Source organism: Carcharhinus amblyrhynchos, chromosome 20, assembly GCF_965287045.1.
Source record: "Carcharhinus amblyrhynchos chromosome 20, sCarAmb.v2.hapA, whole genome shotgun sequence".
NCBI lineage: Eukaryota > Metazoa > Chordata > Chondrichthyes > Carcharhiniformes > Carcharhinidae > Carcharhinus > Carcharhinus amblyrhynchos.
Window position 1 is genome coordinate 33,640,454 of NC_137343.1, and position 72,089 is coordinate 33,712,542.

General features: G+C 42.9%; 1 long non-coding RNA gene across 3 annotated transcripts; it reads left to right on the plus strand.

Moving 5' to 3' along the window:
• The first annotated feature begins 14,211 nt into the window (after positions 1-14,211).
• Positions 14,212-55,938, plus strand: LOC145356096 (uncharacterized). 3 transcript variants are annotated; one of them, XR_013889065.1, is made up of 7 exons: positions 14,212-14,732; positions 15,445-15,563; positions 38,001-38,121; positions 39,919-39,971; positions 42,922-43,011; positions 52,556-52,659; positions 55,882-55,938. It is a non-coding gene; the product is annotated as an uncharacterized LOC145356096 (long non-coding RNA). The 3 variants fall into 3 exon arrangements; XR_013889064.1 differs by lacking the exons at positions 52,556-52,659; positions 55,882-55,938 and having other exon boundaries at positions 42,922-45,660; XR_013889066.1 differs by lacking the exons at positions 38,001-38,121; positions 52,556-52,659; positions 55,882-55,938 and having other exon boundaries at positions 42,922-45,660.
• Positions 55,939-72,089: the final 16,151 nt, after the last annotated feature.

Consider the following 72,089-nt stretch of genomic DNA (forward strand, 5'->3'; position numbering starts at 1 on the left):
TGTAACCTTTGACATCCAGCTGTGACTGAAATACTATGACATGAGTATATGTAAGTATATCTGTAAGTATGTGGGAAAAAGTTAAAAAATGATTCTATTCATATAAAGTGATAACTGTTATTTTTAAAAGAATAATCAGCCTTGCTCCACATCATATTTCAAATTCAGGAGGACGTAATGAAAAATTGATCAGATGTAAATTTTTGCCCACAGCTCAGACAGATAATGCTTTACCTGTCAAAATGAATTTGCATCTCAGAAAATTAGAGATGTATTGAGTTTGACTTGTATTTATACATTTAAATAGCATTTCACCTTCGAAAATATGCTCCATCAACTGAAAGAAATTGCTGCTTTCCATGGGGAGGTAAAATGATCTCTCCTCATGCGTGCGAGGGATTTAGTTGGTTAAAAAATTAAAATGTAGTTCCCCACTCAACTCCACCACTCATCTGTTATCAGTATGGAAGAGTAAAGAGCAGATAAGTGGATGAAGATAGCGAAGTAGACGTCAAAGTGATGGTTGAGGTTGTTGCACACCAATCACCTCAACCCCTGGAATTCCTCAGAGGAGTGTCTTCACCCCAACCATCTTCAGCTGTTTCATTGATGATCTTCCCTCCATCATAAGGCCAGAAGTGAAGATGTTTGTTGATGATTGCACAATATTCATCTTTATTCTAGACTAGTGTCACAGTCTGTACCCATGCAAGGCAAGACCCGGACAACATTCAGACTTGGGCCTTCCTATCCAATTTTGTATGGTTTCTATATTATGCTATTGATTGAATAGTCAGCCATGATCGTAATGAATGGCAGAGCACACTTGAAGGACCAAATAGCCTCCTCCTGCTCCTATCTTCTATATTTCTATGACATTTGTGTCACACACCTGCAAAGCCACAACCATCTCCAACATAATGGAATCTAAGCATCTCCCATGATATTCAATGGCATCACCATTGCTGAAACCCCACTATAATAATCCTGGGGACCAACGCTGAGCAGAAACTGAACTGGACCACCCAGATCAATTCTGTGGCTACCAGGTTAGAGGGAATTCTGTGCAGAATAACTCACCTCTTTATTCCTCAAAGCCTGTCCACCATTCATAAGGCACAAGTCAGGAGTGTGATGAAGTGCTCTCTGCTTTCCGGGTTGAGTGCAACATCAACAACACATTAGAAGCTCAACACCATTCAGGACAAAGCAGTCTGATTTATTGGCATCCCAGCCATAAGTACATAAGATCACAAGAAATAAGAGCTGGGTTGGCTATACAGCCCTTCAAACCAATTCTACCATTTAGTGACACCAAGGCTGATCTGCCACTTCAACACCATTCACTGCACTATTTTCATATATCTTGCTGGTTTTAATATCTAGAAATCCACTGATCTCTGCCTTAAGCATAATCGATGACTGAACCTCCACAGTGTAAAGAATTCCAAAGATTCCCCACCCTCTAAATGAAGAAATTCCTCCTCATCTCAGTCCTAAATGGCCTGTTCCTTATGTGTTCCTTGGTTCTAGACTCACCCCACACCACTCACTCACTCAGCCAGAGGAAACATTCTTCCCTTACCATCATGGGAATATCAGGGGAGATGGGAAAGGGGAAACATCCTTCCTGCATATATACTGTTGAGACCTGTCAGCATTTTGTATGTTTGAATGAAATCACCTTTCATAAAGGCCCAGTTTATTTAACCTTTTCTCATAGGACAATCTCTCCATCCCGTGAATTAATTTAGTGAACCTTCATTGCACTCCCCCTATGACAAGTGTATCTGTCCTTATCAAGGAGACTAAAACTGCACAGAATACTCCAGGTGTGGCTCACCAAGGCTTTATATAATTGCCACAAGACATTCGTAGTCCTACATACACTAAAATCTCCTTTTAATAAAGGCCAACATACCATTTTCCTTCTTAATTGTTTGCTGTACCTACACATTAGGTTTCAGTGACCCATCTAAAGAAAAGGGTTATTATTTTCAATATTTTGGGTCCACTGTGGTATTTTGTGAAGCAGGCTTATGGAGGCTCTGTGTGTGTGTGTGTGTGTGTGTCTGTGGCTAATTTAATTAAGCTAGGACTGAATATCTACAAAGTTAAGGAAATCATAGCTGCTAGGTGTTAAAAGCAGGCACTTGATGTAACTTTGGGTCAAATTGAAATTTTCTACAACCAACTACGACATGGATAGAAATTTGCACTAGGAGATAAAGAAGGTCTGCTGTGCTCCATTGTTAAATAATGAAGTGTAAAGTTCTATAGCAGAGATTAAAAGAGGAGTGAGACATTGGCCAGAATATCTCACCTCGGGGATCTGAATGGGCAAGGGGTGGACCATGGAAAAGTTTGTTGACCTCAGGCAAAATTTTATGTTTTCAGGACGAGCAATGTCATAAAATTCTGTCCAAGCTGTGTATCTCTCACTGAAATGAAAGTAGTTTTGCTTTGGAGATATGTTACTGGATTTTATAGATTAAATATACGTAAGGAATTATTTCTGAAACGAAAGCATTTTTCTGAGTCCAACCAAGTAGGAAATCATTTTGGGAGAATGTTTAATAAGACTGATTTTAACCATGTAAATGCAATCTTACCAGAATTTTTCTGCTGCCCACCATCAAATCATAGTAAATAAGGTTAAATTAAAATATTCTACAACCAACTAAGACATGGATAGAAATTTGCATTAGGGGATAAAAAAAAGTCTGCATTGTCTTCAGGTAAGATTTTCTGATTTGGACTGTGCGCGCCTTGAAAATCCTGCCCTTGTGTCCTTAAGTTTTTTTTTCATTTGTCAACAGATGTTTTCATTTAGTGTTTAAGGTCTCCAAGAACGAATTTTTTGGCTTCTGACTTGAGTATATATACATTCTTGTGGTAAAATACAAATAGAAAAGAGTTGAGGTAGCTTATCAAGTTTACTTTTGGGATTTGGTTTGCGTGGCACAGGGGGCACAGTGGTTAGCACTGCTGCCACAGAGCGTCATGGACGTGAGTTCGCTTCCTGTCTGTGCAGAGCCTGCATGTTTTCCCCGTGTCTGCATGGGTTTTCTCCGGGTACTCTGACTTCATCCCATTGTGCAGGTACACTGGCCATGCTAAATTTTCCCTTGGTGTACTCAAACAGGCACCAGAGTGTGACGATTAGGGGATTTTCACAGTGACTTCATTGCAGTTTTAATGTCAGCCCTACTTGTGACACACATAAATAACCTTTAAAACAGAAGATTTTCTGTACAAGGTAAGCTGGGAGAAATCAGCATGAGATGGCACATTGAAGACTTTATTGGATGCAACAGCTACTTATGGGAAAATGAAAAGGTTTTGTTAATGGCGTCACTGGTGATGCGAAGAATGTTAGAACCAATGAAGCCCTAATAAGAGAAATGAGCAGGATAATAAATAGGGAAATGTTCCAGTAAGATGCTGGAGTGTACAAAGACATATCAAGATGGAATTGAGAGATGGCTATAGTGTTGTAGTGGAACTTGGAGTGGAAGCATTTCTTTTGTTAAATGGTTGGAATACCCAAAGCATTAGCAAACAGGGACAAATTAGTCTTTGGGTACTTTCCTGAAATTGTTCCAATCTTCACACAATGGGCCCTATTTTACCTTTTTGATTCTAAGTGCTGTGTTGTCTTGAAACTAGAAGTGTTTCAGATCTGACTATTAGGTCTGAGGTGCCTCCATATGCACTCTGCCTGAACAAATATCAGCGATTCCAAATCGTGTTGCAGAAGCCTGTAGGCGGAGCATAATGCACCCAAAATCCTGTAGCTCCGATTGGAGCCTCCAACTGTGCATGCACAGAAAATAAATGTTAGAATTCTGCTCCCCTGCCACACCCCTCCTGAGCTGGATAAAGCCTCCCCCTTGTCCCACAGTCATTGCCCCATCCCTGAACATTACTGACCCCCTGATCCTCCCACCCTCTGCCACACAGACCACCGCCCCCCACCCCCCTGCTGATCTCAGACAGAGTGGCAACTGCCTCCCCTTCCCCTCCACTGATCTCAGGAAGAGTGGAAGCGGGCTCCCCTCCCCCTCCACGGATCTCAGGAAGAATGACAGTGGAGCCCCCTCCCTCCCCCCTCCCCCAACACTGATCTCAAGCAGAGTGGCAATGGACCCCCTTTCCCTCCACTGATCTCAGGCAGAGTGGCAGCAGTCGTGCCCCATCCCCCGCCCCCACACTAATCTCAAGCAGAGTGACAGTGGACCCACCTTCTCCCACCCTCCTCCTGTCCCCTTCCCCCCTCACATCACTGATCTCAAGCAGAGAGCTGTCGGACACTCAGCACTTACCTCCTCGCTAACTGGAACACCCAAATCGGACATCTATGAAGCATGTCTGTTTTGTGCCGATTCTGGATGGGTGAACGCAGTGGTAAAGAGGAAAGTGCCGGTAAAATTGAGCAGGCAGCCCATTAAATCAATTTAAATGCATGCAAATGCGATGGTAAAATTGGGTGCAATGCCTTCCTTTTTACCAAGATCACTCAACAAGAACATGTTAGGCCCTTCATAGCTTCATGTGGAATACTTGCTCAGTTTTCCCCACTGAATGTTCAGCATTACATATATGCAAATTGCAAACACATCTGTGTGTACAGCACCAAGAGTTAGTTCTTCCTCTGATTTTTTCAGTCGTGAATGGTTTATCTGAAGAATTGTGTTGCGACTAATTTAGGACAATGATCATCAGAAGTTGGAATCCCGTTTCAATTCTGTAAATTATCAATTCTTGAATATGTAATGTGGAGGACAGTTAAAAGCGATGTCCTCATGGATTCTGATATGGTCAGGATGGTCTCAATACCTTGTTATTCGGTGTGAGCTAGTTTTACATGCTCTAACTGGGGTAATTTGAAATATTTGCAGCGATGATTCAAGTACGTTATTGCTTCTATGAAAGCTATTTAGTTTGTGCTGTGATTGTGATTCCACATATTTTCATTGATTTGAAAGTGTAAAAATTTTGCCAATCTTCCAACACCAAAAACCCTTTAATAATAATGCAAAAAGAGTTGTACCTCCGGCTCACAGCATGCCAGTCAACACATGGGGAGCTACAGTAGACTGGTCTGGGTTGAAGCAATGGTTCTAACCTCTTGCCGCTCACTCCCCATTGGGCCGGCCTTTGCTTGCTCAATAAGAGAGTTTGTACTCCACAAAGCCTGTGGGGAGATTTGTTGGTGACCTCCCTTTTCCTTCATGGCCACCATAACAGAAAGTAAAAATTCAGGGTTCTCAGGCTGAGTGCCTGAGTCTGAGCACAAAGTCAATGATATTTGCCAGGCTTGTTTGATTCCTACAGGAAACATTTCTTGATGTTCTGTTCTGAGCAAAGGCAAACACTATTTTCACTTCATTTGTAGAAACCTTCATTGTGGTAATTTCTATGGATTGACCTTGTGTTGCAAGATATCAGAAACTATATAATTCGGGTTTTACCCGAATTTTATCCGAAATAGGGTTTTACCCTAGCACGTGCAATAGAGATTCAGATCTACATCCTAATTGGAATATGTAAACAAAAGGGTTAACATCAGAAGCACATGATGCTGATGTAATGATGATTTAACACAACATGAGGGAGTAACAGAGGTCTGTGGGAAGGAGGAGTTCTGACCTGGTGCTAAGATCTTAATAGGTCTATTAGCTCTAGCTGTAAGTAAAGATGATTAGTTTTAACTACCTATAGTCTTAAGCAGCTTACTCAGGGAGAGTAGGCAAACTCCAAATGACCCCGTATAGACACATGGCAAAACACATGGCAGTTCTTAAGGACATTTAAATAATGTTCATTGTTTTATCCCAATGCAGCAGATAATATAGAACAGAACCTGCTGGAATTTTACCACCTCTCCCATCCAAGACTTGTAAAATTTCACCCAAGGCTAATGGAGAATGACATTCTGTGAGCCTCACCCACCCTTATTCTGACATTATCAAGATAATCTCAGTACCTTGTTATTCAGCGTGAGGTAGTTTCATATGGGGTAAAGAGCTCTCAGAGAAGTGGGCGAGCTAGTAAAAGTCCAGCCCATGTATCTGAAAATGATGACTTATGTTCATACCCACCATAGAAATTTTAAACAAAATAATCACAGACATTTCCAAAGTTTGGCATTAAAACATTTTTGATTTTCTCTTAATTTTGCTGAAGGTAATACCACGTCAAAAAAGAAATCAACTTGATGCTTCCCTCAGGTTCCCAAAACCGAGCTGAACTCTTCTTGAGAGTCACCCTTTATCTACACCATTAAGTTTGCCTAAGTAACTGATTCTCATCCCAAGTGCACTGGCCAGTTCTTAAAGTGTGGTGTTGATGACACTTTCCTTCATCTCCTTTCACTGATTCTATTTATCTGGAGCATTAATTGAGACGAATCACCAGCCGTGTGTGTAATCAGTATCACATCATCAATATTACAGCAGGGTCTGTGCACTGACAACTTTCTCCTGAAAAAGAAGGGAAAGGAAAGGGGAAAATAACAAGTTGTGCAACAGAAACCTTTCTTTCCAAATTGTACAAAATCAAATGATTTATAAACCTTCTGAGTCTTGAATTGTGAAGATACATCACATGAAGAGTGCAGAATTTTCTGTTCAGCTAACTAATGTAAGGATTGTGCTTGATGTACTGTATTCTTCAAATCTCAATTAACTCCACGGCATGGCTCTGCATCCATTTATCAGAGTGTGTTTATTTACACAGCCAGGTTACAAATGTTTCATGAAATGTCACTAGTATACGCCCTTGTACCATTATAATACAACAAGCTTGTGTTAACTCCAGTGAACAAAAGCCGCCTTCTCATTAGCTCCAATCAGCACAAGTAAACTGAATTGGAACAATTTGGTGACATGGGGTATGCACGTCTCTTGTAGAACACGTTTGAAGTGTTTTTGCTGGAAAGGTTAAGAGCTTTTGCATTTGGGAGATGTGTAGATTTGTTCATGATTGCTGCTTTAAGATTTTTTTACAGTGAGTGGTGTAACAGCAGCGTACAGTGACAGACGACTGCTGATTCATGGGAGCACAAAATGACTTGGGGACATTGTACTCAGTCTCATCACTTCATCTGTACATCAAACTGTGGCTCAGTAATGTGGATCATTGTTCTTTTAAGTTTTATTTTATTTTGTCCATGTTAGCAAGCTGACACCAATTGTCATAGTCATGTTCCAAGGGTGGGAAAATAAAACTTTCAGGGTGACCGGGAATAGTTCAGAGAGTGAGATGAGCTAAATTGCTCTTGCAGAATGCTGGCACATGTTCGATGGGCTGAATGGCCTCATTCTGCATAAAGGATATATTGGCCTTGGAGGGAGTACAGAAAAGGTTCACCAGGTTGATACCGGAGATGAGGGGGTTAGCTTATGAGGAGAGATTGAGTAGATTGGGCCTGTACTTGTTGGAGTTTAGAAGGCTGAAGGGTGATCTTATAGAGACATATAAGATAATGAAGAGGCTAGATAGGATGGAGGTAGAGAGATTCTTTCCATTTAGAAAGGAAACCAGAACTAGAGGGCACAGCCTCAAAATAAGGGGGGTCAGTTTAGAACAGAGTTGAGGAGGAACTTCTTCTGTCAGATGGTAGTGAATCTCTGGAATTCTCTGCCCATTGAAGTGGTGGATGCTACCTCGTTGAATATGTTTAAGCCATGGGTAGATAGATTTCTGATCAATAAGGGAATTAAGGGTTATGGGGAGCAAGTGGGTAAGTGGAATTGATCCACTTCAGATCGGCCATGATCTTATTGAATGGCGGAACAGGCTCGAGGGGCTAGATGGCCTACTCCTGCTCCTATTTCTTATGTTCTTATGTACTGTAACCATTCTAGGATTCTTCTACATTTGTCTATTTTCTGCCACACCTGAAAATCTTTTTCTGTGTGATTCTGCTGTTGACTGTTTGAAATGAGGACCGCAATTCTCCCATCGCAACCTACGACTTTTCTGGTGGGTCAGTGTGGGAGATGCACATGCCGGCCATCTTCTGAGATTTGCGCATGCGCTGGGAATGCTGGAAACCAGTGGGAAGGCAGGTAAGTAATTTGAATCTGTTTTTAATATGTTTTAAATGTCTTTTAAATGTAATTATCTGGAACTTATCGGTCCCGATAGCACCTGTCACCCCATCAGGAGTACTTCATTCTGGTGGGATTCAGACTAGTTCCCCACGTTTGGGAGCTAATGGGAGACCTCGCTGGAATGAAGGGGGGCAATTGGGGGCCCCCCATGGGGTTGGGCGGCAACGAGGTGATGCCTCCTGGGCATGAGTACCCTGGCAATGCTAGCCTGTGCCCCCGGCACTGTCCAAGGGGCAAAGTGCCCATGCCCAGGGAGCACCTTGGCACTGGCACTCGTCTAAGGGGTGGGAGCTACTGTGGGTTGGGCCTGGGGGCAATCAGTGGGGTCAGGGAGTCCCACTGCACGGGGATTGGTCTGGGATGGAAGGAGGGCGGTGACGGGAGCTGGCTTGGGGGATGGACTCCTTGGGGGTCTGCCTCCCGGGGGGGTGTGGGGGCAGGGTCTGACTCTGGGGGGGGAAGTACAGTTGGGGGGGGGTGGAATCTGCTGGGGTGAGGGGGTTGGGGGGAAATTACAACTCCTGGGGAAGTGGTCTGGACATCAGGGCTCTCCAGGGTGGGGTGGAGGGGTCAGGGCTGGCCTGGGAATTGTTGTGGGGGATGCAATCAGCCTGTGGGGGGAATGGGGGCTGGAAGTGCAGCGGGAGTTCTGGGCTGTCAAGTAAATGGGGGGGTCTGACAGATTGGGGTCACTGCGCACGCACAGAGTTCCAGAGCTGTCAGACTCTAGCGTGAATAGGCTCCGCCTCCCCCAGTTTGTAATGAGATTCACGATTGGGTCCTCTGCGGTGTACAGAGTGCGGAGATTCAGGTGAGAAGTTGAACTGACAGAACAGAGGGGATCTAGAACAGTTTTCCTGCCAATTCAATGCTTTTGGGAGAATCACAGCTGAGATTCCTGTAAATGCAGACACCATGCACTCTGAAAACATGCTATGGGACACTCTGGAATTTTCTAGAACACTGCAGAGTGTTGGGGGGAAAACAATATGGCAGGAGGTGAAAAGTCAGTTTCCTGCTGGGATAAAATAGCAGCAGGAACGTGTGCTCCTGCCCACCGTGGCAGTTTACTTTCCACCAGAGATAGCATGAAGTCATTTTTAATCCTGCAATGGGATGTAGATGAAGGACTGTAACAATACTATGCCTTTAAGAAACGTTATAAATCTTGTACCTTGTGCAGAATTGTTTTTTGTTCACTGTCCTAACTGGTGCTGCTGGGTCTATAACCTACATCCTCTACTGTTACTGCAGCAGCATAATTGGTCTGAATTGCTCGTGTTTGTTTTGATCTGAATGAATGCTGTTCTGCAAAGCAGGACTTGATTGGATTGATTGACAGTAATATCAGGTGACTGGGTGGAGCTAGGTTTACACAGGGAACTTAAGTTTAGTTGTTGCTCGGAGTTGTTAGAGAGCAGTGCCTCTCTTTTCCCCTCTCTAAAGTTGGAGACTGTATTCTGCCAGGATATAAGTCTCTCTGAGATTCTGCTGTTTGGGAGTAGATTTTTCTGTGACAATCAGCCGTATGAGACTCAGAAGACAAGTGTTTGTCTGGATCTCTGTTCAGAGGTATTAAAAGGCTGGAAATCTAACGTCTATGTAAGCATAGCTGCTTTTGGCGCTAACTGGTTCTGAAGGAGGGATGTATTTCTGTGGGGATACTGCTAAATTGGAATAACCGAAATGGATAGTGATTAAGAATTATACTTTGTCTTGTTGAAGTATTTTAATTAATTAAAGCTATGCTAATTCTTTCTATTATATTCTAATTGAGCTCTTAAATAAGGTATGTTTTGATAAAAGCTTCCTAGTGGGTCAATTAAATCATACAAGGAGAGAAACACCTTTTGCTAACCCTAATGCCAAAATCAAAAGGAGAAGTTGGGATGCAGGTTAACTTCAAAATATACCTTGGAGGTTTCTGTCTGGTCACTAACAGGCCCAACAGGAATTGTCACCCTTGCCCAACCATTCACGCCACCAATGGGTTTTCACACCAGTCCAGAACACATGTGAACCAACATGGCATGTAAATATAGGACTTCCTACAAGAAGGCCTGAGGCAACACACAGGAATCAGAAGGAAAGATGGAGATCTCCATGGACCAGTGCCTGGAACACCATGTGCAACAGTGGGTAAGTGGAGCATTTATGGAGTGGATCTTCTGATTCCAGAACCTTCCATGAGATGGATCTTCTACCTTCAGGATCTTCCAGGAGGAAGATTTTCCATCTATGGGATCTTCCCAATTTTGAATCTTCTAGGAAGTGAAGAATCTTCTGACTTCAGTGCTGGGCCAGTAGATGTCTGGGTGCCTTTTAACAATGTAACCCTGATATGACGCTGGAGTGTGAGCCATCTAGCCTGGCCCACGTGCTAAATGGCGGAAAACTACTGACTGAATAATTAATTACCCAGTGATATGGCACAAATTCCCAGCAGCTGCCATGGGAGAAAGTCTCCTCTCTTCTGCTCCTACAAAAGGACTTAGTCCTGGAGTGGAAAATTCCATCTTGTATTGCAGATACTTAATGCATTTATACGGCATATCTCTCTCTCCAGTAAAATAAGTGTTGATTTCAAATGAATACTTTATGTATTTATGCAATATTGTTCAAAATAATTATCATTTGAAATTACAAATCCTGTTGTCATCCTACTGGGGCAAAGCAAATCTCCCACAATTTTCCCAACATTTTCAGCAAGACAAGAGATGATAGAATGTGATGATACTGTGCCCTTAAGAAACATATTAGTATCAGCTAAAATTTTCCCATCTCGCCTGCCACGCGAATTGTAGTGGGTGGGACAGAAAATTCAGCGGACGATTTAAAGGTCCATTGAGCTTGGGCAGAAATTTCCAATCTTGGGGTGCATGCAGCGGGAAAATCCCATGGAATGGGTTTGAATTTATGGGGCATTGGCATCAGTATTGGGGTAGGTGGGACCTGTTCGGGCGGGATGGGGTTGGTCTGAACCGTGCTGGGACCAGAGTCCTGGCGAATCGTGTGAAGAGGACTGTAGACAGGGCTTTAAACTAATTGGGGGGGGGGGGGGGGGGGTGCGAGGGTAGGTGACATTACAGGGTCTAAAGTTAAGGAGAGGGTACAGGTAAGGGTAGAGACCGAGGATGTCCCAATAATAAAGGGAGTAGGGGGCATGAGTATGGTTGGTGGCGTTCCGGCAAATAGGGTCCAGGTGAAGGCTGGGGTGAAGGCACTTTATCTGAATGCACGAAGCATTCGGAATAAAGTGGATGAGCTGGTGGCACAGATCAGCACAAATGGATATGATCTGGTGGCCATTACAGAGACGTGGCTGCAAGGTGACAGGGACTGGGAGCTGAATGTACAGGGGTATCAAGTGTTTAGGAAGGATAGGCGGGAGGAAAAAGGGGGGGCGTAGCTCTGCTGATTAAGGATAGCATCAGGGTGGTAGTAAGGGATGATATTGGAGCCAAAGAGCAGAAAGTGGAATCGTTGTGGGTAGAGATTAGGAACAGCAAAGGGAGGAAGACACTGGGTGGGTGTCGTCTATAGGCCCCCGAATAATGATCTGGAGGTGGGGCGGGCTGTTAACGCGCAAATAGGTGCGGCATGCAGGAATGGAACGGCGATAATTATGGGGGATTTCAATCTACATATTGATTGGTCGACCCATGTTGGACGCGGTGGGCTCGAGGAGGAGTTCTTGGAATGCTGCCGGGATAGTTTCCTTGAACAGTGTGTGTTGGAGCCGACGAGGGAGCGAGCTATCTTGGACCTGGTGTTATGTAATGAGGCGGGTAGAATTAGGGACCTTGCGGTGAAGGATCCTCTTGGGGAGAGTGATCATTGTATGGTGGAGTTTCTGGTGCAGATGGAGGAGGAGAAAGTGGGTTCCCGGACACGTGTCCTTTGTTTGAACAGAGGGGAGTACGGTAGGATGAGAGAAGAATTGGCGAATGTGGACTGGGGGAGAGCGTTGGAAGGTAGGTCTGCTGAGGAGCAGTGGAGGATCTTTAAGGAGATCTTTCTTGGTGCTCAGCAGAAATTTATTCCGATGGTCAAAAAGGACCGTAGGAGGAGAGGTAATAAGCCGTGGATAACGAAGGAGGTGAAGGAAAGTGTTAAACTAAAAGCGGAGGCATTTAGAGTAGCTAAGAGTAGTGGGCAAGAAGAGGATTGGGAGAGGTTTAAATGTCAACAAAGATTGACAAAGAATTTGATAAAGAAGGGTAGGAGAAACTATGAAGCTGGGCTAGCGCTTAATATAAAAAAGGATAGCAAGAGTTTTTATAAATATATAGAAAGGAAGAGGCTGGCTAGGGTGAACGTTGGACCCTTAGAGGATGAGAAGGGGGACTTAGTGGTAGGGGATGGGGATATGGCTGAGGTCTTGAATAACTTTTTTGTCTCGGTCTTCACGGAGGAGGACGTGAATAATTTGCCGGGTGTTAGCGATGGAAAGATGGTAGGACTGGAGGGTCTCAATGACATTACTGTTACTAGAGAGGCGGTGCTCGACAGACTGGAGGGGCTGATTGTGGACAAGTCCCCAGGACTGGATGGAATGCATCCGAGGGTTCTGAAAGAAATGGCGGAGGTGATAGTGGATGCCTTGGTGGTTATTTTCCAGACGTCGCTGGATTCCGGGGAAGTGCCGGAAGATTGGAAAACGGCTAATGTTACGCCATTGTTTAAGAAGGGTGGCGGGCAAAAGGCAGGGAATTATAGGCCGGTTAGTTTAACGTCTGTGGTAGGTAAAATGTTAGAATCCGTCATCAAGGAGGAAATAGCGAGGCATCTTGAGGGGAATTGCTTGATAGGGCAGACGCAGCACGGTTTCGTTAAAGGGAAGTCGTGTCTGACAAATTTACTGGAGTTCTATGAGGATGTGTCTAGGGCGGTGGAGGGAGGAGAGCCGGTGGATGTGGTCTTTCTTGATTTTCAGAAGGCATTTGACAAGGTACCTCACAAGAGGTTATTGCAGAAGGTCAGGGGACATGGAGTTGGGGGTAGGGTGTTAGCGTGGATAAAGGATTGGTTGTCAAATAGGAGGCAGAGAGTGGGGGTCAATGGGTGCTATTCGGATTGGCGGTTGGTGACTAGTGGAGTGCCCCAGGGGTCGGTGCTGGGGCCTCAGCTATTTACCATTTATATAGATGATCTGGAGGAGGGAACCGAGTGTATGGTGTCGAAATTTGCTGATGACACCAAGATTGGTGGAACGGCAAATTGTGCGGAGGGTGTGGAGAGTCTACAGAAGCATCTAGATAGGCTGGGCGAATGGGCCAGGAACTGGCAAATGGAATTTAATGTTGGCAAGTGCGAGGTGGTCCACTTTGGTAGGAATAATGGTAGGAAGGATTATTACTTACGTGGCGAAAAACTGCAGCAGGCGACGGTGCAGAGGGACCTCGGGGTCCTTGTGTATGAGTCGCAAAAACCCAGCTTGCAGGTGCAGCAGGTGGTCAGGAAGGCGAATGGGATGCTGGCCTTCATAGCGAGGGGGATTGAATATAAAAGTAGGGAGGTTTTGCTGCAGCTGTATAGGGCATTGGTGAGGCCGCAGCTGGAGTACTGTGTGCAGTTTTGGGCGCCGTACTTAGGCAAGGATATTTTGGCCTTGGAGGGAGTGCAGAGGAGGTTTACTAGGCTGATGCCGGAGTTGAGGGGGCTGAGCTATGAGGAGAGGCTGAATAAACTAGGCTTGTACTCGTTAGAGTTTAGAAGAATGAGGGGAGATCTCATTGAGACGTATAAGATGATGAATGGGATGGATAGGATAGAGGTGGAGAGACTCTTCCCACTCAGAAAGGACAGTAGGACTAGGGGGCACAGCCTCAAGATAAAGGGGGGTGTGGTTTAGAACGGAGTTGAGGAAGAACTTCTTCACTCAAAGGGTGGTGAATCTCTGGAATTCTCTGCCCATTGAAGTGGTGGAGGCTACCTCGCTAAATATTTTTAAGACGCAGGTTGATGGGTTTTTGATAAGAGAGGGGATTAAGGGTTATGGGGAGAGGGCGGGAATGTGGAACTGAGCCACGACAGATCAGCCATGATCTTATTGAATGGCGGGGCAGGCTCGAAGGGCTAGATGGCCTACTCCTGCTCCTATTTCTTATGTTCTTATGTTTCTTGTGAGGGGTATGTTTAAAATTCAGCTCTATTTACACGGTGCTGATTTGTCTGCACCAAGCAGCTCAGGGACTGAGAATGCAGGCTAATAATTGCTCATGGGGTATTTGTTTTAATCTGAGTGAATACATTTTTGTTTATTCTGGTTTCTCCCCTGGGGTTTCAGCATCAGGTTTGATTAGCAAGAGACAGAGTCATGTGTTGACGAATGGCCTAAGCTTGCAGGGAGAAACGATTAGTTTCCTCTTGGTTTCAAAAGAAGCAAGAGACGTATCTGTCTCCTACTCTCTAGGAGCTGCTGCTTTGAAGCTGTCAGAATACAGATGTTCTTCTGTCTGTCTCTCGCTGTCTCTATTTCTCTTTCTAGAAGTATTCAAAGGCTCTAGGACTGTTAAGAATGAAAACATGAAAGCCTATGTTGTTTGCTGACTGATTTGGAAGAAGAGTTTAAACCTATGAGGAAAATTGCTTAAATTGGACCTAATAGAGGTAGGTTAGCAGTTAAGAATTGTATTTTGCCACATTTAAGTGTTTCAATTGATAAAAGTTAAAGCTAATTCATTTGTTATAATTAAATTGTATTGTTGTATAAAGTTTGCTTTGATAAAAGCTTTCGGCTGTGTCAATAGAATTACACCTGGAGTAGGGTGGCACGGTGACACAGTGGTTAGCACTGCTGCCTCACAGCACCAGGGACCCAGGTTCAATTCCGGCCTCAGGTCACTGGCTGTGTGGAGTTTGCACATTCTCCCCGTGTCTGAGTGGGTTTCCTCTGGGTGTTCCAGTTTCCTCCCACAGTCCAGAGATGTGCAGGCTAGGTGGATTGGCCATGCTAAATTGACCCTTAGTGTCGGGGGGACTAGCTAGGGTAAATACACGGGATTATGGGGATAGGTGCTGGGTGGGATTGTGATCAGTGCCGACTCGATGGGCCAAGTGGCTTCCTTCAGCACTGTATAATTCTATGAACCATCTTATCCTCATACTAATGCCAAAATAGAAAAAAAAACTGTTGGGGTCTAGACGGCCTTCATACCAAATTTTGGGGTATCTGCCCAGGTGCCCTATCAAGAATATCAAGGGAATGACAAACTATTATATATTGATGCTCCCCAATATTCACACCTCCACAATTAGCTCCATGTTTATCAAGAGATATTCACCGCAATTCTCCCATTGCAACCCACAACTTCTCTGGCAGGTCGCGGTAGAGGCGCCGCCTTGAACAGGGATTTGTGCATGCATCGGGAACGCATACACATCTCCCAGAGCCACAAACAGTCACCAATCAGACCATGCTGGAAACCAGCAGGAATGCAGGTAAGTCATTTAAATCTTTTCTGCATGTATTTTAAATATATATAGCTGTTCATTATCAGGACCTTTCAGGGAACGAGCGGGAGACCTCGCAGAATGAAAGAGGGCAATCGGGGCCCCCCGAGTGTTGGGTGGCAGGGGAGTGGTTCCCCCTGGGCAGCGCCAGCCTGTGCCCCCTGGCATTGCCCAAGGGGAAAGTTGCTATGCCCGGGGGCACCTTGGCACTGCCTACCGGGCATCGGCCAGTGCCAAAGGAATGGGGTCTACTGTGGGTGGGGCCTAGGGGTGATCGGTGGGGGTGGGGGTCAGGGGGGTCCCGCTGCCCCTCTGCAGAATGGACCAGTGTGGGCTGGAGGGAGGGCTCTGATAGCATGGGCTGGAGGGGGTGGTCTGCCAGGGGATGGAGCCTGCCTCCGAGGAGGGTCTGATCTTGGGGAGAGGGGGTGGTCAGCGGGGTCCTGGGGTCTGCTGGGGTGAGAGGGGTGGGGGGATTGCCACTGCTGGGGGATAGGGTCTGGACACCTGTGTGCTCTGGGGATCAGGGCTTGCCCAGAAATTGCTGTGGGGGCCATGATCAGGCCATGGGGAGGGCTGGAGGGACATCACTTGGGGTTCCTAGGCTGGCCAGAAATCAGGATGTTGACAGTTTGGGGCCACTGCGCGTGTGCAGAGCTCTAGAACTGTCAAACTCTGGTGTGAATAGGCCTCGGCCCCTTGCGTTTTTAATGAGATTCATGACTGGGATATCTTCAGTGCACAGAGTGAGAACATTCAGGTGAGAAACTGAACTGATAGAACTGTTGGAATTTAGAACAATTCAGCACTTTTGGGAGAATCATGACCTTTTTTTGCAAAAAAAACACAAGTAAGTCCCAATGTCGGGACTCAGTGAGGGTCCTGGGCCCATTTGGGAAGGCAGCAGCACCAGAGCAGCATTCTTCTCAGTAGTGGTCAATCAAGAGGCTGCAGCCTGGGTCAACTATCAGTTAAGGATGGTGGGGTATCTCTCCTAGCTGCTTGCCCAAGCAATGGCAGCAGACAGCTTTGCAGCTTCAGCAGCATCACTGATAGAGATGAGAAGAGAGAATGCATTCATATTCTGATGCCTCGAAGTGGGGGGTGGGGGTTGGGCAATAAATTGTTCTGTAGGATCAGGTCCATGTAGTCAGGCCCTGGTGATTGTGGGGGCCAGGGGTGGGCAGCAGATGAGGCCTCCAATTGTGGTTTCAGAATGGCAGGGCCCAGGAAGCCACCAGAAGGGAAGGCCTCCTCCAGAGGATGCAGTGAAAGGCCACATTGAGGCAGCAGGCACATTCTCCAGCCGACAGAGGGCTGTCTCAATGCTGGCAGCCAGGAATAGACCACCTCCAATGGACTGCTGAAATCCTGACCCTGATCTCTGAAGATGATCTGGAAGGAAGCAATAAATCAATGTGAACCAGCCAGCTGTTCTGTAGCTTCCTTATTATCTGGGGAAAAGGGAACTCAATGGCATCCATTAGATCTGCTCTTCTATAACTTGTACTATACTCCCAGGTCTTGCCCAAACTATTCAGCTGAAATCATTGATCTATATCAACACTATCTAGTCCCTCTGTTAATTTATGACCAAACTGCTCCTCATTCCGCACATTCTAAAAGAAAAAAGACATAAGAACATAAGAAATAGGAGCAGGAGTAGGCCATCCAGCCCTTCGAGTCTGCCCCGCCATTCCATAAGATCATGGCTGATCTGTCGCTGCTCAGTTCCACTTTCCCACCCTCTCCCCATAACCCTTAATCCCCTCTCTTATCAAAAACCCATCAACCCGCGTCTTAAAAATATTTAGCGAGGCAGCCTCCACCACTTCAACGGGCAGAGAATTCCAGAGATTCACCACCCTTTGAGTGAAGAAGTTCCTCCTCAACTCCATTCTAAACCGCCCCCCTTTTATCTTGAGGCTGTGCCCCCTAGTCCTACTATCCTTTCTGAGCGGGAAGAGTCTCTCCACCTCTATCCTATCCATCCCATTCATCATCTTATACGTCTCAATGAGATCTCCCCTCATTCTTCTAAACTCTAACGAGTACAAGCCTAGTTTATTCAGCCTCTCCTCATAGCTCAACCCCCTCAACTCCGGTATCAGCCTAGTAAACCTCCTCTGCACTCCCTCCAAGGCCAAAATATCTTTGCGCAGGTGCGGCGCCCAAAACTGCACACAGTACTCCAGCTCCTCAAGCCGCTTGGGGTAACTGAGGTGTTTTGAGCAGAGAAATCCCTGTGGCTCAACTCTCCACACCTTCCAGTGCCTCCAGACAAGGAAATCAAAAGTGGATACAGTTTTCAAAATTATGCCAAACCAAGATCTTACACAAGGACAAAATGTTGTCCTTAATGGCTGAACTATTTGTACTGTGTACAGTTTTGATCTCCTTACTTGTGAAAGGATATACTGACACTCAAGGGGGTACAGAGGAGATTCACTAGATTGATTCCAGAGTTCAGAGGGTATACTTATGAGGAAAGATTAAATAAACTGAGGCTATACTCATTGAAGTTTAGACGAATGAGGGGAGATCTATAGAAACATACAAAATAATGAAGGAAATAAATAAGATAGAAGCAGGGACGTTTTTTCCACTGGCGGGTGAAACCAGAACTAGGGGGACATGGCCTCAAAATAAGGGGGAGCAGATTTTGGACTGAGTTGAGGAGGAACTTCTTCACACAAAGGGTTGTGAATCTGTGGAATTCCTTACCCAGTGAAGCAGTTGAGGCTTCCTCATTAAATAAGAACATAAGAAATAGGAGCAGGAGTAGGCCATCTAGCCCCTCGAGCCCGCCCCGCCATTCAATAAGATCATGGCTGATCTGAAGTGGATCAGTTCCACTTTCCCACTTTCTCCCCATAACTCTTAATTTCCCTGTCTATCAGAAATCTATCTACCCGTGACTTAAATATATTTAGTGAGGTAGCCTCCACCACTTCAATGGGCCGAGAATTCCAGACATTCACCACCCTTTGAGTGAAGAAGTTCCTCCTCAACTCCAATCTAAACTGCAACCCCCACCCACTTAACTTGAGGCTGTGCCCTCTAGTCCTGCTACCCTTTCTAATCGGGAAGAATCTCTGTACCTCTACCCTATCCATCCCCTTCATTATCTTATACATCTCTATAAGATCCCCCCTCATCCTTCTAAACTCCAGTGAGTACAGAGGCAGTCTATTTAGTCTCTCTGCATAGTCCAACCCCCTCATCTCCGGTATCAGCCTAGTGAACCTCCTCTGCACTCCCTCCAAGGCCAATATATCCTTCCGCAAGTGCGGCAACCAAAACTGCACACAGTACTCCAGCTGTGGCCTCACCAGTGCCCTGTACAGTTGCAGCAAGACCTCCCTCCTTTTGTATTCTATCCCCTTCGCTATAAAGGCAACATTTCATGTTTTTAAGGCAAAGATAGATAAATTTTTGAACATTAAAGGAATTAGAGGTTATGGTGAGCAGGTGGGTAGGTGAAGCTGAGTCCACAAAACGATAAGCCATGATCTTACTGAATGATGGAGCAGGCTCGAAGAGCAAGATGTCCTACTCTTGCTCCTTGTTCTTGTGTTCTTGTGTTATGTTCTCATATTTATATGTAGCCTCATCTCACACTCAAGTGTGAAATTTAGAAATATTAGGGAAAGCCACATGTAAAAAGCACAATATCCAAGTCAGATCACAAGAGAATCCTTTCATAGATGGCTACCAAGTTATATAATTGCACAATTAGATACTGGATGGTGCAGGCACATTCCTGAATGATGGAATGTTTAGGGCAACTCGAGGTGTGACCAGTGAGAGACTATTTGAGGCATGCATAACATTTCTAAAATCTTGATTCCACTCAAGAAAAGATAAAAGAATTTCTGACCTCAGGCTGAACTTGACAATTTCACCACAAGCAATTTGGAAATGAAGTTCCTATTTTGGAATGATATGATTGTGAAATATAAAGCGGTTGGATTCTGGAGTAACACCAGAGCACCAGTGTGCAGCACTCAGAGTGCTAACTCCCCCATTGTCCTAAATTAGGCAGTGACCAGAATATGGAGATGGAGGAACATGGTGGTCAGATTGTGACTTAGGTTGTTTCTCTGTTGGTTTTAAAATGTAATGGGGACACTTATAGCAATTGCTTTCATATCAGTTGAAAACATGACTACCTCAGAATAATAGCAGAAAATGCAGGATAGACTCAGCAGGTCAGGCTGCATCTGTAGAGAGCGATATAGAGTCAATATGGGTGATCTTGAGCCCTGCTTTGCCAACCGTGGGAATAGCTGCAGGGGTTCCTGATTCGGTGAAACCCCAAGTTGATTTCAGTTATTGAAGACACAAATTGTACAGACATTGAGAAATTGCGACTACCAATTTTCTCTGTCAAGCACCGGAAACATAATCAGGTTCAGATTTCCAGCATCCATAATATTTTGCTTTTATGTAACTGCGTCAAATCTCATCAAGTGGTACCTCTGGACAAGAAAGGTGAGGGATTTGCATTCAAAACACCCTCTTCCTGCCGTTCAGTTTTCTCCTCCTATTTGGTTTGATTTATTATTGTCACATGTATTAGTATATAGTAAAATGTATTCTTACTATACTATATTATACTTGCGCACTATACAAAGAATACAGTTCATAGAGAAGGAAAAGAGAGGGTGCAGCATGCAGTGTTACAGTCATAGCTAAGGTGTAGAGAAAGAGCAACTTAACATAAGGTAGGTCTATTCAAAAGTCTGTTGGCAGTAGGGAAGAAGTTGTTCTTGTGTTGTTTGGTACATAACCTTAGACTTTTGTATCCTTTTCCCAACGAAAGAAGATGGAAGAGATATGTCTGGGGGTCTTGGGGTCCTTGATTTGCTGTCTGCCTTTCTGAGGCAGCTGAAAGTGTAGACGGAATCACTGGATGGTAGGCTGGTTTGCGTGATGGACTGGGCTATATTCACAATCCTTTCCTGTTTATTGTGATCTTGGTCAGAGTAGTTTTTATGTAATGTGATCTTGGATGGGAACTGCATGTATCCATAAAGTAAGACAGTGCTCACTTGTTTGCTGTCATTTATATGGGGCAGCATCGGCAATGTTCTGGGAGCAAGCTGCATATAGTCTCCTCTAGGCTGGGTGACTTGGGAGGAGAGAAAAAGCAAAAGAGTGTTTGCATAAAATATTAAGACAAAATTTCAACTTCTCAAAAATTGCAAAACTTTTCATAAGCTTGCTTTGCACAGCAATGTAACAAGAATTAAAAACTATATTTATGAGGAGAGACCTAAGATGTTAGGTTTATTTCCACTGAAGCAGAGAAGACTAAAGTGAGATTTAATGGAAGTTGTTTAAATTATGGAGCATGTATAGGTAAAGACTTTTTCCTTTGGTTAAGGTGTCAGTGATGAGGAGGCACCAGTTTAAATTGTCATCGAGAATGAGGAGAGAATTTACAAGAATATTTTTATGCAACAAGCTGTTAGAATGTTTTACTACAGGGAATATTTCAGGCAGAAAGACATTTTTAAAGGAATTAATTTGAAAGCAAGACACATACAGGACAATGGGAAAGTTTGGGGCATTGAAATTAGTTCAGAATAGGAACCAAAAGAGGCAACACAGTCATAGAATTATAGAATTATTCTTGTCCCTATAACTAAGCTCAAGAAAAGGCCGTGTGCTACCATAGAAGCTCTACAGTGCAGAAGGAGGCCATTCAGCCCAGCGAGTCTGCACTGACCACAACCCCACCATGGGGCCCTATTTATTTACCTACTAACCCCCTGACATTAAGGGGCAATTTAGCATGGCCAATCAACCTAACCTGCACATCTTTGGACTGTAGGAGGAAACTGGAGCAACTGGAGGAAACCCCGGGGAGAATTTGCAAACTCCACACAGAGAGTGACCCAAGCGGGGAATCGAACCCAGCTCCCTGGAACAGTAAGGCAGCACTGCCAACCACTGTGCCATCGTGCTGCTATCTTTCAAATTAAACCTTACCTTGAATTCAGAATAAATGCAGTTCTAATTTACACACATGTTAGGGCTATACTGTATCAGGAAATGGAGAATAAGCCAGTTAATTTTTAGTGTGATTGTTAAGCTGAGATAGTATGATTTAAGTGTGATTGTTTTATGTAACTGAGATAGTAGACTTACCTTCTTATCAACGAAACTTTTTAAAGAAAGAGTGGGAAACAATTGTTTTATCGTTCTGTTTCCTTTCAATAAAACACATACCAAGAACCAGTCTTGAAATTCAGGTCCATTATTTTTATCAGCACCTACAGCCAAACGAAAACTATTAGGCAGTACATAGATACATTTTATTACACATTTGGGAATGAGAATGGAGCAATATTACCAACCTGACATCTGAAACATTCCTCCTCTAAAAGTACTCTGTTTTTAGATTCTTTGCAGAAAGTTTGAGATATAGGGGTTTTCTCTGAAGTGCAATGAGCTGTACCAGATTTGTGTTTGAATCTGTGAGAATTCTGGCAAAGATTTGCTGACAATATGTTCTGTGAAGCCTTTGATGTGAGAGGCTAGTAGTGATATAAAACAAAGTTGCACCTGAGGATAATTAAAGGTACATTCTCCCCACAATTTGTTTTTGTTGAAGTCACTATAAATAGTGAACAAAGCTATTATTAACTGAGATCACCCCTTATAAATATGCCTGAAATTGGCTGGAGCTAATTCTGATAGATTGCAGGCAGTAGTTCTTTATTTTCCTGGACAGAATCTCCTGTTGCATTTGTTTGGTCACCAGCACAAGGTTATACGGGGTGGAATTTTCCCAATAAAGTGATTAAGGGCCAGATTCTCCGACATCACCTGCAGCTGGGATTCTCCAGCCCTGCCACAGTGAATGGAGATTTGGCTGAGTACCAAATTCTCCGTTCTCACTGGCAGCAGTAGCGGGGTGTACGGCATCAGAGAATTCCAGCCCACGTATCACTTAGTGTGAGAATACCAGTGTGATTTGTGTCGGACATCGTGACACAGTGGTTAGCACTGCTGCCTTACAGTGCCAGGGACCTGCGTTCGATTCCCGGTTTGGGTCACTGTCTGTGCGGAGTTTGCACGTTCTCCTCATGTCTGCGTGGATTTCCTCCGGATGCTCTGGTTTCCTCTCACAGTCTGAAAGATGTGCTGGTCGGGTGGATCGGCCATGCTAAATTCGTCCTCAATGTACCAGACTGTGGAGACTAGGGGATTTTCACAGTAACTTGATTGCAGTAAGCTTACATGTGATTATGTAGGGGAGTGGTCAGTGGGAAGATATTAATGAGATTTGGTGCTGGCACAGAAAGCGCTAAACCACTCACCCATAATTCTCTAGCCCTGTTCTGCACTAAAACATTCTGCACTGGGTGAGATACGGCATGAAAACCACTACCAGAATATCTAATCATCTTTGCGTACACATACATGTAGTTTTTTTAACTGTTGCTTATAAAGTGTACGGCACAGGGATAATCTGAATGCAAAATTAAGCTGCAGGCTGTTTATTTTGTTAATCATCAGAAAATTAATGAAAATGAAAATGTCTGAAAAATACAACAATCAAAACATAACTAAAATATTTCTCGTTGTGTAAGTACACAATTACTTTCCTGAATGGACTGCTGGTCTCTGCCCCCTGCACTTTTGTTTTTATCAACAATCGATGGCCCAGTAAAACAGGAATGTTACCAAGTTTGGTTATTAGAAGCTAAAATAAATAATCTGGCTTTGATGGAAGTATACAGAATAGACAATCCTTTGGGACTATCGGAAGTGGTTGGATCTTGTTTCATTGTAGATGATTTTTATAGGATGCCTGCTGGTTTTCATAATTCCATCGAGGAACGTGCCCCTTTCATTTCCATCTCTCGCTGAGGGGCAAAATGCCTTTTACCACAATTCACTGTTTTGCTTTAAATTGAGAAGAAGCAGGTACTACTCACATTAAACATCAAGTGGGTCTCTGGAAAAGGTGGGACACGGGAGGAAAATGTGTTTTTCTTGAGTCACAGTTGGCTGTTCTTTGACATCTTTAATTTCTGACGTTGTAGGACACCAGCTTGGGTGACCACCAAGGCCAGAATTCTCTGATGTTGGATGCCCTGCCAGCGAGAATGGAGAATTTGGCACTCAATCAATTTTTGGCATAAGACTGAATAAATTATTTATATGTTTGTAAAATGGTATTTACGTAGACTTAATGAGCCAGGGCTGTCATTTTCTGGGTTCACTTTCTTCTGTGGCCTCACTGGGGCAGGTCCTCTCTGGCCAGAACCGCAGCTGGTCACCAGCAATGTGGACCTGTCGGATGGCTTTGCAGGTAGAACTGGCCATTGAGGCCTCCTGGGGAGATCAAGGGAAAGGCAGGTGCCCCTTTGGCAGTGCCAATGTGGAAGTGCGAGTCCGAAACACTGGCAGTGCCAGCCTGGCACCATGGCACTGCCCACCAGGCACACTGGCATTGGCCACCAGGCAGTGCCAAGGAGGGGGGCTGAGGAGGGCAGGACCTACTTGGGGTGGGGCCTATTCAGGGACTGGTCAGTTGTGGGAGGGGGGGGTTGCGCTCAGCATTATGCAGTTGTGATCAGTATGGAGAGGGAGGGAGGGGGGGCCTGCTGCCACTCTGCCTTGGGATCAGTGGGTGGAGAGAGGGGGTAATCAGGGGTTGGCCATGGGGGGCTGGCAGGAAAATTGCCCTCATAGTTTTAAACCCATGTAGAAGATCCAAACACGCAAAACACTTCATTGAATAAGAATGGTGGTGATGTCATGAGTGTATATTTTAATATATTTTGTGACAATTGAGTTAGGGGCAAATAACTTTTCCATTTTCGCATTCAGTGTCACTAGCTCCGGCTAGATGCCACATTGGCTGGCCATACTACAAGTCTTCTCCTGTTCCAACAGTGCACCCAAACTAAAGCAAACACACAGGTTTTTAGGGTTGGTTTGCTTTCTAAGTGATAGGTGATGCTTAAGATACATCCTCATTCATAGTACAATCCTCAATCATTCCATGGTTCAATATTAAAATTGTAATTCTTGTGAACGAGAGCTTTAGTTCAGGATGGCGTGGGAATATTCATTTAGGAATATGATGGATTCCATTTTACAATAATGGTGAAATCCCTTGCTTTCGTCCATGTAGCACCGCGCCTGGTCAGAAACCGGTAAATTATAAATACCATGTTTCCCTGACAACCAGATAAGGAGACCAATAATACTACCATGTGACAACTGATGGTGATACATCAGTGGAGCAAAGAAAACCACTGATATGATCTCAGCCCATAAGAAGGCAGCGTTAAGAAGTGAAGTAAGCAGCGGCAATTCTTCCCTAATTGGACCTGACAGTGGCTCCAGCCATTCAGTGAAGAATTAGTGAACAACCATTCTGCTGAGACCTGCTCACTCCACGAGGCAAGCTTATGACCAAAGCCTTATCAATGTGCTCACTTCATCTCCCTTTCATTGGACAAAAGATCATTCATTATCTGCAAGTCACTCACAACACACGGGACAAACTTCAAAAAGTAATGCCATTGGCATCAGACTCCAATCGTGCGGTGACACTTATCGTCGGTCCCAATTAACTAAAGTTCTCCAATGTTTTGCACTGCCGGGCTTTCGGCTAAGGAGAAATGCAGAATGTTAATCTCAAGTTCAGGTGGGACAGTCGGGCAAGACCCCGCAGCCTTTTCATCGCTCTGAATGAGCCTTGTGCCTGACTAAACACATCACATTTCCCATCAGACGCTGTTTGTTTTAAGTCCCTGCCTGCCTCTAACAGCAGGGGGCTCTCACAGATCTCACTTGGCAAATGCCGGCTGCTGGTGCCAGACAGGCTGACTAATGGAAGGACTGACCTCTTCCTTTTCTAATGTAATCACCAATAACAATATAATGACGAGCTGCTTCATTTACTCCTTAACATGTAAGAATTTTGCTCTCTTAGACCAAGTATAAATTTCAGTTCTGTTTCAGCATGCAAGGATAGGAAAGGGAAGAAAAGGGTTTTAAAGAAGTGCCTCCTCACCAACTTTGCTGAAAATCATTTTATTCTAGTGACTGAGATGCCGAATAAATGTTTCTATTTTTGAGAGGATTATTATTGTTTCTTCTGTGGCTTTTATGAGACAGTATCCCGCACAACTGTAACATCCATTCTACGGGCGGCATGGTACACTGCTGCCTCACAGCACTGGGGGCCCAGGTTTGATTCCCGGCTTGGGTCGCTGTCTGTGCGGAATTTGCATGTTGTCCCCTGTATCTACCTGAGTTCCCTCCGGGTGCTCTGATTTCCTTCCACAGCCTGAAAGATGTGCTGGTTAGGTGTAATGACCATGCTAAATTCTCCCTCAGTGCACCCAAACAGGTGCCTGAGTGCGGTGACTAGGGGATTTTCACAGTAGCTTCATTGCAGCTTTAATGTAAGCCTATTTGTGACAAATAAATAAACAAAATCATGATATTACAATCACAGGTGTGTCAATCGCCACTACCTGTTGATGCGTATGCCAGATTATGTAGATAATAGCATTGGGACAGTAATCACTTTCTTGTAAATCTCACTGTCAATTTCAGATGTGCTTCATTCATTCAGAATCAATTGACCAGTGATCATTGTATCACTAAGTAGATTTAGGATTGGATCCAACAATGTGACAAATTTACCCAATTCAAATTTTCCAAACTTTTGAGGAAAAATAACAGGGAAAAATAACTCTGAAGGAAGTAACAGATTAGCAGTGTGGGGTCGGTGCAAATTTTAACATACCTTTTCTCTACGTGAATGTACTGAATACTGACAAGATGGTAAATTTTCTTTTCCCTGTCGAATTGCACCAGAATACTTCTGAAGAAAATTCATTTCAGGTTTAAAAATAAATCATGCTGCCAGTCTGATCATTTGGCGCTATTCTCAAGGATCATTTAGTTGTATAAACTTATCTACCAAACTAAAACAAACTACTGCAGAAGCTGGAAACCTGAAATAAAAATGCTGGAAAAACTCAGCAGGTCCAGCAGCATCTGTGGAGAGAGTGGCTGGAATTTTACTGCTATACCTGCCATGGGAATCCAAGAGGGCGAGGGCAGACAATGGGGAGGTCTGTTGACCTTGGGCAGAATTTAATGGTTTAGGGATGAGTGAGGCAGTAAAATCCCTCCTAATGTCTTCTTTCCATATATAGTCAGTGTGTGATTGGAGGAATGAGTTGTATTGTTATCCAGGAATTAGAGAGTAGGATTTTTCTATCATCGCCTTTTAGGTAAGTAAGTTGGAACCATCCGAAACCTCCAACTCTATCTCAGAGTTCAAGACCTTGTCAGAATGACCCAGGAAGCGGGGAAATTGCCTATCGGAAGTTCGAATTTTCAGGCAATTCCCACAGAGTCATTGGCCAAGAGGTCCCATAACACATCTTGGAGGATATATCCGGTATCTGACAATTCAGAGATCAGAAGATCTCTGCCTTAAAAAATGAAACAAACAGAAGTGAATATGAACTCAGGAAGATGAGATCTGGTACCTCAGGAGATCTTGAGATACTTTTAGGCCAGTGGTCCCGAATCTTTTATATGTCATGGTGCACCTTTATACCAGGGGTCTCCAAACTATGGCCCGTGGGCCACATCCAGCCCACAGCGGACCACATCCGGATCGAAGTTTGGAGACTGCTGCTTTATACTATAAAAAATTTTGAGGAACATCTTCTATTTCTCTGAACTGCCTTCCAGCCAAAAACTTTTTGGGGTGATTTTCCATTTGCATTTGCTATTAGAGAAAATGGCAACCCCGATGGAAAATCTGGGTTTTCCTGTTTTACTGCACATGCGTGGATGGCAAAAATCTGATTACCACCATAATAGTGCTGAGCACTGATAGCTTCAGTTCCAGCGATCACAAAACCTGGGCCATTGAGATGGAAGAATGTTAACAATGCAATAGGAAGGTAAATTGTATAAAGGGAATCCAGTTCATACAAGATTTAATATTTTGGAACACTCATCAACATGAATGGCGACTGTTTCTCTTCACAGATGCTGCCTGATTATTTGAGTTTTACCAGCATTTTTTCATCTTACGTCAGATTTCCAGCATCTGCTTTTGTTTACTATCTCGAGTACTATTACATCAGGTAGAAAAATGAATTATGAGAAAAAAGCAGTAACATAATTGAAATAGAGGAGAAAGCTGAACTGCAGGACAGAAGTCTCAGCATAATGCTAATTTCATAACTACGCACTAGCTAAGCATAACTCTAGACACATACAATGGGCACAGTTTCAATTTTGTGATTTTCGGATCAGCATTCTTTACCTCTGTCTCTCTTGCATCTCGGTTGTCAGGTTTTCGGGCACCATTTTGAGTTTTCGCTTTTTGTGCAAGTGCACAGGACATTTTGTCTTCAGCTCCAAGTCCTGCTGGTCATGCACATGGGTCTCACCATCATAAAAAATCTAAACTGTGCACGTATGGCTCCTTCCCAGCCGGCACATGTGAAGGAAGCCGGAGTTCGTCAGGTCATAGAAGCATAGAAAGTAGAAGCAGGAGTAAGCCGTTTAGCCCTTCGAGCCTGCTCCAACATTCATTTTGGTCATGGTTGATCATCAGATTCAATATCGAGAACCCACCTTCCCCCCCATGCCCCTTTAGTCAGGTGGGCAGCACAGTAGTTAGCACTGCTTCTTCACAGCACCAGGGACCTGGGTTCGATTCCTGGCTTGGATCACTGTCTGTGTAGCGTTTGCACATTCTTCCTGTGTCTGTGTGTGCACCTCCATGTGCTTCGGTTTCCCCCCACATTCTGAAAGATATGCTGGTTGGGTGCATCGACCCAAACAGGCGCCAGACTGAGACGACTTGGGGAATTTCTCAGTAGCTTCATTGCAATGTTAATGTAACACTTTCTTGTGACTAATAAATAAACTTTACTTTAGTCCTAAGAGCTATATCTAATATCTTGTGGAAATCGCATAGCATTTTGGCCTCAACTGCTTTCTGTGGTGGGCGTTCCACAGTTTCACCACTCTCCAGGTGAAGAAATCTCTCCTTATCCTCAAACTATGAGCCCTAGTTCTCCCACCATCAGGAACATTCTTTCTGAATCTACCCTGTTAATCCTGTTTGAATTTTATAAGTTTCTCTGAGATCCCCTCTCACTCTTCTAAACTTCAATGAAGATAATCCTAACTGACTTCACCTTTCCTCATATGACTGACCTGCCACTCCAGGAATCAGCCTAGGAAATCTTCACTGCACTCCCACTATAGCGAGGACATCCTTCCTCAGATAAAGACACCAAAACTGTGCACAGTACTCCAGATGTTGCTTCAGTAATGCCCTCTACAATTGAAGTGAAACACCCCTTTTCCTATACTCAAGTCCTCTTGCTATGAGGGCCAACATACCATTCTCCTTCTTTATTGCCTGTTGTAGCTGTGCACTTACTTGGAAATGCTGACCACAGAGCTGAAGGCAAACTTAGTTTTGGTTTAATTATATGAATTTTTAATCATTTTGAGCCTTTTATCATGGCACGCCGATGTGCCAATATTAGGGGAAAACTTTAGTGTTGCCGTGACATGAGAGAGGCAGTGTGAGACCCCCTGGATGATATAGTTTGATACAAAGTGCCACAGTAACTTTTTGCCAAACCATGTCTTAAAAAAAGATTTGGAAATTTGTTTCAATGTTTATGGACAGCAGGGTCTTAGTGAGGATCCCTGTATATTCCTGAAGCCACGCATGTGCAAAGTAGGGATAAAACAAACCAGCACTAATATTGGGATAGCTGCAATACGAATGTACCATCGATTGAATGTGACACATGTCAATCCTCTGTGCAATATTGCACAGGATAGTATGATAACCCCCCATGACTTGCAGGAGGAATCACTGAATGACCTCCCTGTAGGATTTGTTGAATACATACTCCTTGAGGATTGGTAGTTAACTAACCAGGTGGAGATTGTATGCTGAACACTGCATTAAGCAGACCCCTGAGTTGGTCTATTATTCCCGGTTGGGACCTGTTGTGTTCACCACAGGCTTGTGGATTTTGTTTTACTTTAGTTTCTGCAGTAAAGCACTATTCCTTTACAGTCAACTTCTGGAGTTAATCCTGGAGTTAAATCTTCTTGAAGTTTCACAGCAGAGTTTAACTATTCCCTGCACCTGAAATGTAGGTTACTAACCAACAATAACTTATCAATTTAATGCCTTTAACTTAATGAAATATCCCAACACATTTCACAAGAGCTTTATAAAATTAAGAATGACACTGAAACATAGAAGGAGATATTAGGTTTGATGACCAAATATTTGATTGAAGAGATTCTTTAAAGAGAAAAGAAAGATAGAGAGGTTGAGAGGTGTAGGCGGGTATTCCCTGAGCCTAGGGCTGAAGTAACTGCAGGCACAGCCACCAATGGTGGAGCAATTATGATTGGGTATGCACGAGAGGCCAGAATTAGAGGAGCACAGATATCTAGAAGGTTTTTTAAATTCATTTGTGGAACATGGGCATCACTGGTTGTTCAGCTTTTGTTGCCCATCCCTAGTTGTCCTTGAAACTTGAATATCTTGCTAAGTCATTTCAGACAGCAGTTGTGAGTCAACCACATTGCTGTAGCTCTGCAGTCACAAGTAGGCCAGACCAGGTAAGAACAGAAGATTTCCTTCCCTAGAGGACATTAATGAACCAGATGTGTTTTTCTAACAATTGACAACAGTTTCATGGTCATCAGTGGATTCTTAATTCCAGATTTGGTTTATTGAATTCTAATTCCACAATCAGCCTTGATGAGATTCAAACCCAAGTCCCCAGAACATTTGTTGAATTTCTGGATTAATAGCCTAGCGATAATACCATGAGGCCATTGCCTCCCCTTGTGGAATTGGAGGAGATTAGAAAGACAAGGAGGGGCGATATCACTGAAAGATTTGAAAACAAGGATGAGGATTTTAAAATCAAGAAGTTGCTTGCCCAGGAGCCAACATACACCAGTGAGCATTGGGAGTGAGAGGAAAATGAGACCGGTGTGTGTTAAGACATTGGTAGCAGATTTTTGGATGACCTCAAGTTTACGCAGGATGGAATATGCAAGTCAAGCCTGGGGTGCATTGGAATAGTCAAGTTTTGAAATAACAAAAAGAGAAAAACCCCATACATGCATATCATTGTGGCAAACTCAGAGGAATGTTTGAGTATCACAACGTAATATCCCAATTGAAGACAATTATAAGACCGTGCATTTATGTAGCACCTCTTATGTAAAAAGAAATCACAAGGTATTTCAATGGATCATTATCTGACACAGTTCCTGGCAATCCTCTTTCTGCGCTTCAGGAACAGAGATGCCCAGATCCCGCTGTCCGGACACATTTTGAATCTACATTCCATTTATGTTATAATTTGCCTTTCTATTTTTTCAGCCAAAATGGATAACCTCACTTTTATCCACATTAAACTCCATCTGACAAATTTGGGCCCATTCTCCTAGCCTATCTAAATCCATCTGTAAAATCTTTATATCCTCTTCACAGTATGGTGTTCCACCTTTGTTAGTATCATCCACAAATTTTGCTATGTTCTATTCTGTTCCTGCATTTATATGGGTTGTAAACAGTTGAGGTCTTGTGGCACCCCACGACTGATGCTTAGTCAACCAGAGACTGACACATTTATCCCGACCCTTGGCTTTCTGTCTGTCAGAGGTAGATGCTTTTACCTCTTGTGAACCACAGAGACCAGGGGTGGCCTTCTCTGCTTACCAAGCTAACCTTTCTTACCATTTCACATGACCAGACACCTATTGGACACTCCTACCTTGAATATGTCATCCCCTGTGATAGAGCAAGCCTCTGATCAGATCCCCATGTCTTCCGAGGCACCCCCATCACAATCACAGATTCCCCATTTGATCACAGACTCCGCATCTCTCTAATTCTGACCCCCCCATCACAATCTCCACCCCAACATTCCTCAGCTGTGACCTCTTCTGGAGGATTACCCTCAGGATGGTAAGCTGAACCTGTCAATTAGGCTGACTTCTGGGTAGGGAATCAGTCAAATAAAATCACACGCAGTCTAGAGTATATTCGTTGGCTTTTTTGTTTGTGGATTAGGTGTGGAGTCCCAGTAATTTTGCGGTAATAGGGATGACTTCAGCTTGACTGGATATTGTCACATTTAAGGTTCAGAATGTATCCTGTCTGGATGCATAAAATTCCGCTGAAGAAAAGGGGTGGACCTTTGATGGACGATATCTGCAGGTTATACAGATCCATTCAAGTTGAAAAGTGAAAAGCAACCAGTGGTGAGAAGATGGACGGAGGAAGGTTAGCTCAATGCTGCGAGGGGTTGGGACTCACAGATGCCCTGAGAGCCATTGTTAGCTCTACATTGTTAGAAGTTGGGGCTCAGAGGAACGCCAGGAGCAGTACTTAACTTGGTTTAACTGGGGAGATTCAGGGATAGTGCTGGCTCCGCGTAGTTGATAACAGGGCCAGGGAAAGCCCAGGAGCAGATGTTTCATGACTGTAGCTGGGAGATGAAACTGTGCTGTATTTAGGTGCTGGAGAGCAGCCTGGCCATCAGACAGAGGACACAATCTCAGTAGTAGGTCAGCTCATCTGGAAAGAAGAGTAAGCAGACTGTAGCTGGGAGCAGATTTGAGGGAAATCTGGAATAGTGTGCCTTTTGGGTTAAAATTGTAGCTGTGGAACCCGGGTAGAGTAGTTCTGCTATTGGTAGGGTCTTTGAAAGACATCAGCTACAATTCCTCAGGAGGAATACAGAGGTTCAAAGAATTTTTGTGATTCATTGTCATCTGGACAAATTCAAAGGGACCTGTCTTGGTTGTGTCTGCCATTTAATCTGCAGATTGTGGTGTGTTTGACTGCAGTTTGCCAATTAATTCTTATTTACCTCTTGTAATTCGCGATGTTAGACTATAAGATAGGTAGTATTGACTGTTTGCTTTGTAAACTCATATATAGTAAAAATTTCTTCCGCTTGTTGAAAATTGAGCGTTTTTTGGCTTTATTCTTAGTGAGTGACTGGATTTCAAATTTTGCCTACTTGAACAAAAACCATTCCCAGATTGTCCTGAATTTTACAGTCTTGCTGGTGGCTGTAACAAAATTTAAACCTTCAAAATTGAAGGTTTAGTCTGGGATCATAATGGAAGTTAAAACTCCACAGAGTTTTGGAGAGAATTCTGGAAATTCCCAATCCATTCGCTATTTGGAAATTTCACTCCTGTAAATATCGTGGAATCATAGGATTCCTACAATGCAGAAGAGACCATTCAAACCATCGGGTTTGCAGCTGACTCTCCGACAGAGTAACTTACCCAGACCCTTTCCCTCGCCCTATCTCTGTAACGCCACACATTTCCCATGGCTAATCCCTCTAACCTACACATCCTTGGACATTAAGGAGCAATGTAGCATGGCCACTCCAACTAACTTGCACTTCTTTTGACCGTGGGAGGTAATCGGCCACCCGGAGGAAACCCACACAAGATGTAGGGAGAACGTACAAACTCCAGACTGAGGTCACCCCAGGTTGGAATCGAACCCGGGTCCCTGGAGCTCTGGGGCAGTGGTGCTAACCACTGTGCCACCGTGCCATCCTGATGATCATTATTTCAGAATAAAATAATATAGAGTAGTTCTCAGAAAAATTGTGTGGTGCCAAAAAAATTAACATCTTAGAATTAGCTAAGACCTTTCATTTGAAATTGAAAATATAATTTGTTTAATTTATTCATTTTTATAGGATGTGGCTAAAAATAGACTGGTCAGAATTTATTTCCCACCCCTAACTGCCCTCCATTTCAGAGAGCATTTAAGAGTCAACCACACTCCCTACAGACCAGAATAAGGGCAGTAGATTTCCTTCCCGAAAGGACACTTATGAACCAGATGGGTTTTCCTGACAATTGACAATGGTCTCATGGTCATCATTAAGACTTTAATTCCAGATTTTTATTGATTTCAAGTTTCACCATCTGTTGTGGCAGGATTCGAGCCCTGGTCCCCAGATCATAACCCTGGGTCTCTAGATTGCTAGCCCAGTGATAACGTCACTGTGCTACATCTCCCCTACATAACATGAAGCTGGAAGCACTCATCCCATCATTATGGCACTGTCACCTCTGTAATTGGAAGAGCTGCTAAGCATTATCTATAGAGGGGAATGGCAACGCTGAGCAGCACTTTGCTGACCAAATCCGGCTTGTGCTACCACTTCAAGTGCAGAGCAATACAGAATCCCAGTTCTGTTGTACTAGACATAGCAAATGCCAGTGTCTCTGAAAAGTGGAAAACACCAGGAATTATGCCTTGTGTCTACACAATAAAACAAGTCGAAGTTTTTTCAAAATATACTGTCATACAGCATTTTTACAACATGTGGTACAAATTGAAGGTTTTTAAGCCGAAAATACATTCCCTGAGAATTGCAGCCATGTGCGTTACATAAATGACACGTCCTTTGAAGATTCATGATGTGTGTGGCATTTTTATTCAAAGTGACAGTGGCACTATTATTTGCTTGTGACGAGGTTACTTGATGATATGAGTAATTTAACATTCAACCCATTGGGGACTGCGCATCTTTGCTTAATAATACACCAAACAGCTGGCCTACTGTTTATCTACCCGTTTTTTAAAACTCATTTTTTTGCACCTTTGTCATTCTCCAGCACATGTTTGCCTCAACGCAAGAGGATATAAATTTTGAAACAACTGCTGTATCTGTTCTTGAACTGCCTGTGTGAATGCTTTGCATCTGTAATACAAATTGACTTCACTTGGCTTCAGAGTCCAGCTTGTGGCTTTCCCTTCTTTTCTGTCTCCCACTGTATTTCCTGATTTTTCTTCCCTGTTGAATGAATCTTGTAAGAATAAGGAAGGAAACCCATGCTCAGGTATTCCACACTACAGAAGATTATTTTCAAAATGTACTCTAATTCAGTTCTGTAAAATAAAAGTAAAGGAATGTTGACTACCTGAAATAGTGTATGGAAAGCCCGAAGCATGCTTGAAGCAGGAGAAGAAGCCAAATAGTTGTGCATGAATTGTAACCTGGATAAATCATAGAATGGATAAACCAATGAAAGTTATGTCACTGCTATTGTAAACAAATTTGGAGTGGAAATTGTTAACTGATTTATCATGACTTAATTGTTATGTGAAGAAATTATTGAGAAAATACTCCAACCTCTTTGTCACTGTAATATATTTAGGAAACAATTTGATTTGATTTATTATTGTCACATGTATTGGGATAAAGTGAAAAGTATTGTTTCTTGTGCACTATACTAACAAAACATACCATTCATAGAGCACATAGGGGAGAAGGAAAGGAGAGGGTTTAATTTGATTTGATTTATTATTGTCACATGTATTGTGAAAAGTATTGTTTCTTGCATGCTATGCAGACAAAGCATACCATTCATAAAGAAGGATGCAGAACATAGTGTTGCAGTCACAGATAGGGTGAGGAGAAAGATTAGCTTAAAATATGATAGGTCCATTCAAAAGTTTGATGACAGAAGGGAAGAAGCTGTTCTTGAGTTGTTTGTATCTGTTTTCAGACTTATGTATCTTTTTCTCGACTGAAGAAGGTGGAAGAGATTATGGGCCTGATTTTACTGGCACACCAGCCCCGAAATCAGACTGGGCGAAGCTTGCAGAATGGTGTTCTTCTTTAGCCTTGGGCACGATCTTATGAGCCTCGGGCAGGGCATGTCGGCAAAATTCCAGCCAATGTCCGGGGTATGTGGGGTCCTTGATTATGCTTACTGCATTTCCAAGGCACTGGGAAGTGTAGAGGGAGCCAATGGATGGGAGGTCGGTTTGCACGATGGATTGGGCTATGTTCACAACCCTTTGTAGTTTCTTGCAGTCGCAGTCAGAGCAGGAGGTATACCAAGCTGTGATACATCTGGAAAGGATGCTTTCTATGGTGCATCTGTAAAAATTGGTAAGAGCTGTCGCGGACAGGTCGAATTTCTTTAGCTTTCCGAGGAAGTGGTGGCGCTGATGGACTTTTTTGACTATGGTATCGGCATGGAGGGTCAAAAGGTGATGATGACAGAAGATTGGCCTGAGCAAGATTATTACAAGTGGTTAATGGCAAATTAATAAGAATAAACGTGCAATGGATATCAATGGGTGGAATTGTCCTATCGCGCCTGCCATGGGAATCGTAGTGGACGGGACACAGTCCATGCAAAGGTCCATTGACCTCGGGTCGGATCTTCAGGCAAGCACAGCTGGTAAATCCCGTCCTAAGTATATATTTATTAAAATAAGAAACTATCTTTCATAGCATTGTTCATGATTATTTTGGGGCACAGGATGCATGTAGTGTTGACTATACAGCGTGGTGACACGATTTTGTCTCTTACTGAAGTCCAGGCTATCTCAGCTGAGTTCAGTGTAATATGGAGAATAGCATCAATTTGAGATGGGCAATGGGTTTGAGATGAGACTGATTATAGATTGCTGCTTCTATGAAGTATTTTGTGGTTTCTGAATGGTGGATCTTTAAATATAACTGGAAAAACTCAGTATACCTGGCTGTAAAGTCCATTGGAGGAACTGATTGTGGTTTCTCCTCTCTCTCTTGAGTTTATTCTCTACCTCTCTCTTCCTCTCTCTCTCTCTCTCTCTCTCTCCTTCCTCTTCCCGCTCACCCCTCCTCTCTTCACTATCTCTCTTTCCTTTCCTCCTCTCTCTTTCTTTCCCCTCCCTATCTGTCTCTCACTCCCTTCTTCCATTTTTCTTGCTCTCTTCTCTTTTCCTCTCTTTTCTTCCAATCTTCCCTGTGTGTGCTGGGTGCCATCTACCCCAATGCCAACACCCCAGGGGCAAATGATTTGGCGATTGATCTTGTTGTCATATGTGGAACCCTCCTGCTTGCAAATTGACTCCTGTGTTTCCTTATATTACAAGGATGACCATATTTGGTAAGCACTTAATTGACTGGGATCCAGGGAGAACTAGCCAATTGAATGGAAAATTGGCTTGCTGGTGGGTATCAAAGTATGGTGGTAGAGGGTTGTTTTTCACATCAGAGGCCTGTGACCAGCAGTGTGCCGCAGGGATAGTGCTGGGTCCACTGTTGTTTGTCATTTATTTAAACAATTTGGATGAGAATATAGGAGGCATGTTTAGTAAGTTTATGAATAACACCAAAATTGATGGTGCAATGGACAGTGGAGAAGGTTATCTAAGACAACAATGCGATCTTGATCAACAGGGCCAGTGGGCCGAAGTATGGCAGATGGAATTTAATTCAGATAAATACAAGGTGTTGCATTTTGGTGAAACAAAGAAGTGCAGGAAATGGTAAGGCCTGGGGAACATTGTCAAATAGAGAGACTTAGGGGTGTAGGTACATAGTTCCTGGAAAGTGGCATCTCAGGAAGACAGAGTGGTGAACAAGGCATTTAGCACACTTGCCTTCTTTGGTCAGAACATTGTGAAGGAGTTGGGATGCTATGTTACAAATGTACAAGACGTTGGCAAGGCCACATTTGGAGTGCAGTGTACAATTCTTGTCGCCCTACTACAGGAAGGATGTTATTAACCTGGAAAGGGTGCAAAAAGGATTTACAAGGATGTTACCAGAACTGGAAGGTTTGAATTAGAGGGTGGATAGGCTGGGACATTTTTACCTGGAGTGTAGGAGGATGAGGGGTGTCCTTATAGAGGTTTATAAGATCATGAGGAACATAGATAAGATGAATAGCGAAGGTCTTATCCCCAGGATAGAGGAGTCCAAAACTAGAGGGACTTAAAAAAGATTTCAAAGTGACCTGAGACACAACATTTTTCACACAGAGACGTGTGCATCTATGGAATGAGCTGCCAGAGGAAGTGGACGTGGGTAAATTACAACATTTAGAAGACCTTTAGAAGGTACATCAATGGGAAAGTTTAAAGGGATAAGGGCCAAAGACAGGTAAATGGGACTATTTTAAGTTAGAAAACCTGGTCGGCATGGACGAGTTGGGCTGAAGGGCCTGTTTCCATGCTGCATGACTCAATGACTAGATATCCTGAGGTCATGAAGGACACTATATAAATGCAACTTCATCCTCTCTGTGTCTCTTTCTCTCCCATTTTTCTCTCCTTTTGTGATAAAGGTTCCTCTATTTTTGCCCTTTATCATCCTGGTGGTCACATGATTCAATCATAAGTGAGTTATTGACTAATCGCAATGAGTCTTTATTAATCTCGATCAATAGACCCAGGTATGAGGTAATAAGAGCCCAAGTGTTGGGGAGAATTTGGAAACCATAGGTCAAAAACCATTTGTTCCTCACAAGTATCTTTCTACACTTAATTCTTCATCACTCTATGAAATGTTCCTTTTTTATATTTTTGGAAAGTCAGCATTTGTTGCCCATCCCCACTTGTTCTTGAACTGAGTGGCTTCCTCGGCTATTTCAGAAGACAGTTAAGAACCAACTACATTGCTGTGGATCTAGAGTCACATGTAGACCAAATCAGGTAAGGATGGCAGATTTCCTCCCCTAAAGGACATGAGTGATCAGGATGGGTTTTTATGACAATCAATGATAATGTTATAGTCATTGTGACTGAGATTAGCTTTGAATTCCAGACATGTTTATGAATTGAATTTAAATTCCATCAGCTGTTCTGGTAGGATTTGAACTCATGATCCCCAAAGTTTTAGCCAGGGTTTCTGGATTACTAGCCCTGTGACATTACTATGACACCATCATCTTCCTACGTGTTTGTGGCCTTACTGTATTTATTTCTCTCCTTGATTCTTCCCTCTGTCTCTTTTAATCCCATTTGGTTTATGCTTATTCCCACTAGACTTTCCTCATTATAAATGGTTCTCTCTCCTCAGGTTTTATCCCCTACTTTTCAAAATCATTCCCATTCAAACTCTCTGTCTTTCCAAACCACAACCCCAGCTCTAACCTTCCTTTCCTGCTGAGTTTATAAATATTTTGTGACCTTCCAAATCTTTGCTTCTTCATAGAATCAAAGAATTCCTATAGTTAAAGGAGGCCAAGTGGCCCATCAAGTCTGTACTGACCACAGTCCCGCCTAAGCCCTATTCCCGTAACCCCCATTTACCGTGCTCATCTCCCTGACACTAGGGTCAATTTAGCATGGCCAGTCAACCAAACCTTTTAGACTGTGGGAGGAAACCAGAGCACCCAGAGGAAACCCATGCATACAGAGGGAGAAAGTGCAAACTCCACACAGACAGTGACCCAAGGCTGGAATTGAACCCAGGTCCCTGGCACTGTGAGGCAGCAGTGCTAACCACTGTACCACCATGCCATCCTCTCTCTGGTTTCAAACTGCTCAATCAGATTTACCTCCCCAGAGGATTTTCTCAGAGTACCGACCATGGATCAATTGCAGTACTGTCCTCTGAGTTCAAAGGTTGTGAGTTCATGCCTCACTCAACTCAAGCACAGAAATCTTAACTGACATTCTAGTGCAGTGCTGAAGGAGTGTTCAGAGGTGCCATGTTTCAGATGAAACCTTCAGTCAAGGCCTGTCTGCACACTCAGGTTGAAGTCCTCTGGCATCATTGTGATAAAGAGTAGGGAAGTTATTCCCAGTGTCTGAGTCAATATTAGTCCCTCCACCATCACCAAGAAAAGATTAAGGCCTGAATTCTCCAGACCCATCATTGCACCCCCCCCCCCCACCCCTGCCAGCTTCAATGTGAATTCCCATTAACAGCAGTGGGACCACCAAATCCCACCTCTAACAAACAACGCGCCACATCCCGCCGGTGAGAATCGCGGTGCTGGGAGGCCAGAGAATCTCACCCTACATGGTTATTGTTACGTTGTTCTTCATGGGAACTTGCTGTGCACAAATTTGCCATCACCTTTCCTATATTACACCAGTGACAACACTTCAAAGTACTTCATTGACTGTAAAGCACTTTGGGATATTCTGAGGTTGTGAATTGCTATATAAATGCAATTCTTTCCAAATGTGTGTCAGTGTGAGTGTGTAGTCAGTGTTTTCATTTGTACACATATATAATATACATTGTATATCCAAAACCCCTGGGGCTGATTACCTTTCAATAGTTGAATTTTTTTCCATTTTTAGATATGAGCTGCCAATCATATTGGGTACAGTTAGGATGAATAAGTAGCAACTTGTGGAAACCTAGCTAGTAATGAGGAATTGGAGAACAGGTTTTGTGGTGCATTAAATAGTTTGCAAAACTAAAGAAAAACAGCCTCTGGCAGACCAGACTTGGCATTCATACTTTCAAAAGCTTGTTCATTCTATTTGGAACAGATATCGTTATTTTCCTAAGGGGCTGGATTTTCCCACTGAACTTAGTCGTCAAGGTAGGGTTTGTGTCAGTCTTTGGATATGTCTGGTTTTCAACAGCATGAACAAGAGTGTGTGTGCATGTATATGTGCAAGCATGTGTGTATAAATGTGCATGTATGCGTGTACACATGTTTGTGTGTACACACGTGCGTGTTTATGTGTGTGTGCTTGCTCACCTGTGTGTGTGTATGTGCATGTATGTGTGTGTGTGAGTGTGCATAAGTATGTGTGTGAGAGTGTGTGCATATGTATTTATATTTATTAATTATATATTATATATGTATATACATTCACATATATAATAGAATACAGTGCATGTGTCATATCGATATACTTCCTTCATTCCGGCACAAAGATTAAACCTGCAATACAAATACTGTCAGTGATTTTTGTTTTGGCACTTTCGTTAATTAGAATTTCTTGTGAGTGCAGCCACCGCCTGCACATTAACCGATTATTAGACTATGAGATCCATTAAAGGCTCAGATAACTACTCCGGAGTGGCACAGCGCTGTAAACATTCTCACTATAGTACCATGATTAGAGCACTGGGAAAATACCTCAGCAACCAGAGGCCAAGTATTTCTAGAAAGATCCAAGGCTGCAAAGGTTGAGTGGATAAGACGTAATCAATCTCTGGTTTATAATGTGTGTTCTTCAAGCTCATGACAGTTCAAATGTATTTATTACTCTACGATGAATCATAATTTAAAATTCAATTTTAATCCTATTTTCAGACAGACGAGAAATTCCAAAAATCCAGATTTATATTGTGAAAATCTGCCATCTGTTAAGAGGTTTAAAGCCATTCCATTTTAAATCTCAGCGTATTATTTTAATGAAAAAGATGATCTCTGGCAAGTTTGAATTGTGCCTACAACAATGTCACTCTTGTAACTTGATTTTTTTTGAAAAAATATTGCCTCTTTATTACAGTTGGCCGTATGGTAGGGACTAACAATTCAAATTTTATGCAGGGACTGTGGCCTCTTGAGGAGGCGGGCGCACTTTTTAAACAGTCCACGTGATTTCTGACTAATATACCATCTGATCAAATCTCACACTGGGACAATCACTCTGCCAAAATGTGGAAATCTTGTTTCAATAGAATATCACAACGTGACAAAACGCCTTCACTGAACTTACAAAAACAGCTCACAAAAAAATATTTCTTACAACACACTGTTATGCCAGAAATCAAAGTCTGGGCCACAGTCATGATTCAACATTTGGCATCCCTATCGCCAGATTAAAATTGGGAAACATCATCCAGGGACAATTCCTGTTTTAAAGTGCCTACGTGTAGACAGACATTAGGTAACCAGAAAAATGGGCATGTCCAGAACATAAGAAATTAAGCAATAAAAGTGTAGCCATACACTTTTATGCCTGCTTCACCATTCAGGCCGCAGATCAACATGAACTCCACTTTCCTATTGCATTCCTCGATCCCCTTATCCCCCAAGAATCTATTGTTCTTTGTCTTGAATACATTCTAAAATTGAGCAATTGGGGTGGACCCTTCGAAATTCTGAAGAGTTACAACCATCTGTCTGAAGACATTTTTCCTAATCTCAGCCCTAAATGTTCTAACCCTTATCATGGGACTATGACCCCCTAGCCTGAGACCAGCAGTTCCCAAACTGTGGGTCACCAGCCAAATTGGAGACAGTGAATTGGATCTGTGTTGATGGTGCTTTTAAGTGCAACACAGCAAAATAAGGCCACAGTCATCACAATGTCGCAAACACCCTCATCTGAGGCTATGCCCCGCACCAGCACCATGGGCCAGGTGGGATCCAACCCTACCATTGCCCTGCCCATACCTCTTTCTCTCTCTCTGTGCCATATTATGAGACACTTCATTGCTGCATTATTGCAGTGGAATAAGGTAGTTCTATGGAGAAACATGCTCCCAATGAACCTTCCTAGCGGATCCAATGGCATTCTTCTGAAGATTTTTTAAACAGTGGTGTGTGTGTGTGTGTGTGTGTGTGTGTGTGTGTGTGTGTGTGTGTGTGTGTGTGTGTGTGTGTGTGTGTGTGTGTGTGTTTCTGTGTGTATGTTTGTGTGTGTGTTGTGTGACTTGTACGACAATTGTAGTGTGTGGATGAGGTGTCAGAGGGACTGAAATCCTCAATAGAAAATGTAAAGTTTATTTGTCTTGTGTCACATGAATATTAATAGATTCAAGATGACCATGGGGGAATCTTGGTGTTATGTTGTTCTGGATCCATGTTGCCAAATGCTGATGTGAATTTCAATTGCATCAGTTCCCTCCTAACCAATGTCTGTGAACTGGAGCAATTCACATGAATTATTGGACTGGTGAATACAAAGTACTTTAAAAATACTGACTTTCATATTTATATGATGTAAAATGGTTGATCGATAACAAACAAACTTTAATAATTCATTCTCAATGTTCCTATCTTCTTGTACCATTGTTTTGTTGACATCTGGGGTCATGTCAATTTTCAAATGTTAATATGGACTCACATTGGAAAATAAGTTTCGGGAGTATGGTGACACAGTGCTGCCTCACAGCGCCGGGGACCTGGGTTCGATTCCTGGCTTGAGTCACTGTCTGTGTGGAGTTGCACATTCTCCCCTGGTCTGTGTGTGTTTCCTTTGACTGCTCCAGTTTCCTCCCACAGTCCAAAAGACGTGCTGGTTAGGTGCATTGACCGTGCTAAATTCTCCCTCAGTGTACTCAAACAGGCGCTGGAGTGTGGCGACTAGGGGATTTTCACAGTAGTTTCATTGCAGTGTTCATGTAAGCCTATTTGTGACACTAATAATAAATAAATAAAAGTTTGGGTTGTCCGATGAGGGAAAGCAACCTTTCGGCATTTACCCTGTCAAAACTGTGAAGCATTTTTTTTTAATATTTCAATGAGCTCACCTCTCACTCTTCTAAAATCCTGAGAAAATCCATTAATTATGCTCAATCATTTCTTGTAGAACAGCCCTTCAACACCAGGAGTCACTCCAGGTCTGGGATGTATCTGACTTCAATCAAGGAGATAAAACAACGATGCTGCAGTTTGTGAGGTGACTTTTTCCTCAGCTTCACTCTTGAATGTCAGTTTGCCCATTGTGAATGTCTGCCAGAACTTCATTAGACTTGGACTGATATTATTTATTCAGCAAAGCAAATGGTTGTTTTGGCTCCCCACACGGAGCAACCGAAATAAGGTCACTCAGGAACCTTTTTAGGAAAGAACTTATCCCTTAAATGGAATCGTTTACAGTTTACTCACCAACATTTGTCCAGTCAGAAAGCTTTTATCTGAATCATCCTAGAATTGAAGACTGGATCATCACTCACAATACCTGCAGAATTTCTATTCATAACAGACAAGAGACTGGCTGGCCAATGAGTCCCGCACTGAGAAAAGAATGAAACTCCCTCCAGCTGACTAACAATGGCTTCACTGAGAGGGTGTTTCAAATGAGCACTGCTGCTAACAAACCACAACTACTACCAGACCAAAAAAAGACAAGACAGCAATGCACATCTCTCTATAACAGTGTATCATGAGTGGATGGTGTTTCCACAAACCTTGCAAATATTTGAAGGAGATATTCTACTGAAGAGGAGTCATTGCAGAATAACAATCTAATCTCAAAGCCTTAATATAGTCCTACCATGTGACCAAGTCTGCAATTGCTGTCAGCATCACCAGTGATTGCAAAGGTATCTGTGCAATTGCTTTCAACTGTCCTCCATTCTGACTCCATCCACAAAATCTCAGAGTGTCTTTTAGTGAGGGTGCCTTAATAAGGTATAGATACTGTGGTGAATGAAGAAAGAAGTGAATTTGACTCTTTGTTATTAGTTACATTTTGTGCTGCTTATAAGCAATAGTGCTCCACTTTCTTTTAATTACAGAAAGAAGTTTTTGTATTGTGCAGACACAAATCACAGAGTTGTTGTGTTTTCACAATGTAATTTCAAATAATCCAAGAAGCTGATTGACGTGATCGAAGCTTCCAAAGAAATAAAAGTTAACTTCAAAAGCGGAATCGCTTGCTATAGCTTTAGTTGTTTCTCATTCAGAGATGTGTTAAGTGCATCTTGAGACACTTCTCCCATATTAACTGAGTCAATTATCAAATCTTCCTAAAAGCTTGTTTGACAGGCGATCCTTCTGTCACTTTTAGATTCCAAAATCTCAACTTTTTTTCTTTTTCTAATTTACTGATACCTCTGTGGTGTTTGCCAATCTGAACTTTCCCCTTCTTCCTTCTAAGCTCCAAATACGTGCTCCTTCCCTCCCTCTAAGCTGGCCAAGCTATTCTTGAACTGGATGTTTTTGATACTGACAGAGTGCCCAAAGTGAGAAACATTCTCCATTCGTCATGGCTAATGTTACCCACATAGATCACATAAAAAAAAGCAAGTCTTTCACTGCTGGTGATATTTTCTTCCAAAATGATATAATTGCACCAAATAATTTTAGGACCAAAACTGTGAATCTATTTTTCAATTGTTGGAGATAATCACGTGAGATGGCGTTTAAAACACTGGTTACAAAGTTTGCCCTGTTTACCTTTTTCAAACTCCTCAGTGGAGATTGTAGATTATCATTTCCAAAATCCTGCTACAAGCTAACGTTTATAAATGACTCCCTGACTCAGAAGAAAACAGATGTTGGTGAATGGTTGGAATGCTCTTAAAGCAATTCAGAACACACAGAAGGAAACCGAAAATTACTTTGGTTTCAATTGAGGAAGGCTTTCATTCTGCAACCGTCTCAGATCGGGCGGCACGGTGGCACAATGGTTAGCACTGCTGCCTCACAGCATAAGCGACCCAGGATCGATTCCCAGCTTCGGTCACTGTCTGTGTAGAGACTACACGTTCTCTCCATGTCTGCGTGGGTTTCCTCCGGGTACTCCGGTTTCCTCCCATAGTACGAAAGACGTCCTGGTTAGGTGCATTGGCTATGCTAAATTCTCTCTCAGTGTACCTGATCAGGTGCCAGAGTGTGGCAACTAGGGGATTGCAGTGTTAATATAAACCTACATGTGACTAATACTTTAACTAGAAAAATTCAGGAGTCCCCAAAAATGAATCATGACTCCATCCCCTCTCCCCCCGCACTCCAATCCCCTCCCCAAGCTTTGAGGAGTGGAGCTCAGACTGAGTTTTGATAGCTAGTAGGCTCCTTCAAATATTTGTCTCTTACCTGTTGGTGGGCATGGTCTAATCATCTGTTCTAGAATGCCCAATTGTTGCTTCAACCACAGCCTGTCAATATATTGGCTTTGATATTTTTGGGGGCAAACCCAGTTTTAAATCCTCCCCCCCCTACTCAGCCTCCAATCCCACCCCCATTCCAGTGACCCAATCACCATCTCCACCCCCACCCCCCCAATCTTCTCTCTGGGGCCTGAGGCATTAAAATGGGGTCATGTTCGGAAAAAGTTTGGGAAGCACTGTCTTAATTGTAAGATTGGACAAACGTACAAATTTTGGTATCAGAAGAGAACAAAAGACTCATTAACTGGATAAGGAATTGAACATTGGGATGTTAGAATGTAACCAGTGACAACTTTGTGTTGGTTGTAATGTGTAAGAGTCAACTGATCCAGTAAACCATGGAACCGATTACAGAATGATGTCAGTCGATCAGCTGACTCACTATAAATAAGAACCTGTTGGGAATTTTGGAGCGCTTGGAGTGGCCCGGGGCGAGGCCCAAAATTTGGAGTAATGAAGTATCTTTATTAAACACTCCCTTTGATTTATAAGTTGGAGTAAACTTTGTTATATTTTTATTGTCTGCATTTGAAGAGTTCCTTTTGAAGAAGCATGGGACAGTCTCATGCTGTGCTTCTGCTGAGACTAGCAGAATCTTGTGCTGCTCCTGGGAATAGGAAACAAGGTGAACAGGGGCAACTTAACTGAGCGGGAGCCAAAAATCTGCTTCCCAATGGCAGGATTAGCATTTGCAATTCAGTTCAGGGATAGAACATAGAACACTACAGCACAAACAGGCCCTTTGGCCCACGAGTTGCACCGATCACATCAACAAGTGAAGGATGTTTGAAGGGAAGTAGACCTTCCTGAAAGCCAATGTTGTGAGGTGTATTTGCATGTCATGCAAGGTCAATAAAAGGCCAGTTTGACAGAATTAAGTTCGCTTTCCTAATTAAATGATCAGTGAGCGAGCAATATGTATTTCAGACTTACAACGGCACATAAGTGGCAGTGGGTGAAGTTGTCAACTTGCTGGATCTGGAGTGAGTAACCACTCTTTGTTTCTCCTTGAGGAGCATTGTTCAATGAGGGGAGGGTGACCAGATGGTGTCAGTCTGAGGGGCATAGGGCTTAGGGAGGAATAGAGTTTGGTACTGGGAAGGCACAAAGGACAGAATGTGGGGGTGCAAGGATGTAGGGGAAAGGGCAGGACTTGGCCTATGGACGCTTGGTGAATGGATGGAGAGAGGTTTCCAGCCAAGACCATGGAAGGGAACAGTCTGTGCTTCCTACGATAGGGTCCTGGCAGTTGAATTAAGAGTACTGGGCAGTGGAGGGAACTTGTCACATTGAAGTGGGGAATGAGATGTGACGGGGTAGCAGCTCCAAGGTCATGCTTATGTCGAAGATGATACCTAGGGAGGGCTCACATCAACAGATACAACAGGTGGTGTGGATAATGAGATGGGCCATGGTCAGGGTGGGCATGGGAACAGTGATGAGTGGAGGCTTAGAAGGAAGTGAAGGCAGGTGAAAGGTGGGCCGAAACTTTCTGGCCCTTCTCACCGGCGTAAGATTGACTCAACTTTCATTGAAATTAATGCGCTAGTTAATTTCACTCCGCCCCCACCTCCATCCCCCTCCCCCACACCCCCAATCAACCAGCACCCTCTCCCACTCCCCTCCCCTGTCCCCTCCAACAACACTGAATATGAATGTTAATCGCAATGTTTCATAATATTGCGATTTACATAATTACAAAATCTTCAGGTGCAGGCTCAGGTAGCGCTGTAGATCTAGAAGGAGCAGAGAGTCACGTGTAATAACTAATTGAAGGGAAGGCGATAAATAAAAGTGTGATAAAGTTGAGAAAGCGCTGGAGAGCACTGAAAAACATCTTAACCAATCAACAAATGTTACTAAGTCTGGCAAATTAAAAATTCTAGCTGCTGATTAAGGAGTGGGAAGGCAGGGTGAGGGGAAATGGATTATTCAATGTAGGCATAATTCTGCAGGCTAACGTCAATGCTAATGCCAAGGTAGTGCTGCTGACAATGTGAGGGGAGATTGCCTTCAGTGCTACTTCACAGCACCAACCCCATAACTCAGCATTACAGCCTGTTAGCAATAATATGCAGTCCAGTTAAAGGCTCCAGCTGACCAATGCTGTCCCTACACATGTGTAAACTCGACGTTGCATGGTAGCTGACCCCCAACCTCCAGCCCCTCTCCCAATCTCTCCTTCATCTCTCACAAATTGCGACCCCTTTGACCCTCCCCACAATATTCCATCCATCCCATGATCTCCACACGGTCTACTTACCATTCATTGATGCAGCCTACTCTGGAGTGTTCCCTGTCCAACAGGGAACCACTCCTGATAATTGGGCTGATGTCTGGCTATGAATCCTGTGCAGAAAAGCAGCACACAATGGAATGAAACATCCACAACATTTGAGCAAACCTGGATGACAAATTGGCTTTCCCTCCAGCACTGAAACATCAAATGGAGTGGCAAAAGTCACTTAGGGTGGCACGATAGCACAATGGTTACACCACTGCCTCACCACTCCAGGGACCTGGGTTTGATTCCCGGCTTGGGTCACTGTCTGTGCAGAGTTTGTACATTCTCCCCGTGTCTGCCTGTTTTTCTCCTACGCTCCAAAGATGTGCCGGTTAGGTGCATTGGCCTGATAAATTGTCCCTTAGTATCCCAGGATATGTAGGTTAGAGGGATTAGTAGGGTAAATATGTTAGGGTTAAGGGGATAGGGTCTGGGTGGGACTGTTGTCAGTACAGATTCGATGGCCTGAATGGCCTCCTTCTGCAATGTGGGGTCTCTATGCTTATATTCTGTGATAAGTCCTTAAAAATCTATCAGCCATTTAAAAGTCTACCTGTGAAAGGAATTTTGGGGCTGAATTTCTGAGGCCCTTGAAGATGGAAACAGACATGGGGAGCCCTGAAAGGTGCCGTATCAAGTTCATTGTGCCAGTCCTGGCTCTGGCAATAATGAACAATTTGGGGGGGGGATGGGTAAGGAGGGTGGCCAAGAATCTCGCTTTCATTCCCATTGAGGCCAATTACACTGATTAAAAATCTCATGCAGTGCTTGGAGGAAGGGGAGGGTGGGATACTTAAAGGGGTGGACAAGCTTTAGACACTGTCTGTTTCAGAGCAGAGAAGGGAGGTGGGCACAGAGTGGAGAGTCAATCTTGGTTGCCCCGTGCTCCATCACCTAGCACCCTAAGAGGATCAGCAGGACAAAGGTGGACTGGGGACTTGGGGCTGAGAAGGTAACTGAGGGAGTGGACACTCAGTGCCTTGGCTTTGACCATGACTCTTTCATTGTCTGCCTTAGATCTTCACCTCCAACATCTGGCTCCTTTGGGGAAAGGAGATCCTTGAAGGGATGGTTACTGACCCCTGTATGAGAACCCCAGAGGCACAAAGGCAAAACTATCAATGCCACTTGCTCAGTAGGGAAACCATTGAGCATGCTATCAAATTTCTGAAGATACCATTCCTGTGTGTGAACTGGTGACCCCCAATATACTCCTACAAAGGTCTCACCATTGAGATGGTCTACTGTGCTCAGCATAATGTGGCCCTCCAGAGAGGTGTACACTTCAGAAACAATGAGGCTTTAGAAGACGACAGTTCACCGGAGACAGATCAAGAGTAGGAAGTGAGAGGAGGTGGAGGCAGATGACATTGAACAGAATAGGCATGTAGCTCCTAGGTATGATACTAATCTCTCTCTTAAGAGTCTAACACAGAGTGATGTTAATTGTACAATATCTGTGGTATTTTAAAACGATAGACTTGCAGACCACAAGCAAACAAGAGCTTCATTAGAGAGGTGTTTACTCTACAGGCTGTTAGGATAGACTGCCCATTTGCCCATGCAAATAGCCAATGATGTCATCAATACATCACATGATCGAAATCTTGAAGTGATCTAATTCCAACAAAGAACGCAGATGAATACACAACACTTTCCTCCCTCTTTACAACAGAGATTCCTGCAATGAAACACAAGCTACAATCTTCTAGCTGCGCTACATCCAACTCGGATCACGTTAGAGTGGAATGTGGCCGGAGAATTGTGGGTGAGGGATTTAGTGCATTCAGTGCTGGCGCGAAACCCTGTTGAATCCTCCCAGCCATCGCTCTGGGACAATATCTGCTTCCCGCCCAGTGCCAGATTAGCATATTTAAATAAATATTTAAAAATACTGAGTCCATTTGAGGCCAGATTCTCCCCGCTCTGGGATTTTCCGACCCTCGGGCATAGTGAGAACCTGACAAGAATCACTATTGGGACTGGATTCTCCAGCCTTGCTTGCAGCTGGGATTCTCCTGTCCTGCTGCAATGAACAGAAATCTGGCTAAGCGACAGAATTTCTGTCCATGCCGGCAGGGATGGAATGTTCGGAGAATTCCTAGAGTGTATACAGGGTGGTTTTCTGGACAAATATATTGAGGAACTGTTACAATCCAGGTCAGAAATTCTGAAGTGTTTTATGGGGCCAGCCTCGATTGCAAGTTTTGCATTTTCAATTTTGTCATGGGTAAGCATAAGATACTACACTCCAGATATGAGTGACCCACTCCAGTATGATTCAAGTGACCCACTAAGGAGCTTTTATCAAACAAAGTTTATTTAAACATACACTTAACGTAGAACAAGACAATTAGCAATAACGTCTACCAATTAGAAAGAAGAAAACAATCCTGATATTGTATATACCTTAACAGCTCAATGTAGTATTCCAAACAAACATACACTCTCACAAACATGCACCCTTCCCAGGTTTAGCACAGAAAATAAGAATGCTCATGTGATGCTGGATTTTCTGGCCCTGCAACACCTACTGTGAATTAGTCCTTTGGATAGAGAATTGAAACTCTGACTTCCCAGCCCTGTACCTTGAGGTAGAGACAAAGCCATTGCTTGCCTCTGGCTAGCAAACCATCCATAGCAAAATTTTCACTCCAGAAAGGCAAGGAAAACTGCTTCCAACTAGCCAGTGGAATTTCTAATATCAGGGAGACAGTCAAATATACTGCATCTAACCTGGAGTCCAAGTACCTTATAACTAGCCAGCAATCAAACTAAAAGTAAGAATTCATTTGAGAAAGAAAAGAAACTGTCCCACTTGACCTGTCAATCATTCTCCCCCCTCTCCCTGCAACAATTCCAAAAAGGCCATAAACTCCAAGAGAGTGCATTAGGCCCAGATTAAAAATAAACAAAAACCTATCAAACCATTTAAGCAGCAAGAACAGGACGTCTACTTAGACAGGCTGGCAACAAATGCAAAATGCCCTCTTCAAAGAACTACAGAGAAATATGATTAAAATACCATTTCTTAAAGGCACAGTAGCAACACAGAAACCAACAAAGGAACAGGCCATCTTGGATTGGATATTGCGCAATGAGAAAAGATTAGTTGGCAATCTAGTTGTGAGGGAACCCTTGGGGATGAGAGAATATGATCAAATTCTTTGTCAAAGTGGATAGCGATGTAATTGATTCTGAGACCAAGATCCTGAATCTTAATAAAGGTAACTATGATGGTGTGAGACATAAATTAGCCATGATGGACTGGGAAATGTTACTGAAAGGAAATACAGTGGACAGGCAATGGAGGCAGTCAGTGGACAGGCAATGGCAGGCATTTAAGGAACAAACAGGTGAATTCTAGAAGTTGTTTACTCCTGTTTGATGTAGAGTGATAAGAGAACTGTGACCAAACTATGGGAAATTAGAGATAGTATTAAATTCAAGAAAGCAAAATACAAATTGGCAAGAAAAAGTAATAGACCTGAGGATTGAGAGCAGTTTAAAATTCAAGCAAAGGAGGATCAAGGAATTACTGAAGAAGGGGAAAGTATGAGTATGAAAGTAAGCTGTTAAAGTTTCTAAAGGCATGTAAAGATAAAAAGATTGCCAAAAATGAATGTAGGCCCCTTATAGTCAGAGATGAGAGAATTCATAATGGGGAACAAAGAAATGGCTGAGGAACTAAATTCGCACTTTGCTTCAGACTCCATAAAGGAAGACATGAATAATGTATCAGAAGTTCTGAGGGAAACAGTGACCCATGTCGGGGAAGAGGTGGGAGAACATGCCACTGATGGAGGGGTGGGGGCTGGTCCCGATGCCCGTGGAGTGAGGGAGGGGAGGTCTCTCAGTGCACCCTTTGAAAATGATGCCCAATCTCTGTGAAGCGGGGCTTTCTGCCATGCTTAGGCTCCTTCCTCTTAGTGCTCATCTCTCTCCAAAAGAAATGACTAAGTGAGGGAAAATTACGATCTGAATCGTACTGGGCACAGAGATGTGAATCACATCGGTTTTCTCACCCAAATCACATTTTTGGGAAAATTCCACCCACAATATAATGTTAACAATCAAAATTCACAACATGAATAATTAGTAAACAAATCAGTCAATAAATTAGACCTTTCATTGATTCCTGGGTGGTTGTTGATGAACCGTCAGGCACGTGTTGACTGCACTCTCTGGTGTTTTTGGTTGAGTTTGGATGTCTTCTGTAGTTGTCTCAACTGGAGTTGACATTGGATTCAGATGTTTACTCTGTGTTGAAGAGTCCTCAGCTGAGGTTCTGTCTTCCAAGGTTGTTTCTGGGGTTGTCAGATTCTCAGTAATATTTAAGTCTTCACATGGGAAAGTTTGCTGTGGGTTCTTGGTTGACTCTGTCTCTGGCTAGACGTCTCTTCTCCACAGTACATCTTCCTGGGTTTGCTTGGTGTAGGAGACTGGTCCTGACTGTTGATACAGTGGTGGGTATTTACTTCTCACTGATAGAATAGTTCCTTATCAATACTCCCTGACCCTTCTGAAAAACATAGCATTTAACCTGTTCCTGCATCACACAACCGGAGTTTGCCGTTTCGTCTCAACAATTTTTCTGATGTCTTATCACGAGTAATGCCAGAGACCTTTGGGTTGCCGAATGTGTCGTAATCCTGTATGTCATCAGGAATTGGTTTAGTCATTTAGACAATGATCCTTGCTCATAATTACATTTGATGAATGCTTCATTATCTGAACAAATCTTTCAGCCAGCCCATTTGAGCGACACAGTGATTGGCACTGTTGCCTCACAGCAACACGGACTCATGTTTAATTCCCTACTTGGGTCACTGTCTGTGTGGACTTTACATGTTCTCTCCACGTCTGCATGAATTTCCTCCCACAGTGCAGAAGACATGTTGGTTAAGTGCATTGGCCATGCTAAATTTTCCCTCAGTGTATCTGAACCAGTGGCGACTAGGGGATTTTCACAGTAACTTCATTGCAGTGTAAATGTAAGTCTACTTGTGACACTAATAAATCAACTTTAATTTTATTTGTGGCAGGATGAGAAGGAGCAGATCAGATGTGTTGGATTCCATTTTCCTTTGGATAATTTGTGAATTCTTGTGAAATGAACTGTGGTCCATTGTCACGACAAGTTGTTCAGGTAAAAAACCTCACAGTCATTTAATCGTTCTCTCCAAGGTCAGAGTCTTCGTAATGGTGACTTCAGACATTTTGAGTGCTCTTCTCCCACAATGAGAAACATACACCCTTTGAAAAGTCTGGCATATTCTATATGAGCCTTTACCATGGCCCTTTTGGCCATTCCCAAGGGTGTAGTGGCCCTAGTGATGGCAGGTTGTGAACTTTTACACAAGCTGAACACATAACTACCTTTTCTTTGATTTAATTAAGGACAAAAATAGCTTCTGGCAATTTCCTTTAGTTCACCTCGGTAATGTCTTTTATTTCTGAAGGTGATTTGCGCAGTCCCTTTGCATCCATGACATGCCCCAGGTATTCAACAGAAGATTTGAAGAAGTCATATTTATCCTTCCATATTCAAAATCAGTGATCTCCTAGATTCTGGAATGTAGTATCTAAATTTTGAAGATGCTATTCTTCATTCTTTCCAGTAACTAAGGTATCATCTAAGAAGCTCTGGACCTCTTCTAGTCCATTTAGAATTTGATCCACAACACACTGGAACAATGCAGGTGTGGATGTAATGAGAAATGGAAGCCTTTTATATCTGAATAATTCTTTGTGTGTCACAATTATCAAATATCACAGTGAATCTGGACCCACACTTATCTGGAGTTAAGCTTGACTAAGATCATCTATACTGAAATACTAGCTTCCAGACAACCCAGCAAATAAATCATCGATCAAAGGCAGAGGGGTCTGCTCTGCACACAGTACCAAATTGAGAGTGACTTTAAAGTTACCACTTGTTCATACGAACCATGTTTCTTCATCATGGGTACTATTGGCATGGCCCAATCACTTACATTAATTGGTTCGAAAGCCCCCACTGATCAACCTGTCTAATTCTGCCTTAGGCCTGATAGGATACGGCACTGATCTAGTCTTTGAGCAACTTGCTTGGCTTTCATCCATAATCTTTAGGTTAACCGTGATCTCTTTCATGCTTCCCATCTCTCCATTAAAGATAATGACACGTTACTGTAAAATTTTCGGTCGACCTGCTTCGGACTCAGACATGAGATTCACATTGGCCCAGTTTAGCTTGATTCTCTCCAGCCAGGTTCTCTCCCATTAGGGCTGGATAGCTACTTTTAATGACATGCAGTCAGTCAGTCCAGCTACACATTTACATTGATACAACCTCTCAATGGAACCTCTTCCCCAGTATAGATTATCAGTACTATCTTTGAAGGTGACGTAATGGTTTCTCTTGGTAAGCTGTCTCCTGTATGAATGAAACTGCTCTCCAATGTCCACCTCCATTTTCACCAGTTGCCTGTCCAGTAAAGGAGTGACCCAATAATGGCTTGTTGCACTTTTCGATAGACTTGGTTTTTGCTTTTTGTAATTCATGTTTGAAGCTTGATATTTCTTTCTCCAACATGCATGTTCGATGTGCCCTTTTTTTATCACAGTTCCTTGCATTTTGTATCTTTGCACCAGCAGTCAGTTGCTGTGTACCCAGCTCTTGCACATTGGTGGCAATTCCAAGCCTGTGCCTGTGTTAGGGTTTCAGCCGCTACGTTATAGACTCTAGTGCTCAAGCTTAATTGTTAGGCTTCCTTAGCTGCTAATTTCATCAACATCACGAGTTCTAAAACCTTCTTTAGTTTTAGTTTTTTCTGTTAACAGCCTTTTCTGGATAGCTTTGCTTCTTAACCCACGTATTAGTCTGTCTCTAATGGTGTCAATTCAAGACATCTCCACATTTAGAGTATTCAGCTAATTTATTTGAAACAGTTACAAATTATGTGATTGATTCATCTACTTTTTGGTTTGTGGAGCCTCAACCTCGTGGTGATGACCAAAGGTTTAGATGATAAGTGGCCCAAGAATATTCTCACTTTCTCACAGTAGATTTTCAAGCCTGGCTTTTCCAGCTGTACCAGAGTTCTCAGGAGGTTGAATACTTTCCCTCCATGATCTGGATGAGGGTATAGTTGGGTGGATTAGTAAGTTTGCTGATGACACCAAAGTCGGAGGTGTGGTAGATTGTGAGGAAGGGTGTCATAGTTTGCAGGAAGACTTAGACAGGTTGCAGAGCTGGGCCGAGAGGTGGCGGATGGAGTTTAATGCGGAGAAGTGTGAGGTAATTCACTTTGGTAGGAATAACAGATGTGTCGAGTATAGGGCTAACGGGAGGACTTTGAATAGTGTGGATGAGCGGAGGGATCTAGGTGTATGTGTACATAGGTCCCTGAAAGTTGGGAGTCAAGTAGATAAGGTTGTTAAGAAGGCATACGGTGTCTTGGCGTTTATTGGTAGGGGGATTGAATTTAGGAGTCGCAGCGTCATGTTGCAACTGTATACAACTCTGGTGCGGCCGCACTTGGAGTACTGTGTGCGGTTCTGGTCCCCACATTATAGGAAGGATGTGGAGGCTTTGGAGAGGGTGCAGAGGAGGTTTACCAGGATGTTGCCTGGTATGGAGGGGAGGTCCTATGAGGAGAGGCTGAGGGATTTGGGGTTGTTTTCGCTGGAAAGAAGGCGGCTAAGAGGGGATCTTATTGAAACATATAAGATGATTAGAGGTTTAGATAGGGTGGATAGTAGTAGCCTTTTTCCTCTGATGGAGAAATCTAGCACGAGGGGGCATGGCTTTAAATTAAGGGGGGGTAGTTATAGGACGGATGTCAGGGGTAGGTTCTTTACCCAGAGGGTGGTGAGGGATTGGAATGCCCTGCCTGCTGCAGTTGTAAATGCGCCTAGTTTGGGGGCGTTTAAGAGATCCGTGGATAGGTTTATGGACGAGAAGGGATTGGTTTAGGTTAGTGGGTCATTGTTTTGTAACTGGTCGGCGCAACATTGTGGGCCGAAGGGCCTGTTCTGCGCTGTAATGTTCTATGTTCTATGATGCTCAGCAAGGTTGGGACTACTGTGGATGCTGCAACTCTGATAATTTGGACTTTAGTTATTTTTCTTTCAAGCAAGGTAACACTGAGTTTAGCTTGTTTCCTTGCAATTTTGCAGTACACTCGGCTCCATATTATTGTTGTGAGATATTAAGGGGTTAACACTGCATGCAACTAAGAACTTTTGAGTTGATTTCAAAATGACAAGCTTAAGACATCTGTGATTAACAAATTTACCCTTTAACAGTTCTCTTTCTTTCAACATAATGATATTATGACCTTAGATGTGGTTAACCTGACTAGAACAAAGGGTGTCTTGTGATTAGCTTTATTGCATCAGATGGCATGTGATCTGAAGGATTGTAAAAGCTACATAAAGGAGGACTGTCCCATTGTTTGGTGCGCTTGGCTACCTGATTCCCATTACTGGATGGAAGTTACGAAGCAAAAGTTTGCCAGCTTGTATATGTAAGAAGAATAGAGAACTTTTGAATCGGACAGCGGTTGGTGTTTGCCTTTGTATCAAGGACGGAAGAGTCTCACGAGAAACAAACTCTTTTTAACCCACAATGCTTCCTGTACTGTTCCGGATCTTTCCAGGCAAAACAGATGGCAAGCTTATTTTCAATGTTGATTTCTCCAAAATTTTCATCTGAATTTTTGTTACTTTGATAGCTGCTACCGATATTTGGCACCCCTCCATCGCCAGCTTTGGTGTCACGATGTTCTTTAATCTTCTTCATCCTTTTCCAATATCTGTAGCATGGATCGACAATCCTCAATGGGTCTGTACTTTTGATTTCTCTGGCAAGTTTACCAGCGTGGTTCCAACTTTCTCGTTACCAGTTTTCTTTGTGATATTTTTAATGGATAGATTTGCAGACTATTAAGATACAAACAAACAAATAGGAGCTTTATTAGAAATGTGTTTACTCTACGGGCTCTTAGGATAGACTGTCCGTTTTCTGCCCAAATGGCCGATGATGTCATCAATACATCATGTGATTAAAGTGACCTCGTTCCAAGTAGGAACAAAGATGAATACACACAATTATCATCTACATCATATAATAGCACTACACACACAAGGGGATTTTCACAGTAAGTTCATTGCAGTGTTAATATACGCTACTTGTGACTAATAAATAAACTTTACTTTAGCATATCCCATCTGGTAACCCTTTATCCTACACCACCCGCTTCCTATTGCCGTGACCTGCGCCAAGTGTATCAAATTCAGCCCTTTGTCCTGAGAAAGAGAAATGGAAAAATGTCAGTGAGTTTATTGCAATCTGTTTGGACAATGTGTAAGCATGGTTGAATAGCTAACAGTGTGGTTCAAGCTCTGAGATATGGGTGCGAGATTCACAGAATGCTAAGGGTGTGAGGGTGAGGTGAGGTCTAAGCCATGGCTAATAGGGTTTGTTGCATCAAATTTGTGTGTTACCTGCATTAAAAGGAACAGGCAAGTGTTAATTACGTATGGTAATCCCCTCATCTGCTTTTGGGGCCTGTTCCCCCCATGTCTTGAAATACACTATCATTAATGAAACTAAATGCTTAGTTTATCTTTAGTAAAGGGGCTCACCAAAAATAATTCTTAGATACATTAAGAAATCAAAAGATAAATATTTTTAATCAGGCATTAATGTCATTCGTCTGTAAACCAGATAACACCCTCTGGGCTGAAGCAACTACACCGATTCCCTCTTAAGTACAGGCCAGCGGGTTATTGGTAAATTACTAGCTAATAGGTTGAAACTTGCTCTCCCTCGAGAAGTTTATTGATATTTTTGTGTTGGATCGATAAGTTGAAGACATTGTTGCTATTGTGTCCCTTAACCCAAAATAGACCTTCGATGGAGTAGATGTCTATTTTTTGTGCTCTTTCTTGTAGCTATTTGCTTTTGAAGATTAATTGATTGAATAGATTTTTAGCTCCCTGTCAGACGATAAGCCATGGCTTCCCCCAATGGAGATCTGTCACAATCTTGTAAATTGAATGGGGAATGAGCATGTGTCACTGTTATTATTTCACCTTTAATACTGTGGGCATGAAAAATATGTAAAAATAGAAGATTGGAGGATGCTTTTTTTTGATGGAAAGTTTGCGGATTTAGAAGATTTTTTCATACTTTACCATCACATAATTGTTTAAAAGTAAATTTTATGATTAATGATCTGTTACTCCAGGATTTCTGCTCTGCTATTCTTCATCAGCTTTAAGCTATAAAAAAACTACATAGATCTGTGGTAACTTTGACTGTGGCCTTTGATCAGAAATATTGAAAGGCACTTGGTGAGATATCAAAGCCTACATTTATGACTATTTTTACAACCATGTAAACGATGATTTCCTTCCCAAGAGGCAGACTATTCTCCCTTTTAATATTGAAGTAATATTTTGAATGTAACAGCAAATGTTGGGGCCAATTAGCAACATTGAAGAACAATTAGAATAGAGAGCCGCAGAAGAATGTTCTCCTTTCGTGACATCTTTGGCGTATGACTTCCTCAGCGGTTTTCCTGTAGAGAAGGAGAGAATGCTTTTAAGCGCAGTCTTAGGCACGGGATCAAGCGGAAAAGGAAGTTTAAGTACCGGTGGATCATAAAGGCAACACCATCATCAAAGGGGCAGTTATTGTCAAAGCGGAATTTGGGGTTTCTTTTCGGTGGCGTCCAAATCTTGATCTGGGTACCTCTCAGAGTGGTTTTATGATTGATGTGTGCAAAAGGTTGTGATTTGCATGTTAACAGTCTTCATGTGAACATACAAACATCTGAATTAAGAGCTGGTGGAGGGCATTTTGTCCTTCGAGCCTGCCTCAACTCACCATTCAATCAGACTGCGGCCTCAACTCAACATTCCGCCTGCATAATATTTAAATTTTCCACCACCCGTAAATGTGTTTGTGCTGCAGTTCCATCTTGGCTGGAACTGTTAAGGCAGTAAAGCCCTGGTTGCCAAGCATTAAAAAGTTTAAAAGTTTACTTATTATTCTTAACTTTTACATTAACACTGCAATGAAGTGACTGTGAAAATCCCCTAATCACCACATTCTGGCGCCTGTTTGGGTACACTGAGAGAGAATTTAGTATGGTCAAACGCACCCAACCAGCATGTCTTTCGGGGTGTGTGAGGAAACTGGAGCACCTGGAGAAAATGCATGCAGACACGGGGAGAACATGCAGACTCTGCACAGGCAGTGACAGACGCCAGGAATTAAACCCAGGTTCTTGGAGCTGTGAGGCAGCAGTGCTAACCACTGTGCCACTGATAATGTAAAAGAATGGGAAAATATGTGTATTGACATTAGACAACAAGGGGTGGTAGTGTGCCAGGCTTTACCCTTTATTCCAGGCTCTGTATGGTGGTTGAACAGATAGAATGAAGAATTCTGTTCTGCTGTTGGGAAATTACCACACTTTTAAAAGTATTACTCTTAATGCTTCAAAAGACTTGAGTTCAGTGACTGTCAAGGAAGTTTATTATTGCCCCCCCTCCCCCATCTACCTCTAAATAAGCCATATTGCAAAAGGACTATGGTTGGTGGTTTAGACACTGCATAAGGACATTCTGCATCCTTTTTCCTTAAGGTCATTAATTAAACTAACTGAAAGAACTCACATACTTATTAATCTGGGCTCCCTCAAAATCAGAAGCTGTTTAACGGGTATCTAGTCTGATTCCAACACACTGGTTCTATGTATTCCTCAATAGGTATCAGTGCATGCCAAGTTTACACCGTATCCACAGTCAGGTACCACCACCAACAATTGCATGAGCAAAAAACAGCCCAGATGACAACTGATGGACAAGTGCCACAGAAGTGGTATCAGATATTGTCGACATCACCCAATTAACATTTACACCACTAAGGCAACAGCGAAGATTGGCATAATGCCAACTGTCAAGTTATGGTGCCCAGCCATTTATTCTGACCTGCTTTCAAGATTGAAGCAATAATAATTCCATGGACTGTGAGGTGAGGTTTGATGTCTTTTTCGAATATGGCGTTTCCATTTTATTTCCACTGCTTTTAGTTTACCAAACTTCAACACTCCATTTGTCATAATAAAGGCACATCAGGAATGAACATTCAAAATTGGCATGCAGAGATCAGTTGGTCTGCCAAGCCTACTTACACCACAATGATTGGAACATCATGGCGAAAATCATCTTCCCTCCCCAAATGAATTAAAATTGTCAAAGATCTTAGTTATGGAATGCATACAATATATATTTGAATACATCATGTGCATATACCTACATATAGGCAAATATCCTGAACACACTGTGTACATATGTATATAAACTATGCCTAAATACATCTATATATAGAGTGTTGAACATATCGACCGGAATTTTACTGCCCCGCCCGCCACGGGAATCGGAGTGGGCAAGGGGCAGACCATGGGAATGTCCATTGACCTCGGGCAGGATTTTACAGTTTTGGTACGAGCGAGGCTGTAAAATCTTGCTCGTGATATCTCGACGTCTGAGAGCTTGATGTATATTCATTCTTTCCCGAAGAAAATAATGAAACAATATTGGAATAAAACATTTTGCCACTAAATATTAGCAGGAAGATTTCCTTTGTGTGCTATGTGTAACGTAATTGTTAACCTATTTAGAAGCATTTGTCTGCTGTATAAAAATGTTCAACAGTTCAAGGTCTAGCGGGAGTCAAGGAAAGAACTGGTGGGATAGATGAATTCATTCAGAAGCATAGAAGTAATTAAATCCAGGATTTTCAATATAGTCAAAAAGACACAAAGGCACAAAGGAAACTTCAAGGCATTAAATTATTAAGTTTCTATTGACATCTGTTACATATATATATATATGATCCCAAAATATTTTTCAATTAATCAGACACAGATTAACCTACCAATGATGTGTGCGACTCTAGTTTTGTTAACTTTAAAGTGGATTAACCTGGCTTGACTGGTCAAGGGGTGCCCTAAGGTTTGGACATATCTCCTTGTTAGTTTGACCCTAACCTTTCTACACAGAGCTATCTATTGACCTGTCGAATGAGGGCTTTCATTTTACTGCCCCAAAGGCCATCTGTTTTCTCTTGATATAGTGCTGCATGTTGGTTAAGAGCTAATGATCTAGTCAGGACAGACTTGACTGAGGAACTTTACTGATCCAATGAGGCATGACTAATAATGATTCCTGTTATCTACTTCACAGATTTATTGTATTAGCATTTTTCTGAAGATCGACTGTGTGGATGTTGAGTGCAGGCGGACAATCTATGTGTTAATCTGTCTGCTTTCCTTGTTGGCTACCTGTTTTGCTCCTTTTGTAGCATAACAGAAAATTCTGCTCATGAAAAAACCATGGGTGCTGGATACCCGAAATAAAAACCAAAAACACTGCAACTCTGACCAGATCAGACAGCAGCTGTAGACAGAGAAATAGGTGTCACATTTTCTTCTGTCATAGCTTCTACTGTAATTATTCTGCAGTTGTGCAGCATTCCCAATTCCTTGCAAATGTTTTGTTTCTTCTGACTGCAATATTACTCTCGTATTTCAATGTTTTGGAGGCTTTGCAAGGGCAGAAGTTTTATGTGTTGGTGGAATCAGTTCTGGAATCAGGTTGGGGGGTGTGGCAGCAGCATGGTGGGGGTGGGGGTGGGGGTGGGGTGGGGAGGCGGGGTGCGAAAATCCCTTTGGTCCAACTCTTGTTCCCACCATCACAGGATTCTGCAGGAGGCAGGTTTGATGATGGGTTTGGCTACCAGAATTGTCAGGGAGTTAACCATTTAGGTCCTTGAGCACAATGAATGGAAGGGGACGACATAGTGGCACAGTGGTTAGCACTGCTGCCTCACAACTCCAGAGACCTGGCTTCAATTTTCACCCTGTAATTGGTAACTGTATGTCACCAATTACTGGATGGAAAGCTAGAAATTTAGTACTACATTCCTGGAGCAGGCTTAAACCTCACTGACCACCCATCAGAGTGAATATTAAAGCCAGGTAATGATTTAGCAGTTGTTCTGTTGTGAGTGCATCAGTTTCATAACTTCTCTTGTACTGGTCCAAGGTTAAAAAAAACACTTAGTGTAGCACCAAACATTCAAAAGCCATCCACTGCCTTTCCAACAATTCAATTCTTTACATATTTACCTTTCTTTAGATCTGTAGCCCCGAACAGTAACTCTGTTTCTCTCCATAGTTGCTGCCAGACCTGCTGAGCCTATCCAACATTTTCTGTTTTATTTCTGATTTCCAACAGCTGCAGTATTTTGCTTTTGTACAAAAATGCTGCAGGGTTTGGTTCTGCTCTGTGCTGAGTTACCTATTCTCCAATATGGTCACAGTTAAGTGCCACTGTGTTTCATAGCCCTCTGCTCACAATGAAATGGAATGATCTGTAATCTGAAATGAGGCTGGCCAGTGTAGCATGCGGCAATTTAGCAACATTTTCACATCCTAGAAAAATTGAATAACTATAAATACCAATAGAATTTTTACATTCTAATGGAAATGGGATCAGATCTTATGTTCACTTTTGTTATCCCCAGTTGCCAGTGATTATTTGATTGTTGAGCAAGAATGAATTGGAATTTTCTTGTCTTCTCATGTGTCCTTTCAATGGTCATTCCTCTCTTCCCTGGCAACTTTTACAATATGTATTCACATATGACTGGAACTCTACTATCTAGCCCGCCATGGAATCGGCATGGGTGAGGGTCCCACAATGGAAATCTTTGTTGACCTCAAGCAGGAATTTCCAGTCTCGCTCGAGTGAGGCCGTAAAGTTCCGCCCTGCTAACATCTTTAGTATGTCCTGATGTAATATTTTCTGCTGTCAAGCTGTGGCCTTTGTGCAGAATTAACTGTCCACAATTCAAATTGTAGACACTAGCAGGAAACAAAACACCAGAACACCTTTATATTTTCCGTCGCTTTCCCTGTACTTTCCTACAGGAGCTCCACTTGATTTCATCCCTGAAGCACAGCTTCTTTCCACTTGACGTCTTGTCTTCATTGTAACAACACCAGTGATATTTTCCACCAATAGGATGCTGTCATTAAGCCAGAAAGACATCCTGTGAACCACACAAACATCTAATGTAGTATATGAACTTCAGTGCCGCTTCAGTGGCAGGTCTGTAAGCTATACATTTTAACGACTGGAGCATTGTATCAAAAAGTATGTTCCTCGCAATTCCCCCACTTTTGGTGCACAAGGCAGACTTTGATCCACTTCCATAGCTGATTATTCCCATAACATGTCACTAATCTGCTGCCAGGGTCTTGTAGCTTGAGGGGTGCCACTCCACATCCAGGTGTGGCTTATCTTACTGCCGAGCATTGGCGTGTTTGGAAAAATTTGCAGGTTGACCCACTCAACGTGCTTTATCGAACACAGCTTCCCGGGCCAAGGTGCTAGGATGGGACTCGAATCCAGAGCTTCGAGTTAGGGACACTACCCACAGCGCCACAAGACCACCACATGCTCCTTTGGCTGTTTGCAATAATACTGATGAAAATTTAAAACAAAACTCAAACTCAACCCTAAAGTGCCTCCGAGACAGTGACTTCCAACTGTAATGGAGTCAGGCAACCCTTCTCTCTCTCTCTCCTACAGATGCTGCCTGACCTGCTGATTATTCCCAGCGTGTTTTTTATGGGGCAAGCCTATCAATCAGGCTGGGAACCTGCTGGAAAGAAATGTCACTTTCCATCTCTTCCCCGAGTGCTCATTTAACCAGCCCCAAGACAAGGGTCTTGTATGTCTCAGCAAGTATACATTAGTTTGGTTGGGAAATGACGTGCAGTTGTTTACCCAGTCCATACAGTTCCCAGGTTCCCTGGTGAGGAGGTGTTGCATTATTTCAGACCCCTAATGATCACTGGTTGCTACCCAGAATCTCACAAAGTACCTGTGAGAAGCAGCACACATTTCGAATAGTGAGCACCGTTAGTTCACTGCTGACTGCAAAATCTGGACCAATACTTGCTAGAAAATGATCCCCTGACTAACAACCTGACTTAGCATTTGTCCACTACTTCTACCTTCAAAAGAACAGATGACAGAACAAAAAACACAGAACTATCATAGAATCACTACAGTGCAGAAGGAAGCTGCTTGGCCCATTGAATCTACACCAACCGCAATCCCACCCACATCCCACTCCTTCAGCCCCATACATTTACCCTGCTAATCTCCCTAACACCAGTGTCAATTTAGCACAGCCAATCCATCTAACCCACACATCTTTGGAGTGTGGGAGGAAACCAGAGCGCTCGAAGAAAACGCACGCTGACACAGGGAGAACGTGCAAACTCCACACAGACAGTGACCCGAGGCTGGAATTGAACCTGGGTCCCTGGTTCTGTGAGGCAGCAGTGCTAACCACTGTGCCACCCTTAAAATTCTGACAGTATTGTCAGAATTTTAAAGCTAATTTTCCTCTTTAAGTTTTCATCTCTTCAAGTATTATCCCTTTGTCCATTCAAGGTGTTGACTCCAACAGTGTATCAACAATCTATATTACCTCATCAAAATAGCCATTCAGGTTCATGTATGAAGAATGACTACCATTCTTCTTTCCTCACCAACTCCTCATGCATTTTCTAGCAGTCCAAGAATGCAAGCTGATTTTTGCCCTGTTAAGCTCAAGGCACTGAGCTTAATTGTATGATGCCCTACTCCGATTCACATTAACATTAACCAACATGAATTGAATTCTCTGAATATGATACAGTTCCACTCTGAACAATTTATTTATCAATTGACTTTTTCAATAAAGGTGACGGTAGAAAATATCAGTGAAAAAGACGAATGTTGCAAACATTCAGCTGCTCACAAATGTGGATGACACAGTGACACAATGGTTAACACAGCTACCTCACAGCACCAGGTACCTGCGTTCAATTCCCAGTTTGGTTCACTATTGGTTTACACATTGTCCTCGTGTCTGCATGGGTTTCCTCTGAAAGCTCCAGTTTCCTCCCACAGCCTAAAAGGCAAACTGGTTAGGTGCATTGGCCATGCTAAATTCTCCCTCAGTGTACCTGAACAGACATCGGAGTGTGGCGACTAGGGGACTTTCGCAGTAACTTCATTGCAGCGTTAATGTATGCCTACTTGTGATTAATAAATAAACTTTAAATACCTTCAACTCTAGAGCTGAAGCAATTGCAGAGGAAACAGAAAATGTATTCACATGAAGCATATTTTCTGTCCAGTAGATATATTACAAATAATAGCGCACATCTCTTGGTGAATCTGACACCACTGTAATTTTAAAATGATGAACATAAGCCACTTGAACTCTTACAGTTTATGATGTCATCTGAACCTTTTGATTGCATTACTATCTTGTAATTCAGTGAATACTATCCATTAGCCTTTAATGTTCAACTTAATTTCTGTTGTCTGTTTTCCCCATCAAGTGGCAGTAAAAAAAAATGTTTTATATAAAATGTCCTTTTCTGGTCAGTATAGAATGATAGAAATTGTAGAAAGCAGAAGTAAGGATTATATCTCCTTGCACTCTGTCTGCAGTGACCACACACAAAAACAAGGAAAAACTCTTCACTGAGCACAAATCTGACAGCAACCAAGTTTCATTGTGAGAGGTTTCGAGTATAGGAGCAGGGACGTGTTGTTGCAATTATACAGGGCCTTTGTGTGGCCACACCTACAGTATTGTGCACAGCTTTGGTCTCCTTTTCTGAGAAAGGATGTTCTTGTTCTGGAGAGAGTGCAGCGAAAGTTTACCAGGCTGATCCCAGGGATGGCGAGACTGATGTATGACGAGAGATTGATTAGGTTAGGATTATTTTCGCTGGAGTTCAGACGAAAAGTGGCGGGGGGGGAATCTCATAAAAACTTATAAAGTTTTGACAGGATTAGATGGGGCAGATGCAGGGAGGATATTCCTAATGAGGAATCTAGAACCAGAGGTCACAGTCTGAGGATTCAGGGTAGACCAGTTAGGATGGAGGTGAGGAGATATTTCTTCACCTGAAGAGTGGTGAGCCTGTGGAATTCATTTACATCAATTCACAGTGGGCAGTGGGAGAATGGGATGAAAGGTTATGGGGAAAAAGCAGGATTAGGCTACTGAGTTGGATGATTAGCCATGATCGTAGGCCCAATGGCCTCCTCCTGCTCCTATTTTCTATGTTTCTAAATTACTTCCATGGCATTTCCATTCTTGTTTTGTTGTTTGGGTGTAATAAAGAGGGGTTAAAAATAAGGAAGTGGAGTCTGGCTGAAATAAAAATATCCTTCTAAATTGTTTAGAAATGCTCGTCCCAAATTAACAACATGATCAATAATATTGTCCCGTGAAATATATGTCAGTACAATGACTCTGAAAGAGTTACTCTGAAAGCATAGGGTAACCAAATTGATATACAGTCTCAGAACCCACTCATGTTAGACAGTAGGTGGGTCAATAAATCAGGGTGACAATTATTGTCATTCTGCCCTTAACCTGATCTTTCAGTGAAACTCAATGTCGGGAGTGTAAGAACAACCTTCTCAGATTTCTCATTGCCGGGTTGATATTTAAATGTAAGTTTGTTTGTTTCAAGATTTTTGACAATTTCATGGCTAAAATTTGGCCTTATTGTAAAACTCAAAAATCATATTGTTTATCCGGAGTTATTTGTGCTGCACCGTGACTTTCCTCTTTCCAGCTTCAACATTATAGCGAAATACTGGGGAAAATTTTCCAGCCGTTCCTGCCGGCAGGATCTTCCAGTCCGTAGGTTCCCCGGTGACGGAGGGCACGAACAATGGGAAACCCTATTGAAAGTGACAAAACTGGGAGATCCTGCCTCAGCCACCACCAAACACCCCATAGGGTGAGGGGGGAGGGGTAATACAGACCATTTGGCATAAAAACATGCCTCTGATGTTGTATTAATAATACACGTCAGGCTATCGGCACTCATTGTTATGATGGAGTAAATCAGACAGCAACTTTGGATGTCCACATCTGTGTAATTAAATGCAGAAATCCAGAAGTTTGAGGCTGTGTTCTCCTATTCCCCCCCACGCTGCACTATCATTGAAATTCACCAATAAGCTCGGCATCGAAGAACATTCAACAGTGTGAAGTTGCCTTACTTAATTAGCTATTAAACATGCTAGAAGAAGTTCAGACTGATACATTCAGGATTAAATGAATTTTGAACAAAGTGGTAATTACTGCCAAACAACTTCTTTGACTCTATGTTCTGTCTAATTCCCTCAGATATGAGTTGGTGTTGGAGTCTTCCCTTTTGAAAAATAATTTCAAATTCATATTTTGTTTATTGCTCTCATAATCCAATCTGTCTTTCCAAATCTTTATTTCACTTTCTATGCATGATTTCAAGCTAATTTATGCTACTTATTTCATAGTTACTAGTTTAGACTTATGTCTCAATGAAGATCTTCAAGCTGAAGAGGTTGAAGAGACTTTTTCTGCCTTGTCACAGGCCGTACGGCTCGTTTATAGAGAGCACGACGTGTTTGATTAGAGCTAGCCAAGGTTCAAAAACCCACAAACCTTTTCGGGCAATTCTAAGTAATGTAAACAGCAAATGCTATTTCTTTACTGCTGACTGCACAATTTAGTCCAAGACAATGTATATGAAAGTGAGTGTTGTTGGCACTGATAAATGTTTCATTCAACATTAGTGACTGAGATTTAAATATTGCCAACAACATTGTTATTTTCAGCAGGTGAATTGCAGCATTAAAGTAGGGGCAGTTGGAAATCTAGGCCGAACATCAAGGCATATATCTTCAATTCAACACGGGCAGCATGATGGCACAGTGGTTAGCACTGCTACCTCATGGTTTTATGGACCTGGGTTCAATTCCAACCTTGGATGACTGTCTTTATGGAGTTTGCATGTTCGCTCCGTGTCTACATGGGTTTCCTCTACATGCTCCGGTTTCCTCCCACAGTTCAAAGATATGCAGTTAGGCGAATTGGCCATGGTCAATTGTCCCTTAGTATCCCAAGATGTGTAGGTTCGATGGATTTGCCATGCTAAATGTGTGGGGCTATGGGGATAGAGCGGGGAAGAGGGCTTGGGTAAGATATTCTATCAGAGAGCGTCAGCGGGCTGAATGGCCTCCTTCTGCACTGTAGGGATTCTGTGATTGGATTCTATGATTGAACACAGAGTAAAACTCCTTTTACTCAGTTTCAACATTGTACTTTAACTTCAGCCTCAGAAGAATATTCCCCACATTTGCCAATGTAGCATCTTTCATTTTCTACAACAATGGCCCACGATATGATGATGTGGAGATGCCAGCATTGGACTGGGGTAAACACAGTAAGAAGTCTCACAACACCAGGTTAAACTTGTTGGACTTTAACCTGGTGTTGTGAGACTTCTTACCACAATATGATGACAAGATTGAAATTCAAAGCCCTGATGCAGGAGATTTCAGTTGAGGATGCCCAAAGTCATGTTACATAGAACCCCTCCAACCAATGGATGGAAAATATCTGTCCCATCGCTCTGGATTCACATCAAACTCAGAGAGATTAAAGGGTGATGTTCTATTCTCAGAATAACTGAGCCTTTCCCTCAAGATTCAACTTTTGATTAGAGTCTTGCTGGTAAACTCCTGCACTGCTGTTTTGCCTTCTGGTGAATTTGAAAGAAAGACAAATGCGCCTTTAATGATTCCTTTTGCGGCCACAGTCGATGCCATATAGAGGGCAGTATTCTATACTCCACGCTGGAATTTCTGTAGCACCCCAGTGCTTTGTTACCTTTTCCTGACCGACTCTCTCCTCTGTGGCAGAGCAAAACTGAAACCTGCGTCCAAAATGAAACTTAATTACATTGTTTGAGTCACAGCCCTGAAACCAGGAAATTCCCTCCAGACCTGCATATTCAGGAGAGCATGCAAAGTATAGATACTTAAAAATGAAGGACCAGTCTAGTGCCGCTAGAACATCAGGCTACATGCATGCTAAAGAGTGGAAGTAGCATGCTGGGAAGATAAGACTGAGCAATTTGTCAACCAAAAGATCAGATCAAATCTCTGCATCCTGTCAGGAATGGAGATGACAAACAAGAAACTGAAAGAAGAAGACACCAGAAATATTCCATCCTCAATGCTGGTAGGATGCCAGGATTTCAGTACAACAACTATAGCTGAAGCATTTGCAACCAACTTCAGCCAGAATCATAGAATCATAAAATCCATACAGTGGAGAAGGAGGCCATTCGGCCCATCAAGTCTGCACTGACAACAATCCAATCCTATTCACAGAACTGCACATATTTACGCTGCTAATCCCCCTGATACTAAGGGACAACTTAGCATGGCCGATCAACCTAACCTGCACATACTTGGACTGTCGGAGGAAACCGGAGCACCTGGAGGAAACCCACGCAGACATGGGGAGAACGTGCAAACTTTACACGGACAGTTACCCAAGACCAGAATTAAACTCGGGTCCCTGGAGTTGTGAGGCAGCAAAGTTAGCCATTGTGTCATTGCGCTGCCCCAAAAAAGGTTTGCGATAGCTGGGAAACAAACCCTGGTCAACTGCTTGGAAAGCAATGATGTTCACGACTGTATCACCATCCCTACCGGAAGTGAAAAGTGGATAATTCGTCTCAGTCTCCTCCTGAGTTTGCCAGCATTACAGTTGACAGCATTCAGACAATTCAATGAGCACCCCATCAGTTAACCCACATTCATTAGCAATGTGATGGAAAGTGTCTTTGTCAGTGCTATCACTTAGCCACATACTGCTCATTAATGATCAGTTTGAGTTCTGCCATTTTAACTCCACGCTTATTACTGCCTTGGTCCAAACATGGACAAAAAAATTGAATTCCAGAGGTGAAATGAGGGTGACTACCCGTGATTTAACAAATTGTGGGATCAAGGAGCCCTGGTAAAACTGGGAATAAGGGAGCAAACTCTCCAGTGGTTGGAATACTACCTTGCTGTAGGAGGTCAGTGATGAAGCATCTGAAGATGGTTAGGACTGGGATGCTAATTAGGGCTGGTAGGAGTTATCATTGCTCAGAAACTTAACTGAATGAGCTACATAAAAACTGAGGCTGCAAGAGCATGTCAGAGACTGGGAATTCTGTGGCAAGTAACTCACTTACTGACTCTTTAAATCCTGTCCACCATCTTCTGGGTAATTCTTCGTGGCCAACTATCTCAACTCCAGCATATTGCTGCAGTTGTTGTTTAGGGTAGTGTCCCAGGCCTAACCATCTTCAGCTGCTTCATCACTGACCTTCCCTCTATGATAAGATCAGAAGTGGGGATGTTTACTAATCATTGAATAGAATTCCATCCCATTCATAATTCCCCAGATAATGAAACAGTTCATGCTCACATGCAGCTAGACCTGGACAACAGTCAGGGTGGGCTATAAGTGGCAAGTAATTCATGCCAGACAGGTGCCATGCAATGACCATCTCCAATAAGAGAGAATCTAGACATCTTCCTGAATTGCTGAAACCCCTACTATTAACATCCTGGTAAGGGTTATTATTGCTCAGAAGCTTAACTGGATGAGCTACATAAATTCTGAGGCTACAAAAGCATGACAGAGACTGGGAATTCTGTAGCAAGTAACTCACTTACTGACTCTTTAAATCCTGTCCATCATCAACAAGGCACAAATCAAGAGTGTGAAAAAGGACTGCCCACTTAGTTGGATAAGTACAGCCCCAACAACATGCTCAAACACAATGGCTGGAATTTTATCACCTCGTCTGCCCTGATTTCGGGGAGGGGCAAGACTCGCAGAACAGAATTCTCCATTGGCTTTGGGTGGGATTTAACGAGTCTCGCCCGAGTGAGATCATAAAATCCCACCCAATGAGAACAAAGTGGCTCAGTTGATTGGTATCCCAAATGCCACCCTAAACTTTTGGTCCATCTACCAGAATGGCAACAGTGTGCACCATCTACAATAATATAAAGACAAATTACTGCGGATGTTGAAATCGGAAACAAAAACAGCAAATTCCGGAAACCCTCAGCAGGTCTGATAGCATCTGTGTGGAGAGAAAAGAGCCAACATCTCAAGTCTGGATGACCTTCATCAGACCATTTTCTGCTTTTGTTACACTGTCTAAAAGTGGAATTACAGAAGCTTGATGAATCTCCTTTAATGGCACCTTCCAAACCTGAGATCTCTGCCACCTACAAGGACAAAAGCAGCAAGCGGAGGGGAACACCACCACTTCAGGTTTCCTCCAAGCCATGCACCATCCTGACTTTGAACTAAATTACCATGCCTTTACTGTCAGTAGAACAAAATTGTGGAACTGCCTCCCTAACAGCACAGTAGATGTGTCGACACCACATGGACTGCAGCAGTTCAAAAGCATTGCATTTCTGGTGAGGACGTAATCATGACGCTCATTCTCAAGGTCCTATTCCAAAACATGCCCCTTAAGATAAGACCAGTTGCCGTCTTTATGATGCATTTAGCCGTGGACATTTTCTACAAGGTGGATTCCTTCTTCTTCCATTCTTGCAACAGAAACACCAGATTCCCTTGCTGCAGCACAATCATTTGACAAGTTAGCAAGTCCTACCATCTTTAGCTTGAAATCAGCTTTGTATTTCATTCTTTTTGCCAATGGACCCATTTCTGCTCACCTTGCATGGTTTGCTCTGTGTGGGTTAGTCTTAAACTCCCACACATCCTCTTGTCAAATTGGCTGATGTTGCCTGCTTGATCCCATGTGCTGAAGTATAAGGTGAGTGAAGCCTGTATTTCTGAGGTGGAAAAATTAAGGCCGGTCTCTAATGCGAAAATAGCTTTTCTTAGCAGGAAAGGGAAGTTGACTTCTAAGCAAGTAAAGGGTTTTAGTTCAGTCGGCAGCATGGTCGGTGCAGGTTTGGAGGACCAAAGGGCCTGTTCCTGTGCTGTAATTTTCTTTATTCTTTGTTCTAAAGGCCAAAAAAATGTTTTTTGGCATTGAAAATAATGGGATCATCTTATACATTGGGTCGACTTACAGGTTAGTCTCTATAATTTACAAACTGATGTATTGTAGTCAGGTGCAAGAAAATTAGTATCTAATACCTACATGTCCTTGATACATAGTTAGTTGATATCAGCTAACCGCATGGTGATGGCATGATGATTGGCATGTTGCATTAACTGAGCTAGAAAGAAGAAAACAAGAGGGATAATCCTTTGCCAATTATTTTCTATTGACCCATCTGCACATGAGAACATTGGGTGAGGATAGACCCATGTTTGATTCTGATGTCAACATTCACCAGGTAACTCCTCAGTGGAGCCGATCATCTGTCCATTGTAGATCTATCTGCTTCAGTGACATCAATGGAACTAACATTGGGCAAGTCACCTGTTCCACCAAGTATCTCCCAAGCGGTAAAGTAGAAAATAACTCTCACTGATTTGGTTCATACAAGAAGAAAAGCAAATTGAGTGAATTACCAACAGAATGGCAGGTATCTGTGGTGCCATAATCCGGAGATTCAAGGGAGGAGAGAAGAAAAAGACTTGCCATATCTACGAAATTCCTG